The sequence below is a fragment of the Peromyscus maniculatus genome, chromosome 7 (genome assembly GCF_049852395.1).
Source record: "Peromyscus maniculatus bairdii isolate BWxNUB_F1_BW_parent chromosome 7, HU_Pman_BW_mat_3.1, whole genome shotgun sequence".
In the NCBI taxonomy this organism is placed as follows: domain Eukaryota; kingdom Metazoa; phylum Chordata; class Mammalia; order Rodentia; family Cricetidae; genus Peromyscus; species Peromyscus maniculatus.
In genome coordinates, this window is record NC_134858.1 from 77194519 (window position 1) to 77249249 (window position 54731).

Genomic DNA, 54731 nt, shown 5'->3' on the forward strand with positions numbered 1-54731 from the left:
TTTTGGAGGCCTCAATCCATGGTCATTTGGTTCTGTCCTTTCCAGGTGAAGGAGGCCGCTTACCTTACAGAGGCCAGGGAACAGAAGGGCCAGCAACACCCAGCTTTCTGAAGTATACTAACAACTAGGTTCTCCACCTCCTAAGTTTTTATCACCTCTGTTAGTCCATTAAACTAGGAACCCATTTGTCTATTAACGAGCTCATAAGCCTCATGATCCAATCTCCTCCCAGAATTCCTATTGGTGAAATTATTTTGGCCACTCCATGTAGTTAAAAGGATATTTATTTAATGGCGTAACTCACAAATTAACTGATAGGTAGGTTGCAGGGTCTGGGAAAGTTGTATCGCAGTCCAGTGGTGTTCTCTGGAGCTCTGCACAGTCCACCTCCACCATTCAGCGTCCCAGCACAGAGAGAGCACACAGAGAGAGCGCTGGCCCATCCAGCTCTCGGGTCTCCAGGTGCCTCCCCTGGCCCCACCTCATAGGTGTGACAGTTGCCAGAGTCTCAATGGGGCTTGGAACTTCCAGATCCAAGCTGGAATGACTACCCACTACAAATCCCACCTCCGGTCACTGCTGTGCTGGGGACCAAGTGCTCAACTTGGAGGACATTCCAAGTCCAAACCACAACTTTTCTAAGATAAAACACAGCACTGTTAATACTTTGTTTTTAGTTGTCTGGGGCTGGTTTTAGCCTTGTATACTATAATTAAAAAAAAGTTTGTGTTGCCTTAAGCCACTGTCTGTCTAAAATTATTATAAAAGCAGTGGAAAATTAACTCAGAAATCAACATCTATGTGAGTTACCTGCAGTCTGCTGGGCTGAAATGAAAGTTCTTGGTCTTGCTCAGAAATCTTGCTTCTGTGGAAGCATCCATGAGGCTGAGAGTGCCTAGCCTGCTAACTTGAAAGAGGTTGTAAAGCCTTGGGCTTTTCAAGGTTCTTAACATTTAGTACTTAAAATTATGATGCACTCAGGAACATCCCTCCTATTGTTTAGTCCTCTAAGTCCTCTTCTGGCTAATCAACCTCATAATATGATCTCAACCTCATAATATGATACCTTTCAATCATTATTAAGAAGTAGCCCATAATTTATATTTAATTGATATAAATTGTTACTACTCATGCAAGTTAATAAGGTCAATCTTGTTGTGTTGCATAAAAATATACATAAAGGTAGCATGTATCTATTTGTAAGGATTCATTAAAATGGCTTTAATTATATTATACTAAATAGTCCTTGATCTACTACTACTTTATGTTGGTCTCTTAAAGAACTGAACTTTGGGGTGGTGGTGGCATACACCTTTAATCCCAGCATTCGGGAGGCAGAGGCAGGCAGATCTCTGTGAGTTAAAGTTCAAGGCCTGCCTAGTCTACAGAGTGAGATCCAGGACAGGCACCAAAGCTACACAGAGGAAAAAAGAATTGACATTTTCAGAAAGGAATTTCCTTGGATGGAGTCATTCCCAAACCAAGCTCCTCTGTAGCTGAGTCTACACTCTCAGAAATCAAGAGACATTGCAGACATGGGATATCTTTTTAGAGAAATGAAAACCTGCCTGTGTTAAAATCAAACCAGAGGAAATTCCTGTGCAATAAATGCATTTATTTTGCAACTTAAGCAAGACAAATGACAAATCACAAAGACAATGCTACCCAGAGACGAGCTGCTGTCCATGCATACAACTCACCGTGTGCAAGACTGAGTTGTTTCTGACGCCAGCAAAGTAGGGTTGATTCCTTTGTGAAACGAACAACATATTGCTCATGTTAACATCACATCACCCCATCCTGAACATGTTACTGTGGTACATACAACCCATTGACCATCTCAGCTCCAAGCCAGGCAGTCAACATCTACACACCCGCCAAAGCAGACAGACAGCATGGCAAACGATATCTTGTTCTGCAGCCAAATAGTTCAGCAGTGTGACCACAGGGATGCTCAGAAAGGACCCAATCAGCCAGGTGACAATCTGCCCTACCATTTTTTGAGAGCTCAAATGCTTGTGAAGTACGTTAGGCTGGCACTCACGGGGGTCAGAGCTGTCCCAGGTTTAAAGCACAGGTGGATGGCGTTCCTCAGATAAACTGCCTCAGCGCCACTCAGCAGAAGCACTGTCACAGTGTGTGAGTCTCCTGGACTCCTGCTGAAGGCTCCCCTAACTAACATATGACCTAGTGCAGGACTGACTGGAGGGAGGGTACCAAGACCTGGAGAGCCTGCAGTCAGAGCCAGGATGCCATGTTCTATTTTCTACTGCTTCTATATGCGTTAGCTCGTCTTGGATGCTAAGTCACAAAATGTTTGAGCTGGGATGGGTCATCTACTCCAGATATGCCGCCTTACCTTTAAAGCCATGCAGTCCAGAGAAGTAAAGCAGCTGTTAGAGGCAAAGAATGGTGGCAATGGGCTAGATCAGAATGCAGTGACCTAACCCTCACCCAGGGGAGCTCAACTGTACATGTAGCCAATTTTTTCAATAAGGAAGCTTTAATACTGTGTGTTTTTAATCCAAAAAGGGAAAGAAACAAAACTTACCACCTCCCCCCTACAAAAAAGACAGCAAAATGGTGCCTTCCATCTCCAAACTCTATACCTCTATCACTAAGTCCCAGCCCTAGCCTAGATCTTAAACTTTCAATATCATCCTCTCTCTCTCTCTCTCTCTCTCTCTCTCTCTCTCTCTCTCTCTCTCTCTCTCTCTCTCTCTCTCTACACACACACACACACACACACACACACACACACACACACACACACCAAGGGGAGGGGGAGGTTTCTGGCTATACAGAGACAGAATACATCCTCAGGAAGGTGCCCACAAGCATTTCTCAGTCCAGGTCTATACGTGAAGTCTGGGAAACTGGCTTATTTTCTAGAAGAACAGGTGGTTCTGAAATCAGAAGATCATCCTCCCCAAAGGAGTTCTGGTCCGTGTTCACGAAGTTGGGGATGTCAAACTTCATAAACCTGCTCAGCTCCTCCTCAGACCTCCCACTGCTTCTGATGGCTTCCTGGAGTTGGACATCACTGTCGATGGCTGTTGTTTGGTGGCAGACTTTGACCCTGTCCAAGTGTTCCACTTCATTGATATAACAGTGGAAGAGAGACCTGGACTCCTCGTTACCCTGACGAGAGAACACCTTATCTGACTCCATTGGTTTCCCAAAGTCTGACACAAAGCTGTTCATTCTGAATCTCTTCTCTGACGACTCTGCATTGCTACAAAGACAAGAAAGAGAGGTCACAGACCTGCAGCTTACTCGCCTATAGGCTCATGGTGTCCTGCATGGAGGGCAGGCCAGGAGATTCCCAGGAAGCATCTACTGGGTGTCCCTTAAGGTTATGCAAACTAGCACTAGCAGAGAGATGCATCACTTCTAAACATAGGACTTCAAGACAAAACCCTCTGGATGAAAGCTGCTGGATTTTCCTGAGGGCAGATAGGGTACAGGACCCCCCAGCATCCCGTAAGCACTCCAGGGATCTCGAGGGATTCTTAGATCTCCTGAATAGATATCAATTTTTAATCTTTATTTTTGTGCTTTTGTATATGTGGTATTTATGTGTACATATGTGTTTGTGTATGAATATGTGTACAGGTGCATGTGGAGACATGAAGTTGATATCCAGTGTCAATTGTTTCTACACTTTAGTTTGTTTTGTTTTTACTTTTATGAGGCAGGGTCTCTCATTGAACCTGTAGCTCACTTAGGCTGGCTAGCCAGCAAGAACCAGGCAATCCCCCTGCCTCCACCTTCCCAGTGCTGGGATTACAGTCACCCAGCACACACTGGTTTTTATGTGGGCTTTGGGAATCCAAAGTCAGGTCCTCATACTTACGTGGCCATCACTTTAGCAACTAGGCCATCTCCCGGCCTTGCATCAAAGTCAGTTTAAGTGCTCCTAAAGAAACAGAGTCCTGCCTTACAGACCTTTAGGATCCTGGAGATACTCAGCAATCAGCATTTTCATAGAACCCCCAACCATCATTGCTATAGTGATGTTCAAACTCACAGGCCTATAGCATACAGCATGGCTCTCTAGCAGCCAGCACAGGCCAACAGCACTTCCCGGTAGGAGCCCTGTCAATATCTGCCAAGTTGCTCCTTTCTCTCAGCCCCTCCTGAGTCATCTAGGAACCATCTCTGCAAGAAACCTTTTCTAATTCTCATGACCTGGGGTAGTTGCTCTACGGGGACACGGGGTGCTTCACCTCGTCCATCTTCCCTCTGTGTTGTGCCTATTTCTCCACTTCTCTGTCACCTCCTTTAGGCTGTAAGCTCTCCAGGGAAGGCACTGTGAGCTTCTTGCCTACCGCACCCCCAGTTCCAAGAACTGCAGTAGGTACATACTAATTGCTCAGCATGTTTTTGTTGGATCAGTGATTGAACACATCAGTCATGAAGAGATCTGAAATTAAAGCAAATCTTGGCTTGGCAAGATGCCTCTTCTACAGATCCTACAGGCTGGAAATAAAGTCAAAGGCATGCTCAGCTAAGGCCCAAAACCGGAAGCAGATGAACCTGAATGGAAAGATGACTGACAGTGTAGATTCCAGAGCCAGTGATGCGGGAGGTCTAACAACCAATCCCATGCGGTTTCTCCTCTGTCTACCTGTATTTGGCTACAGGAAACCACCTTGTCTTTGCCCCCCACATCTCTAAGAGCTGCTCAAGAGTCTGCCATGGGGCCTCGTCCCCAGGGTGCTTGGCAGGCATCAACCATCTGGTACTTTGTACCTTCTACAACTGACCAGCCTGGGTGCTTGCACAGGCCCAGATACCATGGTAGTGGTGGACTATCTTCCAACTATTTATTAGTGTGAATGGCCCTCAAGAAAGGTGGCGAAAACCCTGCAGTCATGTTCAATGTTTAACACAGCATGGCTGTTTACAAAGTTCACCTTCAAGGATCTTGGGTTACAGGTTAGACAGATGATATAGCACCCAAGAGCCAAGCACTGACTGTTCTTCCAGAGAACCTGAGTGCTTAGTAACTACCTGTTACTCTAGATTCAAGGATCTGACACCCTCTTCAGGCCTCTGTGGCTACCTACACACATAGGGCATACAGAGATACACACATACACATAAATTTTTAATTTAAAACCTTAAGTTACAAAAAAATATGTTTTAAGTAAGTTTATGATCTTGTGGGCCATGTACATAGGTATCGTCAGCAACATCCAGCCTGCAGGCCTCAATTCACCCAAGCATGCTAGAGGGCGCTACTCTTAAAGCCGCTTAGCCCTTGTTGATTCATACCTGTGAATACTCTTAGGTAATGGACACAGAGACTGTCAAAAGATGCTCTCTAACAGGCAGTGGGAGCTTGCAGCTGTACCCGTCCTTCAGTGCTCAGGGATGAAATACACGCATTATTGCCAGACTCATAAAATGTGTGGCCTGGGTACCACTCCATAGGTTATATGTTCTCCTGACAGAAGAGAACCAGCTGCAGCTTCAGCCTCTCAAACTTGGGAGGTCCTGGGGGGAAACTAAAGCTCACAACATCTACAAGAGCAGTTAAAAAGAAGTTTAAACCCAGCCGAATTGTCCACAGCTCTGGCTACATCTGTGGAAACAGAAAATTACAAGGTCCAAACATCTTAAATTCCACCTTAGCTAAAATGACATCTGAAACCAGAAGCCTCAAGAGTCAAGAATGGAACCTTGGAAGGATGGGCTAAGGGCTGACACTATCGTGAAACAGAGTGCTCAAAGAATGTTGCCGGAAAGTATTATCCCCAGGAATCCCAGTTCCTCATTTGCGACAGTTCATACCCAACCAACTCTGCTGTTGTTTTGCAGCCGAGATCTAGCTAGAGTGTTTAGAAGTCTTCCCACGTCATCCTAAGGTCTGAGAAATAAAGACTGTTTCTTTTGCTAGAAACCTGACCTGTCTTCTCACTGTTTTGCAAGTGTGTATGCTTTATTTTTAATTTGGACTTCATTAATCATCTCCAACCCCCATCTGTTTCCCTGGCTAGACCTGACTGTTCCAAGCCTTGGCATTTTCTCACTATAGGGTGCACCCAATATTCTCCAGGCCTGCGGGGTTATCTGCACCAGACCAGACAGCATCTTCCAGAAGGGCCAGCCAGTTCTCTAACCCATGCAGTGACTGTCCTTACTCACCATGCCCTGCCCCATCTACTCATCTACTTTCAAGTCCCCACCACCCTCTGCCTGATATTCCTAACCCTGCTCATCCCTTCCCACGTCCTCGCTCTCACCAATCCCCTCACTCACTCTACAGTGTAGCTACAGTGGACCCGACTGCCCCTCTTTATGCCTCTGTTTGTCATGTCCAGGAGGCCTCTGTCCTGAGATGGTCACTGCCTCCATGGCAAGACTCTGTGACCTGGTAACAGGAAGGCATCTGTTCACCCACCCCTTTCCTGCATCTTTCTCTGGTTTCTCTTACAGGTCATGCTTTTCTGCCTTCTGAGGGGGCCGTTTGCCTCTGGTCTTTCTGTACATTGGTAAATATTTGTGTCCCTCAAAGGGCTTTGTAAAACATGGCCTCAGTGGGTGATACGTGAAACACTGAACACAAGATTGTATCTACAGGCTTGTCCCAAACCCTGACTGCTATGGGACACATAGACATCTCAGATTGGTCTTTTTGTGACAGAAACCCAAATCAAGTCAAGAGGATGTAACACACACACACACACACACACACACACACACACACACACACACACACCTCCAGCTGCAGAGGACAACACAAGTTATGTCCTAAGTCAGTCCCAAAGGATTTCCCTGCTTCCCTACAAATGCTTGCTGCCGGGCCGAGCCACCACACACCAATTACTCTCCTCATCTACTCACGGATGGAGGCGGGCTGAGCAGAATGGTGGTGCCTGCCATTTCCAACAGCCACTTCCACAGGGGCTCTTAGAAGCTGGGACACGGCCTCCTAAGAGTGAAATTCTCTGAGAAAATAACCACCACCATTCATGGAGACACAGCCTGTGTCAAGAGTTTATACATGGTATAAATCAGCCTGACGGGGGTGCCAAGCACACACTCTGATGAAAGTCCTGCTATGTACACCTTTTGGTGATTAGCAGGGAGATGTCAGGCTGTGTGGGTAGGGAAAAGTCTACCCTTAGAATTCTTCTCAGCATGGCCCTGGGCAGGCAGCAACTATTAACCTAGTAAAGACTCCTAATTGATGGGGAAACAAAGGCAACTCAGCAAAGGTTTCTGGGATGGACCCAACACAGCTTTCCCACCTGTTGACAGTGGTCAGTGGCATCTTGAGATCCCAGGGTTCCTTAGCAACCACTCACCATGTCTGCCCCCTGCCAGCTAGCTCAGGGCTGTGGTGGGCACCAGTGATTCCCAGCGCTGACATTTTCACAATGTCTGCTCTTGTTACATACCCCCATCCTGCAGTGAGTGCCACATTCTGCTAAATTACAATTTGAGAGAAAAAATGTCATTCCCAGTTTTATAAGATCACAAGCAAGCCTGTATTCGCCCTTAAATAAAAGCTACATCTACCAGGACACGGGTCATTTAGCAAAGGCTACAAAAGAAGGCCATTTGTGGTGGATGTCTGAGGCTTGGAATTTTTTTTTTTTAAAGAAGTCCAAAATATACAACATAAAAATGAATCCAAGACCTCTCTAACCCTAACCCTACCCGTGTCTCTGACAGATGTGTGCTAATGGACTATAATGCTGCAAGATACCACTCAGGCTCCCCCGCTGACAAGTGAGACAGAATGGCTTTTCACTATCTCTCCAACATCCAGGTAAGAGCTTCCCCGCCACACGCAAACAATACTCCCCGGGAAAAATTATCACCATCAAAGCTGCTTCTGAGGCCTAAAAGCTTTTCATAAAGAGGAAGCATCTTCCTACCTGGATCTCTCGCTAGCCTTTCTTTCCTCATGCCTACAGGCACCTGGCTCTCTCCTCCTCTAGACAGGAAGCCCCGCGCTGTTCCCCATCCTGAGTCAGCAGGAGGGCACTGCTGGTTCTGACCAGTGACTGGCAGGAAGAAAGGACGTGCAGTACTTCCCAGCTAAAGGACAGGAAGGTCCAAATCCCCATGCATGCTGTCACAAGAGCTGAGGGACTGCAATGCTCTAGAGCAGTGGTCCTCAACCTTCCTAATGCTGCGACCCTTAGTACAGTTAGTTCTCATGTTGCCATGACCTTCTTGACCATAAGATTATTTCATTGCTACTTCATAATTGTAATTTTACCACTGTTATGAATCGTAATGTAAATATCTGATATGCGACCTCTGGGAAAGGGGGTCGTGACCCACAGGTTGAGCAACACTGCTCTAATGGAAGAAGCCTCCATCTGTCCCTTGCCAATGTGTCGTGTCAACTTGAGGAAGAGTCAGCCTCTGCTGTGCTCTCCTGACATCCCAGCGGCATTAATGTCCCATAAGCCAGGTTAGCTCAAATAGTCCCTCCCAGAGCCACATCTTAACACGGTCTCAGACTCGGTGAAGAAGTAGTTAAGCTATAGCTCTGGGTTGATCCACTATTTCCTGAGAGTGAAGACCCTTTCACTTTGTTAGAAGCATGCAGGGTCCTGGTGAGTCCTGGTCTGTGACTGAGCACAGTTCAGAACGACTCCTTAAGGTAGTAGGCTAGACAGGGTTCTCCAGAGAAACAACAGAATTGTTTCTGGCCCCTCCCCCCTGTCTCCATTCCTCCCCCTCCTTCTCCCCCTCCTTCTCCTCCTCTTCTCTTTTCCTCTTTCTTTCCAGTCTCTCTCCATTGCTTCTACTGCGTGCATGCATGCAGGCGTGCATGCGTGTGTAGAGAAATTTCATTCCAGAATTGGCTCATTCATACTCTGTAAGCTCTGCAGGCTATAAACTCAGGGAAGAATTCTTGTTTTGGGTGTCAAGGTGATTCTAGAAAGTCACTCAGCTGAGTGAATGAAGCCCACCCATCTTCCAGAGGGTAATCTGCCCAACCCTAGCTTAAAGTATGCAGATTTAAGTATTAACTTCATTTAAAAAAATACCTGTACAGAAACACCTAGAGTAGTGTTTGGCCAAATAGCTAGACAGCATGGCCTAGCTAGGTGTAGGTACAATGTTTTGCCTGCTTGTATGTACACCAGGTGCATGTCCGGTGCCAAATGAGGCCAGAAAAGGACATCAGATCCCCTGGAAGTAGAGTTACAGATAGTCATGAGCTGCCATGTGGGTACTGGGAATCAAACCAGGGTCCTCCCGAAGAGCAGTCAATGCTCTTAACCACTGAGCCATCTCTCTGATCTGTTTTGTCTGTTTGTTTTAACCTTGTCTTTTCTTCCTATTACAAACCACACCACATGTTTGGATTTCCTAGAACAATAATATGAAAAGCAAAAGTGTATGGATTTTTGTTTTTGTTTGTTTTTTTTAGGGAAAAGAGGATGAAGAAAAGGGAGAGGGGAAGGAGAGAGGGAAAATGAGAATATTTCTAGAGGCTTTTAAAGGGATTCTCCAACATATGTCAGCTTATACTGAAACATGACAGCATTTGCCCATCATTTAGAATGTTTATATTTAAAGGATTCCTCTAGCTCCTGAAGTCTCAAGCAAACTATGTGATGGGCTGAATAGTTCCCTTTCACTGGGATGTTTCGTTATAGTTGAAGTATAGACAAAGAACCCACCACAACAGGCAGGGGAGATCACCTGTGGAGACCAGGCAGGGAAGTACTGCTGCCCGGCTCAGTTCTGTAAACACATCAGCGTTTGCAGCCAATGTCTCCCATAGAAATCTTTTCAAAAAAGGGAGAAGGTGCATCTTAACTTCAGTATAAAACTCAGATCTGGGGGCAGCATGAACATGGCATGGAAGGACCAAGAAGCCTAATTTGATAAGGTTAACAAGAGTCAAAAGGCGGGGGAGAAAGTGATCTCTCCTGGACAGCACCTGGATCTGGGTAGCAATCCATGCCTGACCCACCTCCCCATCCCCGGTTGGCCCAAGCCTGGTTCCCTGTCTAGTTCTATGTGAAGCGCAGAGTAGCCCAGACTTACTCTTGATGTGGAGCACCTGTCTTCGTCAGCAAAGTCAGCACGAAAAACATGAAAATCACAAAGACCGCAAGACCAACCCAGAATCCGATCACAATGGAATCTGCAAGACAGGTAAAGTGAGATTAGTGTTCCGAGGGATTTGAACTATCTTAGAAACATTTCAGGACTCTGAGCTTTCTGGAGATTCCAGGGTGCACCGCATATAACAAGAAATCAGTCAACCATCACAATGGGGGTGTGAAGACAGGTCACAGGTCACAGGTTATCCCAAGCTCCAATCTATTACTTTGCAGCCTTGGATTAGATTTTTTTTTTTCCGAGATATTTACAATGAGTTGACTCTATTCCACCTCATTCATGTTTGTGTTGACGCAATTCAGGTCTTGATCACTTTTTGGAATGGACGTATAGCTGGCCTCCTGACCACCACAAACAAATGAATACCTTCTCCTTTCCCTGCCTCTGTCCTTTTCTGCACAAGCTGCTTTATCGCACCCCGCTCTGTTGCTGAGGCTGGCCTACACTGGCTGGTGGAAAGTGCTCTCAGAGCACTTAGCTCAGCGTCAGCTAAGAAGGCATCCCGCAGGGCTGGCTTTTATCATTCCAATGGCCATCCTCGTCTCCTAATTTACTCCTACCTTAAACCCCATTTGGACTGGGACATCGTGTCCCTGTGTTTGCTTTAGCTCCTGGCTACAGCTTCCTCACACCAGCACCTGAACAGAAATCCTCACCACTTTGGAGCTGGTGGAAGTCTGCCCTGCAGGGTCCATCCTGTATATTTAGCACTCTGGATAAAAAGTAATGTTGCACTCCTAGTATCTTAATCCTAAATGCTAAAGAAACAGCAATTTCTTTAGACCTTGCCTTTTACTATAACGGAAATAAGGCATTAAGGTAAAGGGGGCCGTGGAGAGGTGTCTTCAGGATAGTTTAGCAGAAAAAGCACTTGTGGAGAAGTCCTGACCTTCTGAGTTTGTGTCCCAGAACCCATGAAAGCTAGGATGAGAGAACCAACTCCACAAAGTTGTCCTCTACAAATATATAAAGGCATGTGTGTGCACCCACCCACACATCATACATACAAACACATACAATAATAAAAAAAAAAGAGACATAAAGCAAATCACGAAAAACACAAGTATTCAAGTACAGCTGACTTGAAATTATAAATCTCAATGATCTGGACATGTGCTGTGATAACATGGTGTACGGTTATCTTCAATTCTACACATTGTATTTTAGCAACTGCTTTATAGAAAGAGCCAACCCTAAAACTGTAACAGGCTTTTTTTTTTCTTTTGGGCCACCAGCCAGCTTCCAAATCATGACAGAGACTCGTTAGTAGTTAGGAATGCTAGGCCTTATCTTAGCTATTGTTTTAATCTGTTTCTCTTTATCTACATTTTGTCTTGGGGGCTTTTTACTTTTCCTTCATTCTGTATATCTTACTTTCCTGTGTCCTCTGTGTCTGGCTGGCCACTGCCTAGCTTCTGGCCTGGGACACCTCCTTTTCCTCTTCCCTTATTCTTTCTTCTCTGGAGCCTAGATTTCGCCTCCCACTTATTCTTGCTGCCCGCCAGCCCCGCCTATTCCTCTACTATCTAGCTATTGGCTGTTCAGCTTTTTATTAGACCAATCAGGTGCCTTAGGCAGGCAAGGTGAAACAGCAACACATCTTTACATAATTAAATAAATATAACACACCTTTACATAGTTAAAGTAATATTCCACAACATAAACAAATGTAACACATCTTTGCCTAGTTAAAGTAATATTCCACAACAAACCCTAAAACTACATGCCAGTGTCATGTTTCAGGCCCAGAATTAAAATGCAGTCCCACCAAATCTGTTTACTGAGAAGGTCTCTCCTAAGGACAGGATGGTAGGGGTCCCTGAGAGCCAGGGAAAGAAAACAACAGCCTTGTGGCTGAGCAATGTCCTTAACTATAGATAAACTTGACCATCCCTCTCCTTCAACCCCCTCCTTGCTCAATAAGCCTTCCCAAAGCCTTCAAGGAAGAGAAGAGCGGCTGCCCTGAGCTTTCTTCCCTACTAAAATGCTTATGCGAGATCCTGGTCTGTCTTGGAGCAGCCCTCTCTTCTATATTCAGGCCATCTTTAGACTCCCACCTTAAGGATTTAAAATGGCCAATAAAATTATATGTTAGCATACATGAGAGACAAGACAAAAGTCATATAAAAGGCCCCATTTTACTGTGCTGGTTGCTCTGGGCTTTTGTTTGTCTGTAAATTGAATTCGGCCAGGATTGCTATCGTAATTAAAAGCTGCTTTCCCAGGGAAGCCTCACTACCCAGTCTCTTTGTTCAGAGCCCACAACAGCAGCTTCCGTGGGGAACAGCGGACCGGTCCACACTTCCCCTTCCCTAAGCAGGGAATGAATGGGCAGAGGAGAAGGGAAGAGATGCTAAGACTAACTCTATATAGCACAGGAGCTGAAACTGCACTGCCCTCTGTGGCCACGTCCCCACCCCGCCCCCAGGTACTGGCATCCCTAAAGCCCTGGAGTCCCTGCTGCTTCTGAGGCCACACCTTCACCAGCAGCCTCTCCTGGGCTCTCTTCCGGACTCAGGGTTTGCCTCATGCTGGCAAGCCTGAGTTTCTCTCCATGACCCCTTTAATCCTGGGGTTTTCAATGAAGCTGAGACAGCACCTTCATCCATGGCCTCTCCTGGGCTCTCTCTGGAGAGATGCCAACTCTGCCCTACAGTGCCAAGCCTCGGCCCTTTTCCTTGATCCCTTCATGCCTTCAAAACCAGTACCATGGGGGAGACTTACACATTATCAAGTTCAGCTGCCAACTTGGAACTCGGCCTTGGGTCCCCTGGACCACAGCTTCTGTGGGCTGACCCTGAGGAAATACTTCCCAGAAGATTTTACCTCGAGGAAGCCAGTCTCAATCACAGCTGATGTCTCAGCTCCAGCTAATCTTCATCCATTTCCCCAGTAAACAAAGGTTTCACTTCTCTCTATATCTCACAAACAGCCCAATGGAGTCTTTGCTTCTCTCTGAAACTTCATGGGTCCAGACTTGTATCATCTGCACTGTGCTCAGCATGACCTTTCAGGTTCCCACAATAGCTCACTGACCTCTAGGCACTCAATGACTTTTCAGTCCAAAGTTCCAACATCCTCTCTCATAATCTTCCCCTCGCCCAAAAAACAAACAAACAAAAAACCAAAAAACCACAGGCAGGTCCAAAACAGCACTACTCAAATTCCTGTGCTATTTTCCTCCACATCCCTCACCCCCATGATAAACACTGACCAAAACCAAGTTGGGGGAGGAAGGGCTTATTTTACCTTACATGGAGTCCATCACCAGGGGAAGTCAAGGCAGGAATTCCAGGTCAGAACCTGGGGTAGAAACTGACACAGAATCCACAGAGGAGGAACATCACTTACAGGATTGCTCAGCCAGCTTTCGTATACAACTCAAGACAACCTGCCCCGGGTGGAACTACAATGACCCGGCCCCTCCCACATTAATCACTAATCAAGAAAATGCCCAGCAGACTTGCACATAGGCCAAATCTGATGGCAGACAGTCTTCACTAATTGAAGTGCCCTCTTCTCAGGTGATTCTCGTGTGTGTCAAGCTGACAGACTCTAAGCCACACAGATGCCTACCTTCTGACATTAACTGTACCATGGGGCTCAATCCCAGCCCGCCCTGCTTCCCCAGTTTCCTAATCACACCCACTCACCAGCCTCTTAGCCTTGAAAGGCATTTAAATGCTGAGGGCTCTCAGATTTATACCTTCATTTCCACCCCCTTGTCTTCTTGGATGTCTGTTAAGTGTCTTAATCTTACAGGTGCAAAACTGAGCTCTGATGTTCCTCCCTGACACCTGTCTCTCCCTTACACTTCTTCGCCCAGTTCACAGCCGTTTCATTCTACCAAATACTTCACAAAGCTTCAAAGCAACCTTGCCTGTTCACTTAAGCCCTTGTCAAGCCACTGACAAATGGCGAGAGATCCTGCATTTACAAACATCTGAAACACATGCACGTCTTGCCAGCTTGCTTCAGGCTGCACCTTGGCACAGCAATGGCTACTGTGAGGAGTACCTCACTGGTCCATGCTTCTAACCTCACTCACTTCAATCTCAGTCACAGTGATCCCAGTAGAACCCAAGGCAGAGGATGATGTTCCTGTTTCAAACCCTTATCTGACTTCTTAGAGAAAAGCCAATAATAGTCTTAGCCCAATCTCTATGTCTCTCCCCATGTCCTGCTCTCCTTGACAGCTCTACACTTGAGTTCTACTTCTCTGTATGGAATTCACTCCTCTGGGACCAGGATGACCTCCCTTTTCCTCACATGTCCAGTTCATTATGGCCATGGAGCACTTTCTGACATGGTCTTCCCTCAGACATGGCTCAATCTCACAATTCCTTCAGATCTTTCCCTCAGATTTCTCCCTTTCAGCAAGGCCTTCCATGGCATGCCACAAATCCAAGCTTTGAGAGAAGGTGCTTTTGGATTTTTGGCTCGCTGCTATCTCTCCCGTGCTTAACCTGATTCCATTCATATTAGGTGCTCAGGAAATATGCTGAAGTCATAAATGAGTAATTTCCACTCTAAGTAGCAACCGTGACTTCTGTAGGCTGAACAAGTTCATCTGAGGATGCACCTGCTCTTGCCAAATGTGGTACATGTAAAGGGTGTTGACCATAATGGCCACTCTTGCCCACAATATACACTTTCTATGAAAATATTCTATTACCATTCTGTTTGCCAAACTAGCTTTATATGTCACCCAGTAAAACAGCATGTCATATTAAAGGTAAGGGTTACTGCTTTTTTTAAAAATGGAAGTCCAGGAGCTGGAGAAATGGCTCAGCAGTTAAGAGCACATGTTGTTCCTGCAGAGGACCAGGTTTCTTTTCCCAGCATGTATATGATGGCTCACATATACCCCAGTCTATAACCCCAGTCCCAGATGACCTGATGCCCTCTTCTGGTCTCAACGTACACTAGGCACACATGGTGTACAGACATACATGCAGACGAAACACTAATACACATAAAAGAAAAAATAAAAATAATATAATAAAAGAATGTATAGGTGTTCACATTCCCATGGTTGACATTCCTGGGGCTTTTTACTTTCCTGTATGCCAAAGGGGCATATCTGTTTATGCTTCATCCTCTCAGCCTCATATGCTGTCCGATTCCTGTGCCAGCAGTGAGTGCTCATCTGAATATTTTGTATTTTCATGACATTAGTGTTGAAACAAAAAGCATTCTCATTAATAGTATGCAACGTGCCACAGCTCTACCTTGTTTTTTTTAAAGGAAATTCTTTTTTCAAACAATAATATTTCTATAACCAAAAAGAATATGCTCAAAGGAGAGCTGCCTTGGCTATCTCTGGAAATGTGCCAATGAAAATTATAGCAGCAGGGCTGTCTGTGGAGCCCGTTAGACCAAGGCAAAGAGACAGGAGCAGGCGGAAATGGCACTGACAGAAAGGCTCACGTGACGGGGAGGACGGCACTCCACCAGTCTTTCCAATTTCCACCAAAAATCATTACAGACAAGTGTCCTTTCCTAGAGGTTACCCCATTAAAAACAACAGATTGAAGAACTTAGTAAGTTTAGGAGAATGATTTCATACTCAGACCACAAGACTCTTGTTCAGATAATTAACAAGAGCATATCCTAAGAGGTTCATGCACTTTCTTTTCATTCCCCATAAATACTGGGCAGGTGTCAACAAAGAAACAAGAAAAGCAATCCATTATTACTGTAAGCATGAAGGATGTGTGATTTCGCCAGTGGCTTTGCTTAAGGAAGAAAAGGAGAGATCCCTTCTTGCTGTGAATGGGCAATGGGTGCTAGTGGGTACAAGTATCACTGGTGCGAAAAGAGATAAAGGGAGGGAGGGAGGGAGGGAGGGAGGGAGGGAGGGAGGGAGGGAACCCTGCCTATGATTTTGATCTCTCATATTTCCTGATGTACCACTCAGTCTGGACCAGTTAAGAGCCTAAAATGGAGGGCTGGAAAGATGGCTCAGCAGTTAAGAGCACACATTATCCTTGCGTCAGACCCAAGTTCATTTCCTAGCACCCAAGTCAGGTAACACACAACTACCTGTAACCCCAGCTACAGGGGAACTGACCTCCTCTTCTGGCCTCTGAAGGAACTACACACACACAGAGAGAGAGAGAGAGAGAGAGAGAGAGAGAGAGAGAGAGAGAGAGAGAGAGAGAGAGAGAGAGAAATGATAGATAGATGATAGATAGATAGATAGATAGATAGATAGATAGATAGATAGATAGACAAAATAAATCTTTAACAATGAGTCTAAAATGTGTGCAGTACTTATGTATACATTTCAAAACAACGACGTCACAGGAACAGTTACAGCAGGACCCAGAGTGGTTGGCAGTGCTTGCCTATAATATCAATTCTGCCTGTCAAAGTAAGGATGCTTCATGTAAGTCAGAAAGCATTGACTCTGAGAGGAATACAACAGTAACCTTTTACAGAATTGCATTGCTTAGTGACAGATCACTAACCACACCAATTCCCGGAAACGGCACTGATGCCTGCACCTCCACGGTATATGATGAGAGGCTGTTCTCATCTGTCTCATGAACACTGCTCTTCAGGAGTCTAGAAGTCCAATAGAGTTTTTGAAATGCTTTAAAATATTTATTTGTTTTCATTTTATGTGTATTGGTGTTTAGCCTGTGTGTACATGTACCACTGTGTTCAGTGCCCACAAAGGCCAGAAGAGGGCACTGTATCCCTTTGAACTGGCATTACAGGTGGTTGTGAGCAGCCCTGTGGGTGTTGGGAATTAAACCTGGGACCTCTGGAAGAGCAGCCTGTGCTCTAAACTACTGAGCCATCTCTTCATCCTTCCAATGGGTTTCTAAATAACATTACTGGCAATTACAAAAGAAGAGTCTTCATGCAATCTCTCTGGATCCTATTTCTGTACACATTTTTGTTGTTGTTATTCAAACACTGATGCTTTGAGGGAGCTGGAACAGTTAATGCTTTCTTTTTTCTTCTCTTTCTCCCCCCCCCCCTTACAAAAAAGCTCTTTCTAAGGCTAAAACACTAATCCACATTCTTCCACCAAGGGGGTGTTGTTTTAGGTCCTTTGAAAACCAGAATTACCAATGTCCCAATTACCAATGTCCCCATATCATGCCACCCCAGGGCAATCAGCCTATGTGAGAGGGGTACTTGGTATTTAGAGATACAAGACCATTCTGTAAGAAGATAGGCTATCAGGAAAAAGCAGTCATGGGGATTTCACAGGTTAACACAAACACATGACGGTTACCCCTGGGAGCAGCACAGGACTTACACTTATGAGCCTTCAGTCCCTCGAAGGACACTGGTCCAATCTCATAGTACTCATACTCCCAGGTGTAATCAGCATTAGATGCTGGCTGCAGGGATGTTCTGTTAGAAGTCAGCCTCGGGGCAGACATCTCCACCCTGCACACATGGAGAAAGGCAAGAGCAAAACTCATCAGTCCGTTCACAGATGCACAGTCACCCCAACTGACCTTGGATGCACTCAAGAGTTTGGGGTCACGAGTCCCCAGTTCTTAACCACTGGGTCACCAGCTGCCTATACCTCACACCACACAGTCATTATTTCCTTTCCTTCCCCACTAGTCTAGAGTATATATGAAATCACTGTGTGTGTGTGTGTGTGTGTGTGTGTGTGGGTGGGTGGGTGGGTGTGAACTACACCGAATGCCTGGCATGCAGTCAGTGTGAACTTCTGGGAGATGACGGGTGTGGGGGGGGGGGGAGCAGAGACTGTGGCCACACCTCGGAGAGTTTGCAGCAGCCTCATCACCTAGACCTGTGAGGAGTTAGTAACATCAGTGCCAGAGCGAACTGCCAGCACGTCTGACTTGAGCCTCTCCTGTGTAGCGATGCAGACGGGCATCCGATGCAGATGCACCCCAGGGACGTGGACAACAGCAACTGCACAGTTGAGGAAGGGTCTCAGCAGAGGCCCACACCTCACCTTTGCGTATTCCTGAAGCAGGATACACTTCCAGGATTTCCCAAATACCTTTTTCTTTTCTTATTGGAATTATTTTTAAAAATATCTTCTTTGGGAAGTGTTAGAATGTGTATCTGGGGAGATCAAGGTCAGGGCAGCCTATGTGTAATTACTATGAAGTGTCTAATGTAAGTGAGACTGCCTGCTGGGGGCAGAGTGACAGGAGGTATAGGCCAGGACCCCACAGGCAAATGGAGAAACCGAAGTCGGGAAATTTTGGATAACACACCAATCCAAACCGAGATTCCCTGAGCAATCTTTACCACTGCATTTTTGTCTATAAAAGAACTCTCTCAAACTTGCCTTTTTCTGCCTGCCAGGGGCTCAGAGCCACCCACAGCCGACTTTAGCCACAGCATTACCACCGTTCTGCCCCAAGGCACACATCTCTCCTTTCACACCCCTCACTCCCTGTACCTAGACCTGGGACCCGCAGAGTATCCAAAGCCACAATGTCCAAAGCGTAAGGTGCTGGGGCTCACAGACGCCTGCCAGTGTTAGGAATTAGGAACTAGGTCACTCCCCTAAAGGTAGAAAGGCAGACACAAGAGATATCAACCCTTAGGTGGGGAAGACAGGAAAAGGGAAGCTGAACTTTACCTAAGTGTTCAATTACCCATCCCATGTCAGTTCAAAATCACGTAAAACCACTACATGTGCTGGTTAATCTTATCAACTCGACTGGATTTAGAATCACCATGGAAACGCAACTCGGGGGCGGGGGGGGGGGTATATCTACGAAGATGTTTTCAGACAGACTGAACTGGGGAGGGAAAGACCAATCCACGATGTAGTTGCTGCTGGGGCCCTGGGTGGGTCCCAGACTGAATAAAAAGGAGACAGAGCCGAGCCCAGCGCCAGCCTGGGTCTGCCTCGGCTCCCCAACTGTGGGAGCAGTGTGCGCAGCTGCTTCCCGCTCCTGCCACCCTGTCTCTCCCTCTTCTGTCCTCACCTTGTTTTTGTCTCAGGCGTTTGCTACAGCACCAAGAAAAGCAAATGATGCAGGGAGTTGGTGCTGCGGAGCGGGGCCTGTTTCACGACATCCTCTGGTGCCTTCGACCTCCTCTGCCGATACCAGCTGCCATTCGGCTGACTGACTCCAAAGCGAGAGGCCAGACTTTCAGGGGCCTGATTCTTTGGGATGGAAAATTACCCTTTCCCACTGTTTCCTGCCTCAGGAGCTGGGTGCTGCCCTGGCTGGCCCTGGCTCCAGCCAGCCAGCCCCACAGTTCCCTGTCATCAGGCCAACCATGTATGCTTACAAACAGACCTTTCAAACTCCTTAATTTTGTGTATAACATACTTTATGTATTTTTGTGCCCCCCAACTGGTTTTTGTACATGTAAATCCAAACCCACATTCTGTGTTTTGATTTAATGTAACATTTTTTTAATTCAAAAAAGTCGTTTTCAGAATTTCAAAACTGACCAACCTGCTTTTCTGTCATTCTTCATAAGAAAGTAATGGGTGACTCAAGGCTGATTAACATCACTCTTACAGCTCATGCTACAAACCAATTAATTTTGGAGAAAAAAAACTTTTTTAGTAGATTTTTAAGTTGTTAGTGCTACTAAGTCTCATGATATTAACAAACAAAATAAGCTGGAAAAAAAAGAAGAAAAAATATTCCAAGGATGTTGTAGTGGGTAGCCATTCCAGCTTGGATCTGGAAGTTCCAACCCCCATTGAGACTCTGGCAACTGTCACACCTATGAGGCGGGGCCAGGGGAGGCGCCTGGAGACAGGAGAGCTGGATGGGCCAGCGCTCTCTCTGTGCCCTCTCTCGGTGCTGGGAAGCTGAACGGTGAAGGTAGACTGTGCAGAGCTCCGGAGAACACCGCTGGACTGTGATACACCTTCCCCAGACCCTGCGACCTACCTTTCACTTAATTTGTGAGTTACGCCATTAAATAAATATCCTTTTAACTACGTGGAGTGGCCAAAATAATTTCTCCAATATCTGGCACCCAACGTGGGGCATGAACCCACTACCCTGAGATTAAGATTCTCATGTTCTACCAACTGAGCTAGCTGGGATATGATATAGATATATAGGAGGATATAGAGATGATAAAATAAAAGGGTAGATTAATGAACCTACTTTTAAAGAACAACTTGTTTAAAATGTTTTACATTGGTATAAATTTTAGTTTATTGATACAAACTTGAAGTTAATTTTGTTATACTGTATATATATATATATATATATATATATATATATATATACTTCTATTCTTGTTTGAGGTATTATGTTTATGTAACTCATTTAAAATTGTAATGGATAATTAAAAATAGATTAATAATTAGTCATCTATGATAATCATATTTGTAGCCATGTTAGTTAAGTCTTCTAGGTATACATAGATATATTTCAGATAGATAGGTAATCTTCAAACACTTCATAGACCTAGAGAATATGGCATTTAAATAACTTAGAATTCTGTTGACGTGAGACACAATTGCTCCTGGCTGCACCAATTTGATCCCAAGAGAATGTTGGGCTTCTAAGACATTTCCATTTGGAAGTTTGTCTTCTTGACACAAAATGGCCTACTGGGCAAAGAACTGCCCTTGCCTTGACGGCTGACAGTATGAATACAATGCTGTCCTTTCTGGACAAGCGGGACATAAGGAAAGTGACCACTGTACTCTGCCAAGACAGGGTAAGATGGTCTTTCAGAATTCCTGCTTATAAAAATGGTCTGTCATATACTCTAGGCCTGTAGCCACTTTAAATGCACCAACAATGCTGAGAAACATTAGGTGACTGTCCAGGCTGCCAGCTGTCTTGGTCTACTCTTGCAAGATTCCTGAAAGTTGCTTGCATCCATCTACCATTTCTCAGGTACCATTATGTTCCTTCTCAGGTCTTTGATGTGGTTAAAGACTAGATAGTTGTAATTTCCTCAGTTATGATAAAAGATAAGTTAGATATAAAACCTTAAACTCACAAATATAAGATAGATAGGACATCTTCTTTAATATTGTAACTGTAATTCTTGCTCGATAATTGTTTTGTTATATGTAATTTTACCATGTTAAAGTTAAAACCTTCCTTTTTAAAAAAAGAAGAAAAGGGGAAGTTCTGTGGATATCACTCTATATAAATAAAACAATGATGGCCAGTGACCAGACAGGAAGTATAGGTGGGACAAAGAGAGAGGAGAATTGGGGAAACAGGAAGAAGGGGAGAGACACTGCAGCCACCGCCAGGACGAGCAGCATGTAAAGATGCCGATAAGCCACCAGCCATGTGGCAAGGTATAGATTTATAAAAATGGGTTAATTTAAGATAAAAGAACAGTTAGCAAGAAGCCTGCCACGGCCATACAGTTTATAAGTAATATAAGTGTCTGAGTGATTATTTTGTACGTGGATTGTGGGACTGCGGGGCTTGGTGGAGCCTGGAGAGAAGCCCTCCAGCAACAGGATGTAACAAGATGTTTTTTAAAGGGCTTCTGTGAGCTAGGGCTTTGCCCTAAGTTAAGATGGCTGGAGACAAAGCTAAAACCCTCACTGGCCCAGGCTCCAGCCACCCAGCCCTCCAGTTCCCAGACACCAAGCCAACCATGTATACTTACAAACAGACGTTTCAAACTTCCCATTTTTTCCAAAGATCTGAGAAAGTCATGTGATGTATGTGAAGGATGAAAGAGAGCAGATCTGTGTTCAGTGATGGACAGTTATTTTGTTTGCTCCTGGTAACATTGACAAACACTGACTCAAAGGGCTATGGTCAATCAAAATGACTGCTTGGGAAACTCACAGATTGGGATGTGTTTAGAACTGTTTTGAGTTTTGTGCCTATGCTATATCTAAATGTCAAAAAAGGTTATTGATTTTTATAAATAGTGGCCTTCTCATCCTAATATTTATAACATATATTTTCTGTTTTCCTATTGGGTAGAGCCACATGCTTAGATAGCCCCTACCTCAAAAACAGTCTTTAAATTCCAAGTACCCACTTCCTCCACCCACCACCTTTACTTCTTTAAACTACACTATGTTATTAATTATTTTAATTTCAAAAACTCACACATGAAAGTGTTACTTTAAATACAAAGGACAAAACCAAAAGATTCAGACTGGTTCATAGAGGCTAATAGATCCGTACAACCCAGACATTTCTCTCTTGAGCCTCTGGTAGTTATTTCTCTGTCTGGAAGGCCTGCCTTCCTGATTATCCAACCTCATCATTATCAGACAGAAGTTAAGCTCTTAGCCACTGGCTTCCAAGATCTCCACCTGTGCTGGAACTTCAACAAGCCACACCTGTGCCCTCTAACCACAGACATGGTAAGTGTGGAAAGGAAAGAAGGTATAGGTCTCAAGCCAAAATTATCTTGGGCTATTTAGCTTTTTAATAGCCAATCCATTACCTCCTCTTTTTGTGACTTGACATTATTGTTCTAAAACTGCATAATGAAATTAACTCCAGGGACATCTATAAAAATCCAATTTTATTAAGACCTCTCTTCACCCTCTGAGGATTTTCCCACAACCTCCCCAATCTACTTTCAAACGTCAAAAACACACCCTTCCACCCACTTCATTCCCTCTTAATAAATTCAAAAATTTCAAATTTCTTCCTGGGTCTCTAGATCTACACCAGGTCATTCCTTAAATACATTCTTATGCTGGGCGGTGGTGGCTCACGCCTTTAATCCCAGCACTCAGGAGGCAGAGGCAGGTGGATCTCTGTGAGTCTGAGGCCAGCCTGGGCTACAGAGTGAGATTCAGGAAAGGTGCAAAGCTACACAGAGAAACCCTGTCTCAAAAAACAAACAAACAAAACAAAACAAAGTTCTTATTCTCATATCTACAGCCTCTCCTTCTGTTCTGCATGGTGACCCATCCAGAATACTGTCAAGCATACTACTTAGACTGGTAAACATAGATACTAGACTATATAACCCAGAGACTGACAACCAAATAAACATGGGATAAAAGCTGGGGAGAGCCCAACCTAGATAAGCTCCCCTATCTATGTCCCTATTCGGCTCGAACAACTCAGACTTGAGGCAGCACGTCAGTCCCATGAGCCTCAGATCCCCCAACCCCTCAGGTCCTATCTGGTCATTCTGTATATCTATAAACAAAAAAGATAGAAATGTTAGATCATGGCCTGTTCCTTTAAGACAGTGGTCATTGAAGAAGCCAGATCTCGTGAAGAAATCAGGTGCTGTCTGTCCCCTTCTGAGAGCATTGAAAGATACAGGTCTCAGCAAGGAAAACCCAAGGAGGAGAATGCACCTCCCCTGAAGCCCTGGTCCCTGACAGACTGTAGCAACGACAGGGCAGTGTAACCAAGCATTTCTCCCCACCTCTGCTGTCCTTGGCCTTGAGTTAGACCGGGTTCTGGATGCCTTTAAGCCATGTAAGTCCACTGTGAAATGTTACAAAAGTAAGCCATTCTTTTTGTTCCCAAAGATGTGGGCCTTCCTGATGGCTCACTCTAGGAACTGGATGCCTTCCTAGAGACAAAAGTGAATGAAGAACCTCTGTTTTCTCAGAAATTCGACTCAGAATGTGTCTCTTGAAGCAGTTCTCTCTCACACCCACCCACTGCTTCTGTCATTACCACTACTTGTCTATTTAACAAGGAAGATATGAAAATGTGCGGTTGGGCCAGGGAAGGCCAGGGAAGCGAGACACGCTGTGGGTGGACAGCGTGGGTGCATTATTAGGCAGGGCATCGCAACTAAAGAGAAGTCAGACAACATCTGGGGTTGGCAGGACATGGCAGCCTCATCTATGTGATGGCTTGACAGGCATGCAAAATACAAGACTAAGAGTCATGGAGGCTTGCACCAGGGTTCCAGGAAGCCACCGAGCCAGGCAGTATACAGCAGGGCCTTGAGAGGCGATGGTATGAAGCAATGGAGACACCCACACATACACAATGGTGACATGCCAGGACTTTAGGCTATCTATGGTGCAAAGCACATATGGTGCCACAGGCACAAAATTCAACTGGCCCTAGAGAGAGGGTATGTACTATAGACAACAGAACTGAGAACGGAGCTACCCAAGGCTGTGGGAGCCCACCAATTGCCACCAAGAGCCCCAGATGCTGGGCATGGAGCTGTAGATTTGGTGTTTGTCTTGCTGGATTTCAGTCCTTTGGTCTAATTGTTCCTTACTGTGTCCCCATTCCTCCTTTTTAGAGTGGGAATGTTTACTTCACTCCTTTGTATATTGTAAAGAGGTGACTTGGATTTGGTTTTCCAGGAGCTCACAGTTAGGAGATTGCCTTGAATCTCACAAGACACCTTGATCTTAGCTTCTGAACAATGTTGGAACTTTTAAGACTGGGGGAACTCTTGAAGATAGACTAACAGCTTTTCGGAGGCAGGGCTGATAGAAGAGCAGTTATGGCGGCTTGTGTGTAAGTAAGCTAAGGCGATCTCGGCCCCTGCTCCTCTTTTTACTTCTGGGCCACCAAGAGTTAAGTAGCTTTGCTCTGCTGTGTGTTCCTCAGTAAGATGTCGTGCCTCCTCAGTGACCGCCCCCCCCCAAAATGGGCAAAGAAACTGTGGATTGAAACCCTGAGTGAGAGCCTTTCACCTCCATAAGTTAATTGGGACAAGAAGCCATTTGCAAAAGGCTTGGCATGGGCCTCGACATCTACTCTTACTTGGAGCTAATTTGTCTCATAACTTGTCATTTTAGAAATTTTTTTTTAACAGTCCCTCAAATACTTTACATTCTCTGCCACCTGCACACAGGACATCCCCTATGATGTGAGTGCTTTTCGCCCCAAACCCCTCCCTTCCCAGCACAGACACCCATGTCATGAGTCAGCAAACCCAGCCCAATGGCTCCATTCTTACACTGCTTGCCAGGGAAGAATGCTTAAATTTCCAAATGACTGAAGAAAATCTACAGAACTATCCCTGTGACATAAAACAATATGAAATTCAAATACAAGTATCAATTTTTACAAGGTTTTAGTGTAACCCAGCCATCTGTTTTGTGTTTTCTCTGGCTTCCTTAGCATTCTGACTGTAATAGAGATAGCCAAAAAGCCTAAGCTATTTATTTTCTGATCATTGGTAGAAAACACCTGCCAATCTGTGCTACAGAGACATTAGAAAATTACCTGGGCCTCAGTCCCCCCCCCCCCCCCCCGATAACTAAAGAGGACAACAATACCTGCTTTACAGAGTGGCTGTAAAGAATGAAACGGTGTGTGAAAGATGAATGGGCAAGGGGCTAGAGAGATGGCTCAGCTTGTACACAAGCGTCAGGCCCCGAGTTCAGATCCCCAGCATCTATGTAAAAGCCAGGATCAGGGGCTCATGCCTGAACCATGAGTCTTGCTGGACAGGTAGTCTAGCTGAACTGGTAAGATCCAGTCGAGATCTTGTCTCAAAAATTAAAGTGGAGAGCAACTGAGTAAGACACTGATGTCAACCTCTAGTCTCCAGGTGGACTGCATACACAGACATACACATGTACACACACATAAGCATGCACATATGTGCTGTGGGATGTTCTGTATGGCTAATATGTTAATAAATAAAACACTGATTGGCTAGTAGCCAGACAGGAAGTATAGGCAGGACTAACAGAGAGGAGAATTAAGGGAACAGGAAGGGAAGGAGGAGACTGCCTGCAGCCACCACCAGGACAAGGAAGAGGTAAGGTACCAATAAGCCACAAGCCATGTGGCAACTTACAGATTAATAGAAATGGGCTGAATGTAAGAGTAAGAGCTAGATAATGATAGGCCTGAGCTAATGGCCAAGCAGTTTAAATAATATAAGCATCTGTATGTTTATTTTATAAATGGGCTAAGGGACTGCTGGGGCTTGGCCGGTCCCAGAGAGAAAACTTTCCAGGTACACATATGCATACATAAACACACAAAGATGAATAGTGAAGATTCAGGGTAAAATTAAGAAATAGTAGCCTACACTGTTACTATTAGCTAAGAGCTATTCTGGGGCAGAAAAGCCTGTGTTTATTCTTCATACACCTCCAACTGCTTGGCCAGCTGGTTCCTATCAAACCAACCCTGTAGATAATGGATCTATGTGGTCTAAGCAAATGAAGCAAATGAAAAATAACATCCGTGGGATGCCATTCAGTGCTTGTCTACCATGTGTGGTAGCTCTGGACTCAGTCCCCAGAACCACAATAAGGGAGAGAGGAAAGAAGAGATGGAGAGAAATTACAATAAAAATAACTCGAGTGATAGCCCTTTGGATGTTTAAAAGCTGTAATTATCAGCATTTACAGCTCAGCGGTCCTGCTACTTGGCTGACTTACCGACTTAGAAATACAGTAATAAGTGTTTCTTTCTAAGGACACTAAGGTAAGGTCTCCTTTGACCATTGCAAATCGACACTGCAGCCAAGGAAATAAACAGAGCAGGGGGAGACAAGAGGATAATGGTAAGGACATGAAGCAAAGAAAATAAAAGTGGACAACGTTGTTTCTCCTCTCTAAGCGTCTCACCACACACACAGCTGCTCTCCCCACAGCTCCATAGCACTACACAGCGTGGACCACCAGGATTGGAAGCAGCTGCCTGGCATCCTCACGGGGCTCCTGGCTGTAAACACGGCCTGTGCTAGTGTGGTGTCAGAAGCCCCCTAGAGACAACATAGGTGCACGAATACATCTTCTCTCCTGCACACTATTCCCTCTCACCTTATTCCATGTGCCATGGTCCCAAAAGAAAGAATTCATGATGGAAGAATCATGATAGGAAAATTCAGAGAAGTGACCTGACAAACATGGCGGCGAATGATACTGGAACCAGCCTCGAGGTACTACAGCAAGGCAAAAAAGAAAAAGCCAGATGCATCTTCCCATCCATCCAGCTGCAGCTTCGGTAGCTTTCAGGGAAAAAAAATGAGGGGCTTCTTCTCACTATCTCCTCTTTGCTCTTGACTCCCAAAGGTAAGCCTGAGGATAGAACCTGTGGTCCCTCCTTTAAACGGCCATCAGGTGCCATTGGGAAGGTCCAGCAGGCAATGCTTTTCATCCAAGCCCCGGGCAGATGCTTGGGCCTTGGGACACACACGAGGACAAACAAGCGAAAAGCTGTGGAAAGCAGCATTTTACTCCTTCGTGTTGCCAGTGCCCAGGGCTGTCTCTGAGCTTGGCTGAAAGGAAGGCTGGGCCTGCTGGCTGTTTGGAAATTGCCATCCCATCTGTCTGGGAAGCCCACCCTATAGAGACTGTCTTCAGTGCTGACTGGCTCAGAGGTAGTGACACCCTGCACCAGGACTCACACCGGGGAACTAGAAGCTGGCAGTGGCCCTCTGGATATATAGATAGAGACAAGAGTGTGCTCTCCTACACCCTGGGGCCCTGCTGCTCTAAGTATCTAATGTAGGTCAGATTGCCCCCATACCAATAGAGTACTTAAAAATAAGCTCACTGACAGGAAACACATCCTAAACAGGCTTCTTGTAGTGGCAGAGAGAAATTATTCTTTTGAGCAACTGAAAGTGCTGTTGCCAATGAATGTATAACAAACATTATCACTATACCTTAAAACTACCTTTTTCAGGTGTGCATAGGTAGTTTCAGAAGAACCCATGGTGGGAAAGCGGGATTAGCAGGCTCCAGACATCTTTTCCTGCAGTAAAAACTGTCAATCACCTCTTCTCCCTCCCACATTCCAACACTTCCATTAGCTCCCTGACTCTTCCATCCTCTAAGCCAGCTCCCCTTGAAGAGACACTAGCCTACTCAAAAATGTGCTCTGGCAGGCCATGACCTTTCCCTCCATTCCCTCTTGCTAAAAACCATTAGATTACATCCCTAAAGCTAGCCACCATGGTCTATTCCCTTATTTGGCCACTTCCTCCTCCTGGGGCTATCAAAGTCCAACAATCAAAAGCCTCCTTTGGTTCATCTAATTAACATGCCCAATAAAAATTAAACACCTCTTTCTAACACGGTTTCCCCCTTTATCTTTATTAAACTGCCATTTGCCTATGGGCCACGTCTGTCTCCCCTCTATCCAAAGACAGTCCTTTGTCCCTCCAAGACAAACAGCCCTTCCCCTTTCCCTTGTCCCCTTCCTGTTGTGGAATATTATTTTAACTGGGTAAATACACATTAAATTTGTTTATGCTGCATTTGTTTAATTATGAAAAGATGTGTTGCTGTTACCTTGCCTGTCTAAGGCACCTGATTGGTCTTATAAGAAGTTGAATGGCCAATAGCTAGGCAGGAAAAGGATAGGTGGGGCTGACAGGCAGATAGAATAAATAGGAAGAGAAATATAGGCTTGAGAAAAATGGAAGGAAGAAGAAGAGAGAAGAGAATGAGAGAGAAAGAGAGTGAGATGCCTGCTAAGCAGGCAACCACCAGCCAGCAGACACAGAATAAGACATACAGAAAGAAAGGTAAAAAGCGCTGAGGCAAAAACATCGATAAAGAGAAACAGATTAAAATAAGAGCTAAAATAAGGCCCAGCATTCATAACTAATAAGTCTCTGTGTCATGATTTGGGAGCTGGTTGGTGTCCCCAAAGAAAAAGCCTGGTACACCTTCCCCTTCTCCCTCATCCCCTATCACTTTCACCACCGCATCCTAGCCCATTCTAACACAGACCTCCTCTCTTTCACCCCTCTTAAAAATTACACCTGCAAGGTGTCAGAAAGCAGCCACTTTAACTTTTCTTCCCCACTTAATAATGGAGCTCTCCAAGAAAACAGGTGTTTGGGTGTGGTTTATACCTAATCTAGGATCTGGGTTGAAGCCACTGGGAGTCTCCTTCACTCCTGGGCATCCCTCTTTCTTAAGAACAAGCATTTCTCCCCATCTCCTGAACATGCAGCTCCCCTGATGGACCAAACAAAGACAAAGGCTCATTATCTCCACCCTTCTGACAGGATGATGCTCATGCCAAAAGGCTGGTCAGAAACCTTCCTTTCCACGTGAAGGGTAAACAGAAATACAGGCCTTGGCCAAGCAAGTGCCAACAAGGACAGGCACAGAATTCCATATGGAGGCATCCTCACAGAGATCTGCCTGCCTCTGCCTCCTGAGTGCTGGGATTAAAGGCATGCGCCACCAACGCCTGGCTGACTCATGCCTTTAATCCCAGGAAGTGAGCATTTAATCCCAGGAAGTGATGTCAGAAAGTAGAAAGGTATATAAGGCGTGAAAACCGGGAACTAGAAGCTTTTGGCCTGGTTAAGCTTTTAGATTCTGAGCAACAGTTCAGCTGAGACCCATTCTGGATGAGGACTCAGAGGTTTCCAGTCTGAGGAAACAGGATCAGCTGAGGAACTGGCGAGGTGAGGTGGCTGTGGCTTGTTCTGCTTCTCTGATCTTCCAGCATTCACCCCAATACCTGGCTTCAGGTTTGATTTTATAAGAACTTTTAAGATTCCTGCTACAACCAACTCCACCAAGTTGTCCTCTGACCTACACACACACACACATACACATACACACGTGCTCACACAATAGTAATAAAGTTAAAATAAAAAAAGAGCACACTAAGATAGTGCACAGGCCGAGATCATAGCAGACATGCTCTATGTACTGTGGAATCTCATGATGTTAATGCATTACAAAGTTAGTCTCTACTTCTTTCAACTCTGAACATGAGAGTAAATAAGAAGTGCTTCCTAATCTGTGCTCTGTGGGAGGGGAGTTGAGAGCTCTCTGAGGCAAGAAGATCCCAGGGAATGGTAGACAATGCTTAGCCAACCAGGTACTTTGCATATCCTCACAGCCACAAGCACACAGCCTTGCTTCGTTCCCAAGCTTGGGGTTCCGGAGTCTCTTTGGGAGACTTTCTCCATCTGGGAGAGTCTTGGACAGCACGGGAGTATCTGTGCTCAGCCTAAACCAGTTCTGGAAACACACATGGAATCTTAAATTCTTCATTTTTAAGCTTCCACTGCATTTGTGTGAAAGCCCTCTATGGCTTAAGTGCTCACTTCCATGGAGAGCAAATGTAAAGGGTTTAAAAGGATTTGGTAAAATTCCTTCCAGGAATATTCTGTGACAAAATACTAATTGCTTTTTACTTACGTCCTTAACTCTATATGGGTACCTATTTTCAAAAGTTATGATTATGTCTGTAAGCATATGCATGATTGTTTGTGTATATCTACATAGACGGTAGATACGTGATAGATAGATGATAGTGATAAACAAGATGATGATAGTGGACAGATGACTGATAGATGAAAGAGACAGACATGGGTGCATAGAAGAATAATAGATATGGCATGTATAGACTGAATTTTGACCACCTTATAATTTTTGTGGCCAAGCCCTTAACCCCTGATACTTCAGAATGTAACTATGTTTGGAAAGAGGACTTCTAAATTAGTTGAACAGAGGCCATCTGATGGACATCCTGAGAGAGATGGGAACACACAGAGGGATCACATTGTCCAGGCGGCAAAAGTGCAGCCATCAGTGAGCCAAGGTCAGAAGCCTGTGACAGGGCCTTTCCTTACGGCCCTCGGTGAAGACCACTCAAGTCTGTTGTTTAAGCTTCTCTGCCTGGGGTATCTTGAGTTCAAGCAAACTTATGTAAGTGCTGAATAAATTTAAGGAAAACACTGTTCTCTTGGATGAATTAAACTTTCATTAGAAACAAAACTGTCATTTAATATGAATTTCAAAGTCCATTATATCCACCTTACTTTATCCCAATCATTCTTACAGTAATGAAACAATAAATATACCTTTGAAAAGAAAGCTATTTCCAAACTGTCATTAATCCACCCTCTCTGTACCACCTTCAACAGGTACATAAAGTCCCCACAAGATTGTTCTGTAAGGATAAGGAGGAGTGATTGTTCTAGACAAGTTAGAATTAGGAGGAGAAAGTTCAGATCAAACACTCTGAATGTAACCATGAGAGACTTAGTGAAGATAAAAAAAAAATCCCAGGCCTGTACACTCTGGAATTCAGGCTTATATATAGAATCATTCTCATCCCTGCTGACCTTCACCTCCCAAACACACACACACACACACACACACACACACACACACACACACACACACACACAGTAAAGGGCAGCATGGAATCATGACGGCATAGACAGCAGATACAAAAGCATCTTTAAGAAAACAGTCTCAGTTTAGCGCAGGACCTCAGGCTTGGCGCAAATAAAGATGGTCCTCAAAGCTTCTTCTACCTGTCCTCTTCTACCTTCCAAGCTGTTCCTATGAACTGTCACTCGTGCTGGGGTAGGTCTTGGCGATGCAGCTGTCTTTGAGTCATTTCTGTTCCTGTAAGTACCCCCCCCCCATACTCCTATAAGTAACCCTAATAAAACTCATTGGCTCACCAAGCTAGACTTTGGTGGTATCCATACTTTGGGCTGTTATGGGTTTTCTACCTTTGGTGAGTAGATGTGTGTGTCGCATCTCCCCAGGAGGAGTTTTGTCACATGATAGGGGTTCAGCGCCACCTCTGCTCTACTGTGGTACCTACCTCATCCAGCTACTTTAGCACACGAGGACTCTTTTCTTCCCTCAGATTCCATTGACATGAATGACTTGAATTTCTTACTTAGGAGAGAGTATGGTGGTTTGAATGAGGAATGTCCATCATCGAGGTGGACATTTGAACACTTGGTTTCCAGTTCATTGTCCTGTTGGGGAGATTTAGGAGGTGTAGACTTGTTGGAAGAAGTGTGCCACTGGGTTAGGCTACCTCAATCAACTTCCAGTTTGTTCTCTCTACTTTGTGTCTGTCTTTAAGGATGGAACTCTGGCCACCATGCCTGCCACTCACTGCCATGTCTTCCTGCCATGACGGACTCTTATCCCTCTGGAACTGTAAGCCCGAATAAACTCTCTTCCTTAAGTTGCTTTTGGTCATAGTCTTTTATTACAGCAACATAAAAGTAGCTAATACAAACAGCATGAATCCAACTCCCCAGAGGTCAGCCTGTTGCTCACAAAGTACTCATGCTGATTTATATAGCTGTGGTTCCAAAACATGGGGGCCAGGTGAAATAAAACTTTAAAGTCAGGCCATTTGTGTGGCCCTAGGGAACTACTCTGTGTAAGTTTTAATTATCAGAGCTTTGGAAACATTTGGCACAGACTACAGTAAGTAAACTAGGCAGTATCTTAAATCATTTGGGAAGTGATTTGTTAAAGCCAGCTTACTTTACTTCTCTCCAGTGGTATCCATCCCCAAGCAGCACACACCGCTCCTACAAGCCCTGAGCTAAATCCTTCTGTTGACAGACAAGTACAAGGGGGAGGACTCAGTCGGACCTTATAAATACAGGAGGCTGAGATGGTACATTAGAAAAGCTCAAACACAAGGATCAGCTTCTTGGTCTGGAGTTCTGACATAAGGGGTGGGCATCGTTTACTCTCTCCATCTGTCTAGCCCTCAGCCACTTCAGCAGAACTACCGATAAAAAGCAAGCCGGAGTGTGGTGGAGAACGGACAGCGATGGCTTCCAGCAGCCTACAGTTTCACCTGGCAGAAAAGCCCTGGCGAGAACAGAGCAAGGAGGGGCCTTGCAAAAGGAGGATGGGAAGTGGAGTCCGCCCCCTGCCTGAGGGTCCCCAAGTTTCCAAAGGTACCTAGTTTACCTTCCTTTGGTATCACTTGGAGTCGGATTTAGCAAGTTGCTTTCTATGGCAAGTTAGTGTAAGTAACTTCCAACAGTAAGAGTAATTCTAAATATGAAGTGCCTACCCATGGTAGCTATAATCTTGCTTCTGGCACCCTGAGCTCAGCTTCAAGACTCCCAGGAATACAGGTTAACACTCCATTAGGCTGTGTGGAAATTTTAAAACACAGCTGTGACTAGGACACGGGCTTGTATGATGCTGTCCAGAGCTTCATCTTGAATGCCTGCTTCTGTGTGTTAATGTGGGTGTGGGGGGGGGGTAGGGCAAGATGGAGAGATGTACACTCCCATCCTCTCACTCACCTCCTGTGTCTCTCTCTTGATCCCCCAGGCACCTGTGGGAAGCAGCACCCCCAGCCAGTCCTGCTTCCCCACGACAGCTGTTTTGCTGTGACAAGGACATGTGTGAGGGGGAAGCAAATGCACCGTTTGAGGGGAGGATTGGTGGACGCGTGTAAATCATTTTCACTTGAAGGGCTATGACATTTTGGTAATGTTCTCCAGTCAGGGAAGTAATTATATAGGTCTTGGTGGCAGAGGCAGAAGCAGCCATGCAGCCCACATTTTACCTTCAACAGGTTTAGCATTTCATAAAGAGATTGTCACATTTAAGCAACATTATCATGAGGCTGGACAAGCATGTTCGCAAGGAAGGAGAAACAAAAATTAATGTCCTCACATGCTTTCTCCATCTTTCTAACAGGAATAAATGCTTTTCATACTCTAGTAGGAAAACTAAAGGAAAAAAAAATCACTTTGTACCTTGGCATAAGCCCAAAATAACAGCATTGAGAGTCGAGGGGTTAGACCAACTCCCTGTTAGGCAGACAGACAGGGAGCAGGGCCGTGGCTAGGTAAGGAAGGTGGTACGTTTCCTCAACCTCCTGACTTGAGACAGAAGCAAGGCAGCTGTTGTCTCCAGCCAGCAGGTCCCCCACTGATGGACTGACTCAGCAAGTTGAAGGCTGGATCAGAGCCTGTCACAAAACAGTTGGGGACTGTCCCCTACCCTATCTGTCTTCAAACTCCCCATCCCAACCCAAGTAGGAGACTGATGCTTCAGAGGTTTAAAAAAATCCAGTCCTAGAGAAGAGAATTGATTTTTGGCTTACCCGTCTCTGCTTTGCAGAGGGTCTTTTTCTCTGTGTGTCTGTAGCATATATGTGAGTCCTCACCCCCGATAAATGCCTGCCTTCAGCTGCTAATTCTGACTGCCGTGTCTGAGATTTCTCTGCTGCTACCTGTTATGCTTCAGATTTTGCCTGGCAGAGAAAATGAATTTAATCCCCAGGCTCCTAGACTGTATTAGCGTCATCTTAAATGGACCCCAATTCTCCCCCAAACAACAAAACCTAAAGGAACCTCCTAAACTCTCTAAGGAGAGAAAATACATCTCCCCACCTGCCCCACCCCAGTTGTTTGCTATGCTGGTGTCTGAAGAAAAGTCAAATTTGAGGAAAATGAAATGTATGCAAAAGTCATTTTCAACCACAAACAACAGACAAATGCACATTTGGTATTGTCAGTAATTTTACAGGGTACTTCTCTTCAAGTGTTTATTGTGATGTTCTCTCTCCCCTCCCTCCCCCCCCTCTTACACACACACACACACACACACACACACACACACACACACACACACACACACATTCTGATGAGCCTCCCTTTCCAAATGGGAGTCTGGAATGCTGGCTAAGTAAGCATTTTCTCTTCTAACTGCTCCCGCCCCTAAATCTCCCTCCATCAGAAGTAAATGTGGAATCAAGCAGACAGCTTGCTACTCTTTCCAAGCAACACAATTTGTGGGACCTGCCCCAGTATTTGCTTATTTTTGCTCTCCAACACCCTTTGAAATGGATTCTTCTTCCTTAACACTGCAGAGTCCACAACTCTTCTGTCACACGACCCCATCAAAGACCCACAGGAACCGTAATGTCCAGCCCTTGGACACAAACACAACTCTGACCTCTCACCATGCTCCGGTCTGGGATCAGAGGAACTTCTTTTCTCTTTCTCCATTGTCTGCTGAGTTGCTGGCCAGTTTCTCACCCATCCAAGGTCAAAGCAGGAGGCTAGGACTGCACTGTCCTTTTCTCTGTGCATGCTCAGTGACACCCGTCTTCTTTCCGGTGGCTCTTCATCACCTTCTCTACTCAAAACAGCTCCTGTGCCCTCCTCACTCTCCAGCTGGTCATCTCTCCTAGGTGGTCCCTCTTGGTCCTAGGAGATGGCCAAGCACCCCTTTCCTCACCTGGTTGATTCAGTTACCCAGGACACCTCATGAAGCACCTGTGCAGCTCACTTCCTGTTCCCTTGAAGGCCCAGGCACTAGGCTTAGCATAGAGGCAGTACAACAGATCTCTTTGAAGATGTCTCTTCAGCAGCCTCTTCTCTCAGCCCTTGTAGTATTATTCATCTTAGATGTCTTGGTGCTGGGGGTGTAACACAGGGTCCTACTTATGGTTGGCAAGTGCTCCATCACTGAGCTCTGCCATCAATCCGGCACTGACTCCCTCCCTCCCTCCCTCCCTCCCTCCCTCCCTCCCTCCCTTCCTCCCTTCCTCCCTCCCTCCCTCTGTGTAAGTGTGTGTGTGTGTGTGTGTGTGTTGTGTACGCGCATGCACATACATGTGCACATATTCTGCAGGTGCTTCTGCATATGTATGTCCATGTGTGTGGAGGCCAGCAGTCAATGTCACGTGTCTTCCTCTGTTCCTCTCCACCTTTATTTTTTGAGAAGTGGTCTTTCATCGAGCCTGGAGCTCTCTGATTGAGCTGGGCTGGCTCATCAGTGAATGTCAGGGATCCACCTGGCTCTGCCTCTACCCTAACCAAGAACTAGGGCTATAGGCCGACCCCATTGCACCTAGCCTTTCCCCTGGATTCTGGGGATCCAAACTCAGGGCCTCATGTTTGCAAGGCAGGCAGGCACCTTGCCAACTGAGTCATCTCCCCAGTGCAACCCTTGAATTCTTGAAGAGGCTGGTAGGTACACAGTTTACCGAAATGCCTTCAGATAGCAACCTTGAACTTTCTACTTGGCAGCTGAGCGCTTTCATTTGGAAGTTCTCCGAACTTGAAAGTGTGTGCCTTCGTCAGAAAGCTTACCCTGGTGCCCTTACTTTACCTACACTCACTTTTTTTTTTTGATTGAGTGTTAATTTCCAAATTTTTTTCTTCTTGTTGTCTAAGAGTTGAATGTGAGCATTGGAAAATAAAATGCAGCGCCCTCTAATCCTGTGGGGCAACCCCTCTTCTGAACAGTCCTGACCACCGACCTTAGGAATGAAGCCACATCCTGCTGGTCAACTATCTCAGGACTGACTCAAGTGCTGGCCATGCCTCTTCTCTGCCAGGCTGATGCTGTCTGTTGGTCTCCAGACCCTTATGTCCAGCCACCTTACTCCTGGTTCTTTGAAGTGGCCCCTATTCTCTAAATAGGTGCTGCTCAGAATTGAACATGGAGTGCAGGGGACCCTGGGCTTCTCCGATCCTAACACCACAAGGAGGGAGCAGGTGATGATGGTTATGTGCCTGGCTCTACTCTCATCGATCCTGTCTTTTGGCAATGGAACCATGGACAAGTACCTCATTCCTGTGTGCTTCTGTCTCTTCATTTGCTAAATGGGCATAGTGATAATCCCATTTCCACCTCATGGTCTTGTTCCATGGGTTGCAGTAAAAGATAACACTCCTATTATCCCGACATGTAACAAGCTCCACACAAATGTGGGTGAGGAATGGCATGCCCTTACCAAGGAATTCCAAGTCTCCTCACTAGGCCTCACTTAAGCTAGATTATGGAAACCCCAGGATGTCTTTCACATGAATGCTGCTCACCACGGAGGCACTATCCCACCATCTCATCTCTTCCTATTCCCCTCCCCCTCTACACACACACACACACACACACACACACACACACACACACACACACACCTCTTTGAGACAAGGTCTCACTGGCTGGCTTCAAACATACCCTCTTACTTCAGTTTCCCATACAATGGAATTTACAATTATGTGCCCCTTATCTGGATGCCCATGGTAGGTGGCATATATGCATGTGTGTGCATGCTTGTGTGGGGAAGGAAAAGATTGGCATCAGGCACCTTCCTCTATTCCTCTCCACCTTGCTCTCTGACACAGGATCTTCTCTCAAGTCTGAAGCTCATTGATTCAGAAAGACTAGCTGGCCAGCCAGCCCCAAGGACTCTCCTGTCTCCACCTCTGTAACACCAGGATTATGGCCACTACACCTGACATTTTTAAATGTGGGTGCTGGGGATCCAAATTCAGTTCTCATGCTTGTCTGCAAGCATTTTACTAACTGTCTGTATGCAGTGCCCAGGGAGACCAGGAGAAGTGGTCTACGACAGACGTTACGGACAGTGTGGGTGCCAGAAATTGACCTAGGCCCTCTGGAAGAGCAGCCAGTGCTCTTAACCACCTAGACAGCTCCCCAGTCCCCTGTCCTCTATTTTAAAGCCATCTCTGAACTTCAGCGCAGAGCTAGAGCTTGAACCTGACTGTGAGCCTGAAATTCTGGGATTATTATCTTTTTCAGATACGTTTCCCCTCAGATCTGTAGTTATTGCAACTTTAATCAGTGCCTCCCACCATCGTATATTTCTGTCCTAGTAACTGGCACCAGGGAGAAAGCACACATAAAGAGGCCTACTCATTTTAAATACTCCCCACGCCTCGTCCTTTGCTATAGCAGGAGACTGCTTTCCATGCCTCTGCAAAGCCAGGTGCACTTTTATATTGCATATATATATATATATGTACATATATATAATATCTCATATATATATCCTTGTATACACACACATACACACACACATAAAAACAGATACACACACGTATATTTTAGGGGTCAGTGACTCCAACATATCTGTAGGTTCTTTGATATAAAATGGAAACAACGGTCACCATGGCCTGGGGATTAAAGGAAACATATATGAGGAAGCACCTCAGCAAGTTACTGTCACCCCGCAGACCTTACAGATCCCCAAAAAAAAAAGGAATTCAGAAGTGGATTCTGAGTGGTGAAATGTCCCAGCATCTGCCAGCCAACAGAAACCAGAAGAATGTGAAAATGATGTCATTTGCAAAGTAAAAGACCACCCTGGGTAAGCAGAGGCTTCAGAGGTTCAGCCCAGGGGCAGGCTTGGAGCAGCCAGGGCTAAGAAGGTAGCAACAGCAGGTTACACAACAGAAAAACATCCACAAGAACACACATCCACTCTGGCTCTCACAGTAAGTGCTGATGTTTTCTCTTCCCCTCTATTGAGTTTCATGATTTCAAAATGCTGCTTCTACCTACCAGGCTAGCATCATTACCCTAATGAGTCATAACTCACATCTGTAGAAGCTTGGCCATGGCACACCCCCATCCACAGCCCAGCTTGTTGTAAATGATCTCTGGGAATGCTTTCCTGGGTGGTCTTGAGCTGTCTTTTAGAAGAAGTTGTTCTGGGAGGCAATGCTTCCATCTTTTGAAAAGTCTCCTGGCTCTATTCTCATGCCTCACGCCTGTGCAAAGGCGACTCCAATATGCTTTCCCTGCTCCAGGGTGCCGGCCAGGCAAGCTTCAAGTAGTCCCTTTCCGGCTTCAAGACCTCCCCTAAGCAGTTTGAGCTGGCCTCTGCCTTCCCTCCCAAAGAGCTACTTATCCCTGGCCCCACCCCCACGCCATCGATATCACCTCCCTGCTATAACACACTGCAACAAAACCGATTAACAGTCCCTCCACCTTCCCTGGATCCTTGCAGCCCAGGCCATTCTTGTACCTGTTTTTGCTGCTGTACTCCAAGCCAGGAATCACAGCTTTAGTTTCCAAATCTCCCTCCGCCCCCACTAGTAACTGGTGGAATCAGGTTGGAAAATGTACTTAGCTCTCTCATCTCATTTTTACCTGCGCGCTGGAAATACTGCTACTTACTTGCAGGAGGGGGCAGTTCTTAAGGATTAATTCGTGTGTGGCAGTTCCTCTGGCTTCCCTGGAGCTACAGGGCACTTTCTTCCAAGGTTCTTTTGCTCTCAAAACATTCCCGATTGCTTCATCGTTGCCAGATTAAATCGAGTACAATATCCGGTGCTCCATGTCATCTAAAGCGCTGTGGAAACCGAAGCTTCAGAACAGTTTTCTGTCGCACTTGGTCTCAGAAAGCCTTCCTCAGTTCACTACATCGAATAGGACAGAGAAGAACGCAGGAGGAAGTAGTTAATTGCCATCTCACCAGTAAGGTGAATCAAGACCTGCTCCCTAGTCTGAACAAACCTGTCAACCGCAGGGTTAGTCGTAAAAAACAAACAGATTCACTGAAGGGGGTGCGCATCTGGGGACCACGCCCTTGGTCTAGAGGCGCAGGTCTCCAGCCTCTGGGCTCTGTGGATGTGATGCGCTACCGGGGGCTGCAGACCCAGCAGCAGGAAAGTTTCTCACCTGCGGGAGAGGGTGTGGCCAGGTCGTGGTGCCCAGTCCGCCCACCGGATGCTCAGCTTAGCACAAGGAGCTGTATGACCCACTCGGGCTAGAAGGGCTGTCCTCAGCAGCCGGGCAGGCTTCGAACTTGGGAGCCCTTCAGGAGGCCCTCTAGCTGCCCTCGGTATGGTCCAAACACGAATGGCACTTCCCCGCCCTCCCCAATTTCACCCACTCCGATCTCGATCCCGGGGCATACTGAAAGGCACCCGGACCCCAGACTAGCCCCGCGCCCCGTCCTGCCCCGGGTTACCGCAGGCTCTGCAGCGTCCAGCTCTTCCAGTGCCCAAGCCTCACCACCGCCGCGGGCCTGAGCTGTGCGAGTCGCTCCCTGCGCCGCGGTGCGGTGGAGATGCGCGCTCGCGACCTAGCGGCGGAGGCGGCGGCGGTGAGGCTGGAGCTGATCTCCCGAAATGCTGAGAACTCCCTTGAGTGTGGGTAAAAAACCTGCACAGAGCAAAGGAAAGAAAAGATGTCCAGGGATACTTTGCCCTCTCCAGCTCTCTGGTGGGTCTCTTAGGCCAACTTTGGGTACCAGGCTCTCACGACCTGAACAATAGGAAATGGAGCCTCATAAACAGGCTTGCCCGTTATTCTCAGCCTTGGGTTCAGGAGTTGAGCGAGACTAGACTCCTCCATAACACACTGCTTAAATTACTGTCTCCGTTTTTGTGTGCCTCCTACAACCTAAAGGTACAGATGCCAAGGGGCATCAGACATCCTCCAGACTGATCCTGAAGAGTTACCGGTGGACTGGGAGCAGGCTCCAGTTAGCAGCCAGGACTCCTTCTGCACGCATTTGTATTCGGTCCTCTGATCTGTATCGGGTGCCAGACACGAACTTTGTAGAGCTAGTAAAGGGACAGACAATAAACATTACCAGTAAATACAACTCAGGGTATGTGAATAAAGTGTTGTGGACAAAAATACAAAGCAGAAAATAGGGCAGTGGGTGTGGGGTAGGGATGGGGTCAGCGCTGGCCTTACTGAGCGACAAGGAGGCGACAGAACAACCAGGCTTGTCGCTGGGGGAAGGACACTGGCTGTGAGCCAGGCACTAAGCTGTCCCTTAGCATATACTTATTTTTGGTCAACCCCAAGTGCCACATGAGAAAGGTCACATGGCCATGTTGGTTTTACAGATAAGAAAGTTTAAGCTGGGTGGTGGTGGTGCATGCCTTTAGTACCAGGACTCAGGAGACAGAGGCAGGGGAATCTCTGAGTTCAAGGCCAGCCTGGTCTACAGAGCAAGTACCAGGACAGCCAGGGCTACACAGAGAAACCCTGGAGGGAGGGAGGGAGGGAGGGAGGGAGGGAGGGAGGGAGGGAGGGAGGGAGGGAGGGAGGGAGGGAAGGAGGGAGGGGGAGAGGGAGGGAGGGGGAGAGGGAGAGGGAGGGAGGGAAGGAGGAGGAGAGAGGGAGGGAGAGGGAGGGAGGGAGGGAGGAGGAGAGAGGGAGAGAGGGAGGGAGGGGGAGGGAGGGAGGGAGGAAGAATTGCATAGGAAGCCATGCTGGTAATGGTTTAAGTCAACATGATGGTGCCAGAAAAGGATTCCTGGAAATGATATCTGATTCATGGATTAAAAAACAAAGTCGTTTCATTATCCCATGTAAAACAAGATATTTTGAAAACCATTTTTATAGCATCTCTGTGTGTTTCCCTGGCTCATTGGCAAGCAGCTTGATTCTAAATGATACAATATAACATCTATGGTGAGAACTGCCAGTGGTTCCCAAGACTGCGTTGGCTCATTCCCTTTGTATAGCTCTGTGGGGATGTGATCCATCACCCATGCCATGGCACCTCTGCCACTCTCGGGGCCTGGTGGACACTGCAAAGAGCAGCGGCAGAACGGCCACTGCGGAGTGCCATCTACGGAACAAGCCAAGATCCACCTTAGCTGTGGACAGCAGGGGCTCTTTTACCTAGGTAGAGAGCCAGAGGTTCATAAGATAGCCTAGAAACACTGTGCTTGGGAGCAAAGGCAGGTGGCTAAACTGTAGCCTCCCAGAAAGCAACAACATTAGGAGGATAATGAAGCTCACATGTCCCTCTCAGGTACCTGTCCCTGTCGGCACACACATCCTCCAGAGTCACTAAGACCTTTCTGCCTTTCCCTCTAGATCCATCTCAAGCATCACTTCTCCTAGAGAACCTCCACTGTCCTGCTGCAAACTCCTCTCTGCAGGAGGAGAAGCACAGGCCTGTGCTTGTTCCTGTGTGATTGCAGTCTCATGCATGGCACAGTGACTATGTGGAAGTGAGGGGACAGCCTCCGGCATCTGGCCTTACCGTCTACATTGTCTAAAACAGCATCTTTCATTGCTCACTAGGGGCTGACACTGCATCCTGTCTTACTGTGGGAGCAGAATCATAAACACATGCTGCTGGATCCGAATCCAGGTCTCCAGGCTTGCATAACAAGCACTTTACCTGGAGACCTCTCCCTGGCAACTACCACTGAACTCTTAACCTAAAATTGGAAACCTCTCTACAGCACATCTCCCTTTCTACTTTAGAGTTCGGCAGGTTTACCCTACCCCCTCCCAGAGGCCCGTTCCACAGTTTCTCTCCAAGATCACATTTTGGCCGGGCAGTGGTGGCGCACACCTTTAATCCCAGCACTCGGGAGGCAGAGCCAGGCAGATCTCTGTGAGTTCGAGGCCAGCCTGGGCTACCAAGTGAGTTCCAGGAAAGGTGCAAAGCTACATAGAGAAAACCTGTCTCAAAAAACCAAAAAAAAAAAAAAAAAAAAAAAAAAAAAAAAAAATCACATTTTGCATCCAGTGGGCATTTAAGGGGTATATTTTTTATTACAAGTAATAAAAGGATGCAGATCCATTGTCTTTTAATTTTGTCCTCTCACTCCAAAAATAACTAGTGACAAGGCAAACTTACATGTATCTATAGATGCTGTCCATTAGTAAACATGGACATCAGTTCGTCTTGAGGTAAATTCTGAGATTTACCTCAAGACGAACTGCCCCATTCTGAGATTGGAAAACTAAGGCTTGAGGGTCATTAAAGCTAAGGTCACAATTCTAGTCAGTGGCACAGCTGGGATTCACACTCAAACTGCAGAAATTATCTTCATCAGGAACTCATACTTCCTCTCCTTCAATCATTCATTCGCTTGTTCTTTCTGCAGATATTTACAATGATTTGCCTCAGCTCTGTAACAGCTGCTGGGAAGATTGCAATGATTAACGCATAGATCTTACCCTCAAAAATCTAATAAAAGAGAAAGATGAGCAAGGAAGTAATCAAAACCCAGCATTCCGAACTTCACAAAAGAGGCTCGCGGAGAGGCAGCCTAAAGGAGCTCTTTGTTTCAGCCACCGTGCTTGGAAAAGGAGCTGACAGCAAAGACGACAGAAGCATAGTCCTCTGCTGTGGTGACACTGGGGGAAAGTGCACAAAAGCCAGAGGAGAGCATTTGCAAAGGCACAGTAAGGATCAGTAAGATGGATTGGGAGGCTGGCTTTCATTAATGGGGACGGGGCAGGGGTGGGACATAGGGGTGGGGGGCAGGGGATGTGCAGTTCTTGAGATAAACAGCAGATGAGCCTGGCAAAGCCAGATCACAGCGCTCTATGGAATACTTTCAAGGACTACATTGTCCTTGAACATGTATCAGAAGTCATTATATCTGTGTGTCTTAGTCAGTGTTCTATTGCTGTGAAGAGACACACGACCATGGCAACTCTTATAAAGAAAAGCCTTTAAGTGAGACTGGCTTACAGTTCAGAGATTTAGTCCATTATCATCATGGCAGGAGGCATGGCAATATACAGGCAGACATGGTCCTGGAGATGTCGCTGAGAGTTCTACATCTGGATCAGCAGGCAGCAGGAAGAGAATTGCCACACTGGGCCTGGCCTGAGAATCTGAGACCTCAAAGCCTGCCCCCAGTGACACACTTCCTCCAACCTACTCCAACAAGGCCACACCTTCTAATAGTGCCACTCCCTGTGGGCCTGTGGCAGCCATTTTTATTCACACCACCCCCCCACCCCCACCCCCCGTGCATGTCACCTTCTCAGAGGAGAAGTTCCATGGCTTTAGTTAAATTCTCAAAAAGGGACATCAGCTTCCTTTCTCGAACCTGGTCTGTGAACCAAATAATTGCTCCATCAGTCAGAATACATAGAACCCTGTTAAATTTCAAACCCAGGACAAGTGGCTGAGGTGCCTATTTAATATAGGGTGTGGCTGGCATACCCTGCCCTCTACCCTGAACTCTCCAGCCCAGGGGCTGGGCCACCCTTCCCCCAGAGACTCTTCCCTATATAATCCAGACATTTTGATTACCCACCCGCTTTTGGACCTTTGTCCTCCTGGCTGCTGCACCTGGTTTTCCTCTCCCCTTTCTCTCTCTCCCCTCCCCTCCTATCCCCACATGACCCATCTCAGTCTGGTCATGTCCACTCCAGAGTCTCCCAGATGTCCCTGCCTCTGACTATGTTCTCCCTTTTATCTACAATGAACTTTCTCCTCTACCATACCTAGAAGCAGTTACGTCCTTTCCTTTCCTTTCCTTTTTCTTTCTTTCTTTCTTTTTTTTTTTTTCTCAGTCAGACACCTGGATTTTGGAAGAGTGCAAGGCTCAGCCCTGCCAGATGCCTCCAAACAAGAAGCAGTAGTTCTGGACAAGAATGGTCGGACCCTCCAGCACCTCACCAGTGCTTCCTAAGTGGGGGCAGAGGGTGCTGCTAGCTGTCTGGCAGGCCTAGAGTTGTGGAGCTGCTAGCTGAGAACATGTCATGGAAAGGGAGCAAGAAGTAGGACCAGAGTTTGCTGAGACACTGAGCCTTCATCTGACTTCACTAACTGCTAAGTTATATGTCCCCAGAGTCACCTGTCCTGGTCCCCAGTACTTCAGAGTATTTGGAAATGGGCCCTTTAAAGAGGCTCTTCGGTTAAATGAGGTCATGTTGGGTAAGTCTTAATCTATACGACCAGTGTTCTCATGGGGAGAGGACATTAATACACAGAGAAACAGCGGGTGCCTATGAGCGGAGAAGGGTGACCATGTGACAAGAAGAGAGTGGCCATCCGCAAGTCAAAAAGACAGATCTGAAACATGTCTGTGGCCCTCTGAGGAAACATCCAGTCTCTGTGAGGAGATGGTTCTCTATTAGTAAAGTTACCCAGACTGTGGTGTTTTGTTATGGTCAGATCCAGTAGACCAATGGACAGAGCACCAATTCAAAACTCACAGATAACGTATTTATGGAACTTAAGGTGATAGGCAAATAGCTCTAGATCTCAAGGGATTGACCTGTGTGAGCATGGAGTCCTCTACCACCACACTGCTCATCTGCCCCTGAAAGCTGGTTGTAGGAATATGGGAATGGAAATCTGAATACAACTTGGGATGCAGGAATGGAGAGATGGGGTAGCTGAAGCAAGGCATGAGTGAAACTGATCCCTGGAAACTGAAGTGTAAAGAGGGCTCATGTCAGAGCAATTAGGGAAACGGGAGGTGAACAGGAGGGTGTAGAATATATAGGGAAATGGGTAACAATGTCTAAGGCCAAGGATATATGATGAAGATCATAGCCCATGAGCCTTAGCAGGGTGGTCATGTGATGGAAACTGGGGCCAGACTGCTGCCAGTGGTCATATGACCACAGTGGGCCCTTACAAGGAAGCTGAGAAGATGAGGATGGGACCATGGGCCTAAGGAAAGCCATCAGACAAGGGGGGTTAGGGCTGAGTCATCTTTCTGGAAGGACCAATGGCGGCTCTTCCCATCAAGACACCATTGGCCTAGCCTTGGTATACGGCCATAGCTGGAGCTCTTTGTGTTTGTCGGTTCATTAATCCAATAGCTGCTCTGTCTGAACCTGATGGGACATGCAGTAGGTACATCCAACAAGTTGAGTAAATGAATGAGACGCACAGTGTCAGGGTGCTTTGCTCTTATTTAGCCTTTACTCATGGTTTTTTCATTTCACGTTAGATTCTCAGCCTTCCTAATGCTGCGACCCTTTAATATAATTCCTCATGTTATAGTGACCCCCACCTATAAAATGATTTTCTTTGCTACTTTATAACTGTGACTTTTTTTAATTGAGCAGTGTCTCAGTTCCTAAGGCCACTGGAAATATGTGTTTTCTGCTGGTCACACACCATAGGTTGAGAACCACTGGATTAGAGACAAACATTTTTAAAGATAGAGGGCACCTCTTCCCAAAGGAAGAAAGAACTCGAAGAGTCGAGGGAGAAAACAATTGATGAAATAAGGTACTAGACAAAAGAATAAGAAAATAAATCAAGAGAATGCTGTCAGAAGAATTGAGCATCCACTTATTTATTCATTTAATGGTGGGTATTATGTATTTCCCTTCTGGGGATAAAAAACTTTTTTTTTTTTTTTTTTTGGTGATTTTTCAAGACAGGGTTTCTCTGTGTAGTTTTGCGCCTTTCCTGGAACTCGGTTTGTAGACTAGGCTGGCCTCGAACTCACAGAGATCCGTCTGCCTCTGCCTCCCGAGTGCTGGGATTAAAGGTGTGCACCGCCGCCGCCGCCGCCGCCGCCGCCGCCGCCGCCGCCGCCGCCACCCGGCTGATAAGGAACTTCTTGAGGAGATGAGGCAGATAGGAAAGAAAGCATCCAAGTTTGTTCCTTTCTGCTTGCTTAAGATGATACCATCTATTTAGAAGATTTTCATGAAAAAATAAGAATAAAAACCAGCAAGGAAACACGTCAGGGATGTACCCAATCCTCTAAGTAAACAAGAACAGTCTGGAGACAGACTGAACCTGGAGAAGACCCAGAGGCATCACTGCAGAGACAGAGAGAAGATAAAGAAACGAGTAGGGAGGAAACGGGGTGAAGTGTCCCTGGCCTGCTGACAGGGGAGAGCGGGCAGCTCTTAGGATGCTAGAGCAGGGGTCCGTTGTTGGCTGGAGACTTGAGGTGGCACAGTTTATTTTCCAGTTGATTAGGACCTATGTCAGCCAGCCCAGGAGGAAGCAGTAAAAACCAAGACTTGTCTCTGAGGATACACCAGGAATACTTAATGTGTCTGGCCTGGGGAACCTGGCTGCATTCCAATGTGTTCAGCAGCAAGGCAAGAACAAGTTGGTGAGACAGAAAAACTGCTATGGGGCTCAGATCTTAGAATGCATAAAATGATATATTGCTGCTGCAACTCGACTATTTTCTTTCCAAAATAGGATCATCTATCACCTAGCTAACCCAAAGGCAGAAACACACATCTGCATTTGCTACCAGCAAAGGTCACCCAGGGAAACAAAGTACCATTCCTCAAAGACAGTTTCCTCCTCTGTCGCTGGAGTTTCAGAAGCCAAGCAAGAGGGTGAGCATTCCAGAAGCCCAAGCTAGACTATGAGAAGCACAGACCAGTGTCCTCCTGCCAACCAGGACCCTCCCCCACCCTCTTCATGCAGTAGCTCCCAGTTTTCCCTAGCTAATTTCAAGGTTACTGCTTATTATAATATTTTTCTTATTTTTTTTTGTCTTAAATTGGATTCAGTTTTCTTTGTCCCAGTTTTCTGTGTGGCTCTTTTCAAATTAACACAATCATTCCTAAGTCTGTGAGTAGGTGGAGCTTTCCTGTCCTGACCCAAGTAACCACTCAGAGGCTTAATATAAATTATAAATGCTTGGCCAATAGCTCAGGCTTATTACTAACTAGCTCTTACATTCACATTAATCTGAATTCCTTATTTACACTCTGCCACATGGTGGTACCTTTATTAGCATGGCACATTCATCTCTTGCTCCCTTTGTGTCTGGCTGGTGACTCATCTGACTCTGCCCTTCTTATCACATGCTTCTCAGTTTGACTTTCCCACCTAACTTTATCCTGCTCAGCTATTGGCCAGTCAGCTTGTTTATTAAACCAATCACAGGGACATATATTCACAGTGTACAGGATTATTCCACAGCATCTGTGTTCTTAGCTTTCACTTGCAAGCTGTTGTTTGTTTGTTTTTTTTTTTTTTTTTTTTTTTTTTTTTAAATGAAACTTTTTTTTTTTTTTTTTTTTTTTTTGGTTTTTCGAGACAGGGTTTCTCTGTGTAGTTTTGCGCCTTTTCCTGGAACTCGCTTTGGAGACCAGGCTGGCCTCGAACTCACAGAGATCCGCCTGGCTCTGCCTCCCGAGTGCTGGGATTAAAGGCGTGCGCCACCACCGCCCGGCTTGTTTGTTTGTTTTTTATTCTGTGGATCACATACCAGGGCAAGGTATAACCCAGTAGGAGCTTACACACAGGCCCTGTGCATCCCAGCTCTCTCTGTTTACTCAAACTATCCCTTAAGCATCCAGTGATACTGTTCCTTCACTAGAACCTTACAGACATCCACCCACAGAGTGTGGCACCAGCCAGACAAAACAGCTAACATCTTTCAGCTCATGCTTGACATTTAGTCTGGAAGATGGAGCTTTGGGAACTCTGAAATGGCAAGTACAATACATGTAATACACACACACACACACACACACACACACACACACACACACACACACGGCAATGGCGGGGATTTTTGGAGTGAGTTTCTATGATGGTGCTTGAATGTTTACTATCACACAGTAATAAGGAAGCTTCAGTTTATTGGCTCTGGGCTCCTCTACTTTCTGACTGCAAATGGCAAACAGGATGGCTTGGCCTGGCTCTTTGCTCCCTGTTAGTCTTTAAATTGCATCACAGTCAATTATAAGGCACACTAGAACAATCCCAAAATGGAAATTTCAATTGATTCTGGCTGACATTGGTGGTTAGTTGGATGGTACTGTATCATGTGTATTTAAGCCCCTGTTCTTTTCTGCATGCCCACAGACCACAGCATAGCTGTGAGATGAATTAGGCCTTTGGTCTCAGCAGGCTTCATCGTGTACTGGAAGCCCACCTTCCCTCTCTTATACTCACCACCCTAACTGGAAGGCTTCTGTCTTAGTTAGGGTTTCTATTGGTGTGAAGAGACACCATAACCACCACAGCTCTTATAAAGAAAACATTTAATTGGGGTGAAGAGCTCACTTACAGTTTCAGAGGTCACCGACTTGCACAAGAGCACATGATGAGTGTGAGAGGGAAGAAAAAAGCCTCCAGGGCACCAGTCTGCCTCATGGCCTGACTAGCAAGCACCCCCTGCATGTGGGAGAGCTCTATTCCCATAGCTCTACCCCAGACTTCTAGAGTGGATAGCAAGTCCTGCTTGTTCTAAACACTACCACTTTTTTATGTTGCAAACAGCTGAAACCTCAGGTGCCACTCTGGCTACAAGCCTAACATAGTTTTATTACTAAGTCATGAGGTTCTTGAAGGCAGATTCTATATCCTGTTCATTTTTTAAAACACCCTGTCTGGTGTATAACACAAGCCATACAGTGGATGTTGTATGTGTTTGTTAATAGATAAGCAGAAAAATATAAAATACTACTCTCATATAATGTTGTTTTCAGAAGTACAGTACAACAGAAATGGGAAGCCATGGTATTTAATGTGCCATCAAAGGAACAAGACAGGTTAGATGAGGATGTGTGTATTGGTTACAGAAATGTTAGGTGAACTATGCACACCGGATACTTTATGAAAGCAAGGGTCTGGTTTCATCTTCTTTCCAAAGCATTTGAGGACTTTGTAGGTTTTTTGTTTTTCCAGTACATTTTAGTATTTTCTTCTCAATTAAATTCTGGCCCCTAGTTTTCTAGTAACTTACAAGGCACTTCATGATAATTACCAGACTGTGTTATGCAGATGAGTCATCTTACAACCTCAAGGACGTTCTCGGCACTTGGAAATTAGGAAAGGAAGATGTGATGCGTATTTCTGTGGTGGGTCCTGGCAGGTCTCTGTTTAAAGAGAGACATTAATAAAAAGATGACAGCATGCTTTGTCTTCAAGTTCTCTTTGGTTGAGGAGAAATCCTTGCATCATTTGAAGCAGAAGAGGTATATGTGTTCTTCTCACAAGAAATGCTGGCTCTGTGGAGACCTCAGAGCCTTGTTTCAAGAGAAATCAAGCAAAACATGATGTGGTGGTTTGAATGAGATTAACTCCATAGGCTTACATATTTGGATACTTGGTCCCCAGTTGGTGGAACTTCCTATCTGGGAAAAATTAGGTGTGGTCTTCTTGGAGGAGTTGTATCACTTGGGTTGGGCTTTGAGGTTTCAAAAGATTCACATTATTTCCGTGTCTCTTTCTCTGCCTTGTGTGTAGTTGTGTCAAGATGTGAGCTCTCAGCTACTGCTCCAGCATCAATGCCTGCCTGCCTGCTCCCATGCTCCGCTCCATGATGGTCATGGTCTCTAACCCTTTGGAACAGTAAGTCCCAAATTAAACACTTTATTTTAAACGTTGCCTTGGTCATGGTGTTTTATCACATCAATAGACAGAACCAGGATGACCTGCTTTAATCTCTGTGTCAAGAATGACATTGCTGTTGGGAGATTGTCAGAAAGCTTTATCTGTGCTCACCAGACTGCCTTGGATTGCTTCTAGTAGACAAACCGGGGATCTATGAATTCTAGGGGAAGAGTTCTTGTCACAATCCACGAAGCTGTGCAGCTAGCCCAGTCAAAAATTCAAACATTTTGCTAGGCGGTTGTGCCACACACCTTTAATAATAGCACTTGGGGAGACAGAGACACACAGATCTCTGAGTTTGAGGCCAGGCTGGTCTACAGAATGAGTTCCAGGACATCTAGGACTACACAGAGAAATCCTGTCTCCAAAAACAATAACAAATAGAAAATTGAAACATTTTAAGATTTGAACTGCCCACTGAGCCACACACCTGGTTTTGATGCCCCCTGTGTTCCTCTGAGCCAATGTGCGTCAGACGCTTTGAAAGAGGGCTGCGGACACCTGGATTGGCTGGGTTATTTTGGGGGGAGGGCGGGGCTTCTGTTTCCTCATGCCTCTTGAGCACATTGTCTCTTTGAAATCATGTGTAGAGGCCGGGCGGTGGTGGCGCACGCCTTTAATCCCAGCACTCGGGAGGCAGAGGCAGGCGGATCGCTGTGAGTTCGAGGCCAGCCTGGGCTACCAAGTGAGCTCCAGGAAAGGCGCAAAACTACGCAGAGAAACCCTGTCTCGAAAAAACCAAAAAAAAAAAAAAAAAAAAAAAAAAAAGAAATCATGTGTAGAACTCATCACAGGATGGGATTTCTAATTCATTTTATTATAATTTCCCAGCCCTTCTCTGGTGAACAGTAGGAGTTTGGTCAAGTATGGGGGTAGGCATTCAAGTGTCATCTAGGCACCAGGCTGGGAGATCCATCAACTGAAGACAGGCACCCCACTGAAGTCCCGTATGTCCCCAACCTACCATGTGTGGGAGGACTTGGAGCTTGGTCCTCAAAGGTGAGATACTAGATGATTACCAAGGGCACAACAGAATGGACTTTAGATAACTGGCTAGTGTCATTCTACTCAGAGTTCCCTCAAATTCAAACAAAAGGCTCCGCTGCAAACTGCTCTGTAGACCTCTTCGAAGGATGAAAACAGCCTATATCTGTTGTTTGAGATGTAACACGGATCTTCAAAGGTCTTATTAAGCCGGGCGGTGGTGGCGGACGCCTTTAATCCCAGCACTCGGGAGGCAGAGCCGGGCAGATCTCTGTGAGTTGGAGGCCAGCCTGGGCTACAGAGTGAGTTCCAGGAAAGGCACCAAAGCTACACAGAGAAATCCTGTCTTGAAAAACCAAAACAACAACAACAAAAAAGTCTTATTAATTAAAAAAAAACAGAGCCAGACATTGGGGTGAAAGCTGAAAGATCAGAGAAGCAGAGTAAGCCAGCCACAGTTCTTACCTCTAGGAAATCCTCAGTCTCAAGAAGAGAGTTCCTGTTTCCTCATGCTTTAAATACCTTTCTGTGTCCTGCCATATTACTTCCTGAGATTAAATGTGTGGGTGCTTCCCAAGCAAAGACATGAGATCTCAAGTGCTGGGATTAAAGGTGTGTGCCACCATGCCTGGTTCTGTTCCCAGTGTGGCCTCAAACTCACAGAGATCCTCCTGAGTGATAGGATTAAAGGTGTGTGTCACCACTGCCTGACCTCTATGTCTAATTCTAGTGGTTGGCTTTGTCCTCTGATCCCTAGACAAGCTTTATTGAGTTACCCAATACATCACCACATGTATCATCAGAGAAAACCTGAGCAGGGATGGCTCTCATGATAATGGCAGGATGGAAGGCTTGAGGGAAGCTAGCCAAGCAGAACATCAATAGAAACTCTGCTTTTGGGGTGGTGTGTGGATTGACAGCCCACAGGCCACCTACTTCCTCCTCTGACTCTTACCAACAGAACCACTAAGTTTAGAGGGTCTATTTTTATCCTCAGACTCTAATCACTTTGATTTTCTGTTCATTTCCTCTTGTGTGTGTGTGTGTGTGTGTGTGTGTGTGTGTGTGTGTGTGTGTGTGTGTTTAAATCCCCCTGGGTTCATCCTCAGTAAGGTACCTACTTTATAAGAAAAAAGGCAAAGTTTACAAAGCATATGCTTGTGACAGAAGGAGAGACACCCTCCTTCTGGTCTCTTGCATTTTCTACTGTACAACTCAAATGAGCTCATAAGCTGCTTGATATCTGCTAATTTCAGAATATGAATGCACATGCAGTTCCTGGGCTCGCCGGAAACAGTCATTTGTAGAGTGGAGATGGGAGACTGAATGAGCTGTCCTGTCGCTCCCCAAAGCAGGTGAAAACACTTTAACTCATCAACCAAACTGAGCCATGTGTACCTATAGATGACAATTAGATTGTTTGAACACCAGTTTCCCCTCCAGCTCCAGAGGCAAACAAAAGGATGTTGGATAATAGTTTCTTCCAGTCCCTAATGGATATTCCACCACTGCTGTGATGAAAATAAGCCATCTCTGAGTAACCAACCACAGGCTTCTTTTCAGATGTCTCACTGTACAAGGGAAGGATGATACTCTACCAGACATAAGGTTCATACAAATAAATCATGCTTTTGGAAATCTCAGATGGAGACAGTAGACTTCTGCATACTCCGAAAAAGTCATAAAATATAGCATGTTTGTCTGTGACAAAACAAGAGGCCTTGGTGGCTGACACACACCATAACATCTTTATCTTCTGCTCCCCCCCCAAGACAACTGTTTAAATTTGATGTACATTTATACGGTCTTTACAAAGATTAACTTGTCCTGTCTCTGTAACTACTCTTTGAAGTTAGTCCAGATACTATCATCAACCTCAGCTCCATTTTGCAGGAAATTGAGCACAGAGTCACCCAGCCCACCTGATTCAACTCTAGCACAGGGCCCTGCTCTGACTCACTCTGCCAACCTACCATTTTTCCCCTCGTGTATATGTATGTGTGGTATGCCTGTGTGGAAATGGGTGCTTGCATGTGTGCACACATGTGTGTGCAAGTGTGCATGTGGAGGCCCAAGGCTGACGTTGGCAGTCTTCCTCAGCTGCTCACCTTATGCATGGAGGCAAGGGGTTTCAGTTGAATCCAGAGCTTGTGGATATGGCTATGAATTTGTCCTTACCAGTCCCTGTTTCTACCTTCCCTGGGCTAAAATTATAGACATGTCACCAGACACACCTGGCATTTACATGTGCTCTGGGAATGAATCCAAAATCTGGTCCTTACATTTATATGGCAAGTGCTGTAACCCCTGAGCCATCTCCCTAACTCACTGTTTTTGTTCACAAGATTTAAATACATTCAGTTCCTTCTGTGTTTTAAAATAGTGCTGTAACAACAACAAAAGGTGCACACATTATGTCCTCAATGCATGTGTTAAGGACTCTGCAGGAAAAAGTGGGCGGAGATCATGCACAAGATGGTGGGAAGTGTCCTACTAGCCTACACAGGCTTACAGAGTAGCCCCCATCCCAGTTTTATGGTGATATTTTATTTGTGCTGAAATGTGATTTTATTTGTATTTTAATAAAGAAAGTTGCCTGGGGATCAGAGCTAAAAGGAGCCATTTAGCAGAAGTCCAGCGGTGGTGGCAAATGCCCTTAATCCGATCACATGGCAGGCAGAGTCCCTGTGTGGTCAAGGGCACAACCAAGCATGGTGACTGAACTTTTAATCCTAGTACTAACCATAGAGACCTAGAGGTCTGTATAGACAGGCAGTGGTGAGGAAATCATGTGGTTGGGTTTAGAGCCAATAAGAAGGCAGAACAGAAAAGCAATAAAAAGACAGTCACACAGGAGACGGTGTCTCTCTCAGGGGAAGGACGGCAGTGAGTGGTAAGCTAAAGGCTATTTGCTAGTGCTCTGATTTCTTGGGCTTTTAACTCTGTATTTGGCTCTGTGTTTCTTATTTAATACGACCATTTAGAATTTTGTCTATACCAGTTCTTCCATCATGGGCTGAGTCAGACTGGAGGATCTGACCTGTTTCCCTGTTCTTTTTTCTATGCTTTAGTTCCTGAATTCATATTGCCCACTGAACACTATATAATTTCCTGAGATTATTTATTCGTTAATCCATCTCATGAACTCCTCTGTGTGTCAGACTTACGCTGGCATGAAAAACACTGGAGTCTCTTCTAGTAAGTGAAGAATGGGACTAGACTGAAAAAGCAGGGGATGGCAAACCCTGAAGTTAATGTCAATCCTGGGTACCTCAGACAGATCCTAGAAGAGTGATGTATCCTATATGCATTGAACATCCACACTATATTAGTCAGGGTTCTCTAGAGTCACAGAACTTATGGAGTGAATCAATCTCTCTCTCTCTCTCTCTCTCTCTCTCTCTCTCTCTCTCTCTCTCTCTCGTGTGTGTGTGTGTGTGTGTGTGTGTGTGTGTGTGTGTGTGTGTGTGTGCACATATGTGGGAATTTATTGAAATGACTTACAGGCTGCAGTCCAACAGTGGCTAACTGTGAACAGAAAGTCCAAGAATCTAGTAGTTGTTCAGTCCCATGAGGCTGGGTGTCTCCGCTGCTCTCCTGTAGATGCTGGAATCCTGAAGAAGTGGACTGCAAAGCCAGTGAAGGAATGAAGGTGCTGATAAGGTATGGAGGGTAAGCAGGCGAAGAACGAATCCTTCCTTCTTCCATTCTCCTTATATAGGCTGCCAGCAGAAGGTGTGACCCAGATTAAAGGTGTGTCCTTCAGCCTTAAGATCTGGATTAAAGGCATGTTGTCTTCTTGCCTCAAGATCCAGATCACAAGTGTGCCCTCCTGTGGTGATATTTCATTTGTGCTAAATTGTGATATTTTATTTGTATGTTAATAAATAAAATTTGCCTGCAGATCAGGGTCATAGACAGCCATAAACAGAAGTCAGGCAGTGGTAGCACATGCCCTTAATCCAATCACATGGCAGGCAGAGTCTCTGTGTGTTCAAGGACACAGCCAAGCATGGTGACACATGCCTTTACTCCCAATACCATAGAAACCTGGAGGTCTGTATAGACAGGCAGTGATGAGGAAGTGATGCGTCTGGGCTTAGAGCCAATGAGAAGGCAGAACAGGAAGGCAATAAAGGCGCAGGTTAGACAGGAAGAGGCTCTTTTGGGAAGCTACGGTGAGGTGGTAAACTAAGGTTAGTTAGTGGCTATTGCTCT

The 54731-nt window shown here is 45.8% G+C and overlaps 1 protein-coding gene across 4 annotated transcripts; it reads right to left on the reverse strand.

Annotated features, from left to right (window-relative positions):
• Nucleotides 1–1594: 1594 nt before the first annotated feature.
• On the reverse strand, nt 1595–39552 carry Mrap2 (melanocortin 2 receptor accessory protein 2). 4 transcript variants are annotated; one of them, XM_042281339.2, is made up of 5 exons: nt 39438–39552; nt 38642–38883; nt 17384–17517; nt 10030–10129; nt 1595–3235 (listed from the first exon to the last, which is right to left on the reverse strand). In XM_042281339.2, exons 3-5 carry the CDS (start codon nt 17508–17510, stop codon nt 2845–2847), a joined length of 618 nt encoding a protein of 205 aa, XP_042137273.1. In that variant the 5' UTR covers nt 17511–17517; nt 38642–38883; nt 39438–39552; the 3' UTR covers nt 1595–2844. The 4 variants fall into 4 exon arrangements, with proteins under 4 accessions (XP_042137273.1, XP_042137271.1, XP_042137274.1 ...); XM_042281337.2 differs by lacking the exons at nt 38642–38883; nt 39438–39552 and adding an exon at nt 38061–38376; XM_042281340.2 differs by lacking the exons at nt 38642–38883; nt 39438–39552 and adding an exon at nt 18701–18783.
• Nucleotides 39553–54731: the final 15179 nt, after the last annotated feature.

Excerpts from the sequence above, each read along its gene's own strand:
- Mrap2 (XM_042281337.2), bottom strand. The coding sequence starts at position 38,080 with ATGGCCAAGCTTCTACAGAT. Across the intron at positions 17,518-38,060 it reads ATGGCCAAGCTTCTACAGAT|GGTGGAGATGTCTGCCCCGA; the intron begins GTGAGTTATGAC and ends CCATGTGTGCAG. Across the intron at positions 10,130-17,383 it reads GGGACTGAAGGCTCATAAGT|ATTCCATTGTGATCGGATTC; the intron begins GTAAGTCCTGTG and ends CCTGTCTTGCAG.